We start from the raw sequence: 72,089 nt of genomic DNA, 5'->3' as shown, positions 1-72,089 counted from the left end.
AAAGAGGCGCGAGGCCATAGGCGATGGAAGTGAGCTTCCCCTTTTTTCGGAAAAAAGCGCTAATTGTTTTGTATAAATAGGGATATTTGTGCATCATTGTTTCATCATTCGAAACATGAAAAACATCACTACGAAAACATTTCTTCTTCTTCCACAAAATAATTCATGGATGCTTTCGAAAATAGGTTGCGACATTGCTGTCGGGATTTATCGCCTCCCGAGAAGTATCAACTCGTTGTAATGGGAGTTGGTCAATTGTTGGTGCTTCGTCAAGTCAAGGTGAAATCCTCGTTCCTTGAAGCATGCTCTCGGTTTTGGGATTCGAAACATCATGTTTTCGTTTTCCCAAAATGTGAAATTTGCCCTCTTGCCGAAGAAGTGGGTGCTATTGGTGCATGGCCAGGTTTTACTCTGGTGCTTCCTCCGACTCGGTTGTGTTACAAAGAGAAGTTCTGTTCAATGTTGGGCTTATCAACAAGCCAATTGAACTCTCTCCTTGCTCCCCATGGTGTGGATATGTTGGCTGTTATCAACATTTTCTCAAACCGGTTGGATGTTAATGTCTCGGAGGCGTCTAGGAGAAGGGCTCTTGCCTTTTTCGTAGCGCATGCGTACCTCCTTGTTGATGCCTTGAAGAAGGAGGGGTCAAAGTGTTATGGTAGTATGACCCTTGTGCATATAGTTGAGCAAATGGAGCACGGTTGGGATCCATCATGGTTGGTGCTTGGCGAGATCATCCATGCATTGGATAAGAAAGGCTCTTGTGGAGAAGCTCCTTCGTTTGGATCCCCAAGGATCCTCCAAGCGTGGCTCTTGGAGAGACTAAGATATGTAGAGCCTCCGGCCGATTCCATGGTGGCACTTGAGGTCCTTCACGGGGTTGCCCGCTTCGGCTGCCAGTTCTGGTTCTTTATTGGTGGTGGGCTTAAAGGTTGCTTCCTTCATTTACCCCGAAAGACTTATGAGGCAAATGGGGCATCAAGAAAAGGTGCCCGCTCAAGATTCTCTCTTCTAAGAGAGTGTTTTCCGGAACTCCGAGCTTGTGGAGGTCTTCGAAAGGTGGTGGGCCACTCGGCCGATTTGGGAGGCACCAAACCCCGTTGCCATGACATGGGTGTCTCCCGCTTATGTCAAGTGGTCAAGAGCTCAAACCTTGGAGGAAAGGTCTAAGTCTCGTAAGGACGAGGTTGTCGACTTGAAGTATAGAGAGGTTGGCAAGGCCAACCGTGCCTTCTTTGACGATTTTGCCGATGATGTTAGCCCGGATGTAATGAGGCTACCGAAGAGGAGAAGCCCGGTGATAAGGCTTTGATGAACCCAGTCCGAGTATTCAGATACTTTGATGAACCCAGCCTTGATCTGTTTGTCCACCTCTTCTTTGATTTTTAAGGCCCACGCAGGACGCATCCGGCGTAGCTTCTGTTTCACAGGTTTGGCCCCGGGTTTGATGGGTATCCAGTGTTGTGCAATTTCTCTGTCAATCCCAGGCATGTCTCTGTAAGACCAGGCGAACACGTCTTTGTATTCGTGGAGGAGGTTAATGAACTGTTGTCTTTCCGAGGGGTCCAGGGTTGTCCATATCCTAAGTTCTTTAGGTGTATTGTCGGTCCCTACGTTAATAGGCTCGTTTTCCTCAATGATGGGGGTTCTGGTTTCCCGTTTGTCAAGTTCTTTGGCTGAGTGAGGTGGGTAGTCACTCAAGTCAAATTCCTCATAATCATTCAGAATTGCATTGCAGTTAAAATAAGATGAGTCATAAGAAAACTTAGCGTTCATTAAGTTGACACGAGGGAAAAGCTCGGAAAGGACAGACATCTCGTGGTCAGTGAGAGGCGACACGACAGAGGAAGTGGCCCCTGGAACAGGCTCCAGGTTGTCACCTTTCATTGGAGTGGGGGTGACCTTAGTAGACTCACCTCTCCGAATCACCACGACTTTGTGATAAAACAAAGGGGAAGGGGACCTTGACCGGGACATCTAGAGTGTTAGGAGCTATAACAGACTCGACTCCGACTCGGACTCGACTCGGATCCTTCAAAGACTTTCCTCCTTGAACATAAGGCCTTCCCGATTGTGAACTTGAGAATGCGGCCTTGCGATCGGTCCACTTGATGGTTTTCCTCCGCTTGGGTGGCTTTCTCCGGTCGATATCGGAGATCAAGGCAGTTGGATCAAACTGATTGTCTTTCAGGGCGATGTTGATGATGTCCTCATAGTTGAGGCGTTTGATGTTATCTTCCCCAAAGAGTAGTGTGACAGCTTGTCCGTCAAGGCATGGTGACGGTTTGGACTCGATTGATGCAGCTTCGATGTTGTCGGGAATAAAGTAGCAGTCCTGGAAGACTTCCACTCCCGGGTATCTAGCCTTGGCCACAGAGTCATATATTGGTTCCGGAAAACCGTGGTAGAGTTCAGACTCTCCCTCGGGGACAAAGTATCCGTTGAGAGTCAGGTGGTGGGGACGGAGGATGACTCCGTGCTTCTTGCGTTTTCGGATTAGGAGGTTCATCTCCTGGATGTCTTTGTCAGTAGGTTCGTATCCCAGCCCAAAGGGAATGTTGGGGACCTTAGCTTGTTTCAAGGGAGGCAATGGGTCCTTTAGTGGATTGAGCGGCAAACCCGGGAAATAACCCTGGCACATCATGATATTGTTGATCGTGAGGCTGGCGAACGGGTCACAATCAGAGGTCGCTGATTCATCAGTTATGGCGTTTAAGGCTTGGAAACCCCACATTTCATTGTCGTCCTCCTCAATGGCTTGGGAGGCTACCCCTCTTCTCATGACTGCTTTGATTGGGGAAGCGGGGATCGTGATCGTTTTCCCGTTGAAGGGGACCCTGATCTTTTGGTGGAGCGTTGAGGTGACCGTCTTGACAGCATGAATCCAGTGACGTCCCAGGAGCATGTTGAAGGATGCGTCGATGTCGACCACTTGGAAACTAGTTTGTCTTTCTAGTGGCCCGGTTGCGACGGCTAGAGTGATAAGCCCAGCGACCTTGCGACGAGTGCCGTCGTAGGCGCGTACTCCTTGATTCGTTGGGATTAAATCAGATTCCTTAATACCCAGCCTGTGGGCAGTTTTGAGAGGAATGACATTCACGGCGGAACCGTCATCCACGAGGACCATTGGTATGTTCTTTTGGAGGCATTGCACAGTGATGTACAGGGCAAGGTTATGGTTGGCTCCGAACAGGGGGATATCCTCGTCAGAGAAGACGGCCGGGTTGCTCAGATCAGGAGCGTCTCTTGTCATGTGTGCCATTATTTCTTCTGGGGAAGAAGTGGAGGGCACGGTTAATTTTCCCAAGGCCTGTCGATGCTCAAAAGACGTTGCGATCAGTTCCCAAATTGAGATCTCGGCCTTTGCTTTCTGGAGCTGTTTCAGGATTGAGTTCTCGGGAGCCTTTGGTTGAGTGTCCACCTATGGGATGATTTGGTCATTCGTTGTTGGAACGACCGCTGGGTTGCTCGGATTCGGATAGGGACGTCCGGACCGGGTGAGATGTCCGATTTCCTTCGTCCGCTTCTCCTTTCCTGGGACGACATAGACATCCACAACATCATCCCGCCATATGCCGTTAATTTCAGGGTCTCGAGGATACCTCGGAGGGGTATTCCTCGGTGGGTAGTTCTTGTGGGGAATATTTTTGTGAGGGCGATTTTTGTGGGGGTAATTATTTTGAGGGTAGTTATTTTGAGGGAAATTCTCATGAAGGTGGTTATTTTGAAGGTGATTTTCGTGGGGTCTATGCCAGAATGGTCGCGGGAGCAATCCATCCTGGGGTGGGTAGTTTTGAATGCTTGGGGAATTCTCCCGCGGACGTGGTGCCGGGGGATTGAAGATGAGTCGACGGTAGGCGTCGTCGAGTCGGGTGATTCTCTCAGAAAGGCTGGCAATGGCTTCCGCAACTTGCTGAAACATAGTGAGCATGGTGGCAGCAGTGAACACAAACACTCCGTCTGAAGGGTCCTTTTCCAGAACATTCACCTCATCGTCAATTAGCAAGATGAGATGAGAGTAGTCTAGGGTCGGCTCATCGCCAGAGATGGCGTGTATTCCCAGAGGATTCGTCTTATTGTTTGGCTTAGTTGGTCGGACTATAGGCAAATCTCTCTTCTAAATCATGTCTTGAATGAGGTGCTTGAGTTTGAAGCAATTTTCGGTATCATGCCCTTTCCCTCGATGATACTGGCAGTAGGCGTTGGGGTTCCCAAATCAGGATTTCTTGGCGTCGGTCGGGTCCGGGGTGGGCCCGATCGGTTTTAGCTTCACTTGGTCCATGAGCCTTTTCAAGGCACTTGCATAAGTTGACCCTATGTTGGTGAACATTCTCTGGGGGCGTTCAATTTTCTTGGCAGATGGTTCGACGAGGTTGACCTCATCAATCTTGTTTGTCTGACCGTAAGGGCGAGATCCGGTTGAGGTGGATCCTTGATAACCCCTGCCTGTGGTCTTTGCTAAGACACCCTTTCGGAGGTCATCCTCGATACGTGTCCCCAGAATCTGCAGATCTTGAAAAGTTTTGATATTTTGATACCTCAGCAGGTTGGCATAAACCGGGCGGAGGTTGTTGACAAATTTTTCCACCAGAGTTGATTCACTCGGCTTACTAACCAACTAAGTACTCACCCTCCTCCAACGGGTTAGGAACTCAGTGAACCCCTCCTTGTCGTTTTGGGTTAACACCTCGACAGTACGGGTGTTGGCCTGGATCTCGACATTGTCGGCATACTGTTTGGCAAACTCAACTGCGATTTCATCCCAGGTGGTAAGGTTTTTCGGGTCCAAGGAGTAGTACCATTGGCGAGGAATTGGCTCCAAAGAGGATGGGAAGATCCTAGTAAAAAGTTCCTGTTTGACTCCCTTAATGGCCATGTAGTCTTTGAAAGCACGGATGTGGTTGAGTGGGTCCTCCACTCCCTTGAACTTAGGCACATCAGTCAGGGTGAAGTTGTCGGGTAACTGGTCCCCAACAGGTTCGAACCTTCGGTTATTTTCAAGGTGGATGTTGTTACCCCGGGCTAGGAGTTGTTCTTCCAAGAGTTTCAGCCTCATTTCAGTCTCAGTCAGAGGTGGGGTATTATGTTCCCCAATTTCCTTGTTCTCCAGGGCGTCGATACGGGTCTCGACGCGATCCAAGGTGACCTTAAGAGCGGTAAGCAGGCTGGCTAGCCGATCGCCAGACATCTCTGTTGTTATCATTGTTGTTGTTGGACGAAGCTGAAGACGAGGCCATGGCTCTGAGGCAGAAAAACGGCTCATATTACAACTCAATCCGAAACGGTTCCAAGACAGAACGCAGACAACGCAGAAGACGAGACCAAGATCGACTCAACAAGACGGGGTGACCGTGTGTGGACCCTCGGTACTGACTCGATTTATAACGTGACGGTGTTTGACCGAACCTTTGACACGAGTCCAACATGACGGCGTGACGCTATTGGATGGGTCTCATGGCGAGACGACTCATAAGTAAAGACCCATAAGTACGTTTGCTTTGACTCGATAGACACGAGGCGGAATTGGAATGGTGGACTGAAGTTTTCGAAAATAGAAATTTTCAAAAGATTCATTTGTCGCTTTAATGGGCGGCTTCCGAAGATAGAAATCTCCGCAAGTCGATCAGTTGAAAAGGGTTGTCGTAAGTTTATTTGCAAAAGACGGTTTGAGTTTGAGTCGGCTCGGAAAACAGTGCATTGTTTACCAAGACGGTTTTGAAATTCAAAATTGTATGTTTTGAAAATCGAGTTTGAAATGTTAGAAGAGGTCTCGGGGACGGTGCATGGTCCTCGGGATCCCGAAAGTGTCTCGAGAAAAAAGGGCGTGTGCTTTTCTCGGGTTTTGAAAGAGCCATTGTCGGCGCGAAATGGGTTAAAATCCGTGCCTAGAAAGCTGATTTTGAAATGGTTGTACAAAACCGGTTTTGAAAATCGTCATTACGACGGCCTAGAAAGGCGTGTTGAAATGGTTATATAAAACCGAGTTTGAAAATTGTCATTACGACGGCCTGGAAAGGCGTGTTGAAATGGTTATACAAAACCGAGTTTGAAAATAGTCATTACGACGACCTAGAAAGGCGTGCATCGGTCGGCAAAAGACCGAGGTTTTGAAATGGCCATTATGACGGCGCAAAAAAGGTGTTTTTGAAAGTTTGAAAATGACACGGAAGGACTTATGATCAAGTAGCACATAAGCACTCACAGTTTCATTATATTATGGATAATGATGACACGGGTTTTGGCTTAAAAGGGTGGGTTACACACCAAGCAATCAAACCCATATTTGCGAGAGGGATACCATTCCAAAAAAAATGTGTAAGGAGGGTGCCCTAGCCTCGTGCTCGAAAGTGATGAAAGCTCTTTGACGAAATAGAAATGTGTAACGTCAATGGTATGCTTGACTCAATCGGGATTCGAAATGCGGGGATGAGAAAACTCACGCCGACGAGACGAGCCAATTGGTCGATAAGGGTTAGGTTGTGGGCCCGAACAAGGAACCCGACCGTGACCGTAATATCAATTAATGCATTCCAACCAAGACCTCGTTCGAGTCTCACCATCTAGGGATCACAAAGACGTAAGTGTCCTAGTTTTCCCCAGCGGAGTCGCCAATCTGTGGACATGGGCCACGTCTCGGTCTGTGGATTTCGGCCACCTACCAATCCATAGTCACGGGCCACCTGCACGCCAAGCCGATCTGTTGGACATGCAGCGGTCTTTTGAAAGCCACGCTCGGCGGCGTAAAAATGCCTTCGACCGGACCGTTTTAGATCGGTTGGTTTCGTCTCGGTAAGGGTCTCGAAACGATTAGAGATGTTCGGAGTCGCCATGAAGCATTTGTGGGATGCCTGGAATCCATTCGAATTCCACTTTATACCTCGGTCAAATCGAAGCACAAAGCAGCGTTTTGACATAGGTACTAAAGATAAGGAAATCGTCCCTCTTTAGCATCCTATCTCTAGAATGACTCTCGTACGCCCTAGATAAGGTTTTCCACTATCCAAAGTTTCTGAGTAAGAGGTGAAGGTACGTATTGGGAAGCCCTTTAATCAGACACCCAATCCCGCCCGCGTTTAGCGGCCTCTACTGATCGATCTTGGTTGGTTGAATGCAAAAGTTGATAAAACGGTTTAAATGCATGAATGCGCATCCAATGTTTTAAACCTAACATGTGAGAGCTTTCTAAGTCGGTTGATTTAATCCAAGTATCAAGTATAAGATGTCGAGTTGGATTAATGGTTGATTTGCATGCAAGACGGAAATTAAACATCCATTTACCGTATTAGATTTAGGGTGCATAACATGATCCATTTGTCTTAGTAAGGCATTTTGCAAATGTGATTTTGATAGTCATCTGATCCGTCCTATATCCGGGTTAACCGGAGTCGGGATCGTCCTAGACTAATGCTAGAAGGGAACAGGCCCTGTACCAGACGGCTATAAGAGGCGCAAGCCAGCCGGCGGTGTAAGGGGCCTCCCTCTGGTTTTGAAAATGAGAAAGAAAAGGCATGCTTGAGGCGCGGGTTAGCCAACGGCTGTATGCCGTGTTCTGACTGTTTAGAAAACGTTATGAAACGTGTTAAAAGTGGGTATTTGAACCCGGTTTGATTTTGAAAGGGTCGTTTAGACCGCATTTGTTGATTTGAAGAACTAGACTCGAATAATCATCATTATTTGATAATATTCGGTGTCGGGCTCGGTTTTGACAAGCTTGACATGAATAGTTTTGAAAATGATTATGGACTAATTGTTTTAAGTCCATTTTGAATGTAATTAGTCGGTACTCATCATCGTACCCGGGTTAAAATCCGGCATGGTATGTATAACCAAGGATGACTTTGTGTTGGTGACTAATATGTTTGTTTGAAAAATGTAAAGAAATGAAATAAAAGGCTTTAAAATACCTTCTAAAAGTCGTTAACCAAATATTATCATCGAAACACGGATTTAACCGTCATGGTATGAAGAACAAAGGGTGAAGAATGCTTTATGGTTAAAACATGTGAAATGAAACAAAAAGGTTTCGAAAATATTTGAAATGGTAAAAACCGATTACAAATATGAAAAATGGATTAAGGGAAATGACGAGAACAAACACGGTTGATCTCTGGTCTGAGTACCCCATTTAGGCGCGAGCCAGTTGGCGACCTAAGAGGCTTCTGCCTCAGACCAAAAATCAGTTTTGGCTCGTTTATCCCATGTTTTGGTTCATGTTATGCATGTTTTAGCATGTTAAAGTCATGAAACAAATGAAAATATAATAAAAGAGGATTTTTACACCCTCATACTTACATGTTTGGTTATGGCGAGTGACCGACGTAAGTGTAACAACTTGTTTGATCGGAAAAAACTCGGTTTAAAACCGTTTTGGTAAGTAAAAGAGTGTTTTAAATGTTTAGTGATGGTGTAGTGGTCAAAGTGGTTGGACAAGTGGTTTAATGCACGATGACGGTACCAAACAATGTGTAAGGCTCGTGTTTACGATCGGTAGGTCGTAAACACACGTCGGATTGTGACTTTAGAAGTCGAGCCGAGAATTTTAAGGGAGAAAAGAGGGGGCGGACACTCGGGTAACTCTCAAATGGGTGGCATTTAAGGGGTATTTATAGGAGAATGAGTGGTTGTGTGAGTTTTGAGCGACGTGGCCACCTGGGCTGCACAAAGAGGCGCGAGCCACGTCGCGGCACTTCGAGTTGTGTTGTCACTATCACAACAAACGCAATCATGATTTATTCTATCCTAGGTTTTGTAGTCACATGTTTGGTACTTGACTAACATGAATCCGGGAAAACTTAGTATAGAAGGCTTGAGATATTTTTGGTTTTTGTGTTTGACACGGTTTGACTCGTTGTTGGAGTCGGGATTTGTATTTTTGAGTCGGTTTTTGGTCCGGTGTCGGTTTTGACTCTAGTTAGTGTCATCGCGACCCCGTCACCGTGCATTAAACACTCTAGGTATTTTTGAAATGTTTTGAAATGTTTTGTTTTCGAAATTGTTTTAAGTTTTCCGACGTAAAGTTGTACACAAACTGTCGATCAAACGCTGCGATCCCAAAACATGTTGTAGTCTGATAATCATCGGGTGTTTGTTGGAGTCTCAGCAGATACTGGGTATCTACAGGGCTCGCCAGCCGCGATGCGTAGTAAGGCTCGCCAGCCATGGGGGTCTGTTAATTGACCGTGAGAATAACCGCGTCGGATGGGCTTGTCTTGAAAGTAGCGGACTCATGATGCCGCCGTGAAAATAGTGAATTTTGAATTTTACTATCAATGTTGTTGAAATAAGCGGGTTCCGCGTGGAAGCCCCCTGTTGACATTTGAAGGAATAGTGAATTTGAACTTCCACTACTCGTTTGTTTGAATTTTTGAAGGAAATAGCAAATTTTAAATTTCGCTATTACGACTGAGGTGACGGTTTATGTGCCGCCGTTGACATGTGAAGGAAATAGTGAATTGGAAATCTTCACTACTATGTTTGAAGTAACGGTTTATGTGTCGCCGTTGACATGTGAAGGAAATAGTGAATTTGGAATCTTCACTATTATTTTTAAAGTGACGGTTTATGTGCCGCCGTTGACATGTGAAGGAAATAGTGAATTGAGAATCTTCACTATTACGTTTGAAGTGACGGTTTATGTGCCGCCGTTTGAATTATGACGAAATAGTGAATTTTTGAATTTTTCACTATTATTCTTGCAATTGAAAATAGAAGAAATAGTGAACTTTGAATTCACTGTTATTTTGAAGGGAAAATGGCGGTTTTGATCGCCGTTTGTTTGAAATTTGAAGAAATAGTGAACTTGGAATTCACTATTATTTTTGAAATGACGGTTTTAATTGCCGTCGTTTAATTTTGAAGAATTTGCGCAGGAAATTGGGCCAAAACCCAAATTTTGCTGAATAAAGCAAAGGGAAGCCTCATTGAGGCGCGAGCCCTTTGGCGATAGAAGGGGGCTCCCCTATTTTTCGGTAAAGACGCGAGGCTTGGCTGCTCGTCATTCATCATTCATTGCCTTCCACCTTTCGCAAAAATCCGCCATTGAAGGACCTTTGTTTGCTTCCATTCGTGCTATCAACAATAATGTCATCTCAAGGTATGTATTTCCTTTTGAATCCATTCGAATTTGTTGGTTTTTTAGCTGAATTGAATTAGGGCGAGATGTTTACCCTAGAAAATTGATTTGGCCGTTTTTTATTGAGCCCATTTCGAGTGAAATTGATGATTGCATTAGGTTAGAAACCCGATTAGGAGTATAGGGGTGCTTTTAGTTTTCATTTTGGTCCCCGTTCCCGCTCCTTATGCTCGAAAAACGTGAGTGAGGTGGAGAAACCGTCTCATTTCACAATGCCAATTTTATTTGCTTGGGTAATGGGTCCCATTAGGTTGCATTGTAGTCGAGAAAGATCGTATTTGCCATTGTGGACCTTTGTTGGGTATTGTGGGCAAAATTGGAATTTTTGCCTTTTGTGACGGTCTTATGTCTGACAAAATAAGCGGCTGTTTGAGCTTGAATTGAGTCAGTTTGCCTTAAAATGGACCTTATTGGTAGTTTAGGTCGCCTTGGGGTGTGATAAAATCACGTTTGCCTTTTTTGCGGTCGTATTTTGAATTTTCGACCGGTTTGTGCTCAAATTGGCGTATAAATTGCCTTTTTGAGCCGTAGAAAAATTCCTCAATGCATTGGGAATGTATTTTGGGTTGTTGGCGGACCTTGTGTGGGTCTTGGGGTGCCGTTTTTTGTATGTTGTTTTGACTCGTCTTTTGCTTGAAAAGAAGGGCGAGTCGTATTTTGTGCGTTTTTGTGAATTGTTGTTTTTTTTTTGTTTGGTTGGATTTGGGCGGGGTTGCCCTTGCTTTGCTTTGCAGGTTGTATGTTTGTTCTGGGTTTGTCCGATTTACGCCGTCATAATGCCGAAATTTCGGCGGACGTTTTTTGTTTGACCTTGATCGCAGGGTACCATTTGGGGCCTATGGGGTCCGTTGTTGAGGCATTGGAGGAGGAGGATGATCCTGGAGGAGGAGAGGCGACTGTTTTTTGTTACAGGCTTCGTTGTGTTTCTTCCTGGCGGCCTTTGCCCAGCGAATGATCGGGTATCGATCATTGGTCGTTGTCTGCAGAGGTTCGGATGCCCGATGAGTGGGGTTCTATACGGGCGTGTTATCCCATGTTGCCACTTTTGATCGTTGTCGAATTCTGGTGATTGGAGGCCAGCATCGGGGTAGCGTGCTGAGTTACGATCCTCGGTTGTCGTGTCGTCCGAAGTCTGCCAGGCATCATTTTTCTTTTTGTCGTGGAGCAGGAACGAGGTATTACCATCATGGTAACCACCTCTGCTTCCGTTGTTACTCCTCTGTTTCTTGTGTTGCTCCCTTTCTTTTCCGTTTGAGAGGATAGAGAGTGCTTAGTTCGGTAGGTGGCGGATAGCCCCCAGTTCGTTGTCTTAGGCCGATTCTCGTATGATAGATGGTTGTTTTAGGCCGATGTCTCGTATGATAGATGTTCATCGGACCCTGTTTGTATGGTCAGTTGTCCGTAACAAACGTGTGTCGACGTATTTTGCGTGAGGCGGTTTGTATATATGTGTTTTTGGATTGTAGCTCATTTTGTGATTTTTGGCTTTTTTGTGTTGTGTTTCGGAGGAGCGTTGTCGCCTGTCGATTCTCCTTTTGCTTTGCACCAGTTCCTGCATCGTTAGTGTACAAAACAGGCAACAGGTAGCGCATATGCATAAACGTAAACACGTAGAAGCATTTGATTGAAAACATAATTAACCAAGATGACTTGAAGTTAAAATTGAATTTTGAAAATTGAAATGAATTTTGAAAAATTCCGCGACAAGTCGTCACGTTTGGAATTCAAAAGGATTAATTTGAAAATAAAGCAATTAACTCGTGTCTAGAATTAAATTGCGTTGAAATTGTTGAAAATGATTTGTGACTCGAAAAATTTCAAACTCAATCCGTCAGGGAAGAATTTTACAAAAGATTTTTACGAGTGTATTTGATTTGATTTTTTGAGGTCAAGACTCGAATTTGTGAGTGCTTGAATTTTTTAGGAAAATTGATGTCGTGTTATCAATTTTCGATTTTATTGCGAAAAAGCGAAAAATTTTCGGAATTTTGATTGACATGGAAACGATCCGTCGCGGATCAGGGCGACTAGCCCTTCGCCCTTTAAAAAGAAAGAAAAATCCGTATGTTTAAAGTTGCGTCATGGAAACCGTGTCGGATTTCGTAAAACGCGAAAACAAGGAAATGTGAGTGTGAGGAAACACAAAATGTCCTGGATCATCCCAAAGAGGCGTGAGCGTTCTGGCGGGAGGTTTGAGGTGTCAGGAGAAAACACAAGTTGAAAGAGACAAGTCAAAGCGGGAATCCTGGGGGAGGGCCTAAAGAGGCGCTAGCAGCCTGGCGATAGGAGCCAACTCTCCCCTTTTTCTGAAAAACGCGCTGATCGTTTTGTATAAATAGTGATGTTTGTGCTTAATTGTTTCATCATCCGAAACAAAAAAACATCTCTATAAAACCACTTCTTCTTCCTACACAAAAATATTTCATGGATGCCTTTCAGAATGCCTTTGAGAATGCGTGCCGGGATTTGTCGCCTCCCGAAAAGTATCAACTCATTTGCATGGGAGTTGGTCAATTGTTGGTGCTCCGTCAAGTCAAGGTGCAATCCTCATTCCTCGAAGCATGTTCTCGGTTTTAGGATTCGAAACACCATGTTTTCGTTTTCCCAAAAGGTGAAATTTGTCCTCTTGCCGAAGAAGTTAAAGCTATTGGTGGGTGGCCGGTTTGTGTTCCGGTGCTTCCTCCGACTCGGTTGTGCTACAAGGAGAAATTCCGTTCCATGTTGGGTTTGTCGACAAGTCAAGTCAACATCCTTCTTGCTCCACATGGTGTGGATATGTTGGCTCTTATCAACATCTTTTCCAACCGATTAGATGCCAATGTTTCGAAGGTGTCTAGGAGAAGGGCTCTTGCCTTTTGCCTTATCCATGTGTACCTCTTTGTTGACGCTTTGAAGAAGGAGGGGCCTAAATGCTATGGTAGGATGACCCTTGTTCATGTGGTTGAGCAAATGGAGCATGGTAGAGATCCATCATGGTTGGTGCTTGGAGAGATCATCCAAGCTTTGGACAAAGAAGGCTCTTATGGAGAAGCTCCCTCATTCGGATCCCCAAGGATCCTCCAAGTGTGGCTATTGGAGAGGCTAAGGCATGTAGAGCCTCCGGTTGATTCTTCTTCGTATTCCTTCCGTCACCTTACCATGAGGAAGAACTTGTACTCGGATAGTTTTGCTTCTTCCGAGGCTTATTGGGCCGCGAGATTGGCGGAGGAGGGTGGTCCTTATATCCGTTGGGTGGTGCCATGGTGGAACTTGAGGTCCTTCACGGGGTTGCCCGCTTCGAGTGCTAGTCCTCGTTCTTTGATGGTGGTGGGTTTGAAGGTTGCTTCCTTCATTTATCCCGAAAGGCTTATGAGGCAAATGGGGCGTCAACAAAAGGTGCCCGCTCAAGATACCCTTGTCCAAGAAAATGTTTTCCGGAACTCCGAGCTTGTGGAGGTCTTCGAAAGATGGTGGGCCACTCGGCCGCTTTGGGAGGTACCACACCCTGTTGCCACGACATGGGTGACTCGCGCTTATGTCAAGTGGTTACGCGCTCCGTCCTTGGAAGAGAGGTCCAAATTCCGTAAGGACGAGGTTGTCGACTTGAAGTATCGAGAGGTTCGCAAGGCCAATCGTGCCTTCTTTGAGGAGTATGTTGATGGAGCTAGCCCGGATGTGATGAGACCACCAAAGAGGAGAAGCTCGGGTCCCAAGAATATGGTGGGCCGTGCATGGGCTCGTTTTGGGCCGAACATAGGGTCTTGCACGAGACCGGAGGCCGTTGTCGTCTTAGATCCGTTGAGGATCCGTTCCGAGGAGGAAATCCACGCTAGGCGGGCCAACAAGTAGAGCAAGGGGAAGATGTACACTGAGGGAAAAGGCAAGGGTAGAATGGAAGAGTGAAGACCTCCATTACCCACTTTATTATTATGTTGTATTAGTGTTGTGAGTTTTTATTATGTTGTACTAGCTAGTTATTGTGTGTTTTGTGCTTGTTTTATTATGTGAGGTGTTTTAGTCGACACCTTGGCTTTGACAAGTTGTAGACTCGTCAAGCTTTATTTGTTGTTGAAATTGTAATCCCTCCCACTATTAACTAAATAAGAGGATTACCCGTGCCAAAAATTGTGAACGCTTGTTTCTTCCATCAATTTTGTTTCCCTTTCTATTTTTGTTGGGGATGTTTTTTTTGTATGTGGGTGATGTTTTTTTTTTATTATGGGGATGGTTGTATCTTTCTTGTGTAAGAAAGGACTGCCTACGTATTCACCTGAAGAGGTGAAATCAAACCATAATCGTAGTTCGAAATGTTTTGTAAATTTTGATTGGGTTTTGTGGTTGTATCCCTCGCGCATAAGAGAGACTGCCTACGTATCCACCTAAAGAGGTGAAATCAAACCATGCTCGTAGTTCAGGGGTTTTTTTTTGTTTTAGTGCAAATGGACGTTGCCTTTGACATATCAAAGGACATTCGAAACGGGCAAGGTGCCGCAACTTAGACTCGATAAAACATGCAATTTCAAATCAGAACGTGATGAGGAACTTGACTTGAAAAGGGTTGATGTGGACGCTAGTTGTAAAACTAGGCTTGGATCGTTGGTTGCTACGGTTCAAGGGTAGTATTTCTTGAGTTGGTCTAGGTTGGTCGGGTTTATAAAATCCTCCCCATCTAGGCCACTCAGTCTCACTGCGCCCCCCGAAAGTATTTTCTTGACCAGGTATGGCCCGACCCAGTTGGGTTTGAATTTTCCCCTCGTATCGACGGGTAGCGGTGCTCGGACCGACTTGAGGACAAAGTCACCCTCCATAATGTTCCTGGGTTTAACCCTCTTGTTGAATGCCCGTTGTATACGTCGTTCGTATAGCTGGACGTTATGTAAGGCGTTGAGCCGTCGTTCGTCTAGAAGAGTGAGTTGTTCGTACCTTCGACGGATCCATTCCGCCTCGGGGACTTGACTCTCCAGTAGGATGCGTAGAGAAGGGACCTCTAACTCTACCGGTTGAACTGCCTCCATACTGTATGCTAGGTAGAAGGGTGTGGCACCTGTCGGTGTTCGAATGGAGGTTCGGTATCCCTAGAGTGCGAATGGGAGTTTGCTCGGCCAATCGCGGTAGTTGTCTTGCATTTTCTTGATAATGGTGACAAGAGTTTTGTTAGCTGCCTCCACCGCTCCGTTAGTTTGGGGACGGTAGGGGGATGATCGATGTCGTTTGATCTTGTATTTGTCCAGCAAGGTCTGTGTTTCCGCCCGGAAGTGATAGCCTTGATCGCTGATGATTTCATGGGGTACCCCATATCGGCAGATGATGTTGTTTTGGATGAACTTGGCCACTTGTTTGGCGGTCAATATTGCATATGACTGTGCTTCTACCCATTTGGTGAAGTAGTCGATGGCGACGAGGACGAAGCAATGTCCCTTGGTGCCCACCGGGTTAACTTTCCCGATGATGTCGACGCCCCAGGTTGAGAAAGGCCAGGGTGACGTCATGGTGTATAAGAGGGATGGTGGTATATGTTGTATGTTGGCGAAGATTTGGCAATTATGGCAATGTTTGACGTAGTTACGGCAATCGGCTTCCATGGTGGTCCAGTAGTAACCTAGCCGCATGATTTTTCTGGTAAGCATCATTGCGCTCATGTGAGGGCCACATTCTCCATCGTGGACCTCTCCCATGACTTTTTTGGCTTTGTGATGGTCAATGCAAAGGAGGAGAATCCCTTGGGGTGTTCTTTTGTATAATTGGTTTTGGTTTATCACGAATTGTGACGCAAGTAAACGGATGGCTCTTTGTCCTCTTTGGTCGGAGTTAGGAGGGAATTTGTTTTTGGTTTTGTAGTTGAGGATGGCTTAGTACCAAGGTTCATCATGGCTTTCCTCGTCGTTGTTGATGGCACAAATGTGAGCTGGCTCGCTCCTTCTCTCGACACATAGGGGCATCGACGTCATGTCGTCAGGTATGTTGACGAGCGCGGCAAGTTTTGCCAGGGCATCATCAAATTGATTTTCCTCTCGCGGCAGGTGGAAGTAGTCGACTTGGTCGAAGAACTCGGCCTCTTGATTGATTTTTGCTCGGTAGGGAGCTAAACTGTCACTTCGTATTTTCCATGATCCGGACACCTGATTGATGATGAGCGAGGAATCGCCGTGGACCCTCAGTCTTTTGATGCCATGTTTGATGGCTGCTTGCAGACCGATGAGACATGCTTCATATTCAGCGGCATTGTTGGTGACGGCGAAGTCTAGTTTGACCAAGATCGGAACGTGTTCTCCCTCCGGTGATATTAGGAGGATTCCTACCCCAAAGCCTCTCAGATTAGATGCACCATCGAAGTATAGGTCCCATGCGTCGGAATCGGCACAAAGGATGTCTTCGTCAGGAAGTGACCAGGTGTCGGTCGTTAGATCCTCGTTGACGGGATTTTCTGCCTGGAAATCGGCGACTGCTCTTCCCTTGATAACCTTGAGGGGTACAAACTTGAGATCAAACTCGGACAGCATGAGTGTCCACCTAGACAGCCTTCCGTTTAGTACGGGTTTTTCGAAGATGTATTTGAACGGGTCCATCTTGGAGTAGATGTGGACCGTGTAGCTGAGCATGTAATACCGTAGCTTATTTGTTGACCATACTAGGGCAAGGCATGTCTTTTCCAGTTGGGTATACCTTGTCTCGTACTCCATGAACTTTTTGCTGATGTAGTAGATGGCTCGTTCTTCGCCGTCGACTGTTTGTGCTAGCATTGCTCCCATGGCTGTGTCTGTAACACTCAGGTATAGGGATAAAGGAATCCCTGGTTGAGGTGGCATGATGACCGGAGGTTTGGATAGTATTTCCTCTATCCTGTCTAAGGCCTTTTGGCAGTCGTCGTCCCATCGGTGTGATCGGAGGCGCGAAGTTTCTTGAATATTGGTTCACAAATCATGGTGAGCTTGGAAATGAAGCGGTTGATGTATTGGACCTGACCGAGAAATCCCCGAATCTCCTTCTTGTTCTTAGGCCGAGGCATTTGCTGAAGGGCTTTGATTTTGGTAGGATCAATCTCAATGCCTCTTTTGCAGACGACATGTCCCAAGAGTTTTCCGGAGGTGACCCCGAATGCACACTTCTGAGGAGCGAAGAATTTTCGAAGGGCGTTGATGTGGCCGTCCCGTTCTCTTGACTTGACAATCATGTCGTCGACATACACCTGTACCTCCTTGTGCATCACATCATGTAGGAGAGTGGCAGCGGTTCTTTGGTAGGTAGCCCCGGCGTTGATGAGACCGAAAGGCATGACTGTGTTGCAATATGTACCCCACTGTGTAGTGAAAGCAGTCTTGTGCATGTCTTCCTCAGCGATTTTAATCTGGTTGTACCCGGCATACCCGTCCATGAATGATAGGAGAGCATGTTCAGCAGTGTTGTCTACCAGAATGTCAACATGTGGCAAAGGGAAGTCGTCCTTTGGACTCGCCTTGTTCAGATCCCTGAAGTCGACGCAAACCCGAATTCTCCCATCTTTCTTCAGTACAGGAACAATGTTGGCCACCCAGTTAGAGTATTCAGACACTTTGATGAAGCCATCCTTGAATTGTTTAACCACTTCTTCCTTGATTTTTAGGGCCCATTCAGGACGCATCCGGCGTAGCTTATGCTTCACAGGTTTAGCTCCGGGCTTAATGGGTATCCGATGCTCTGCAATTTCCCTGTCAATCCCAGGCATGTCTCTGTAGGACCAGGCGAATACATCCTTGTATTCGCGGAGGAGGTCAATCAACTGTTGTCTTTTCGAGGGGTCCAGGGTTGTCCCTATCCTAAGTTCTTGAGGTGTGTTGTCGGTCCGTATGTTAATAGGTTCGGTCTCCTCAATAATGGGGGTTCTAGTTTCCCGTTTGTCAAGTTCTTTGGCTAGGTGAGGTGGGTAGTCACTCAAGTCAAATTCCTCATAGTCATTCAGAATTGCATTGCAGTTAAATTGAGACGAGTCATAAGCAAACTTAGCGTTCATTAAGTTGACACGAGCGAAAAGCTCAGAGAGGACAGACATCTCATGGTCGGTCAGAGGCGAGGCAGCAGAGGAGGTGGCCCCTGGAACAGGCTCCAGGTTGTCACCTTTCATAGGAGTGGGGGTGACCCTAGTAGACTCAGCCTCTGAATCAGCCACGACCTTTTGATAAAATAGCGTTAAGGGGACCTTGACTGGGACATCAGGAGTGTTAGGAGCTATGACAGACTCTAACTCCGACTCAGACTCAGATTCAGAATCTTCTCCACTTCCTTCTTTGAACATAGGGACTTCTCCAGTTGTGATCTTGAGAATGCGGCCTTGGCGATCGGTCCACTTGACGGTTTTCCTCCAGCCTTGTGTAGCTTTCTCCAGGTCAGTGTCGGAGATCAAGGCAGTTGGGTCAAACTGATTGTCCTTCACGGCGATGTTGATGATGTCGTCATAGTCGAGGTGCTTAAAGTTATCCTCTCCAAAGAGGAGGGTGACAGCTTGTCCATCAAGGCATGACGACGGCTTAGACTCGGTTGATGCAGCTTCGGTGTTGTCGGGGATGAAGTAGCAATCCTGGAAGACTTCTACACCCGGGTACTTGGTCTTGGTCACAGAGTCATAGATCGGCTCTGGGAAGCCATGGTAGAGCTCTGATTCTCCCTCGGGGACAAAGTATCCATTGAGGGTCAGATGATATGGATGGAGGATAACTCCGTGCTTCTTGCGCTTTTGAACTAGGAGGTTCATCTCCCGGATACCTTCATTGGTAGGTTCATAGACCAGTCCGAAGGGGATGTTGGGGACCTTAGCCTGTTTCAAGGGATGTAAGGTGCTCTTCATTGGATTGAGGGGCAAGCCCGGGAAGTAACCCTGGCGCATCATGATGCGGTTGACCGTGAGGTTGGCAAACGGGTCACAATCAAAGGGTGTTGATTCATCAGTTATGGCATTCACAGCTTGGAATCCCCACATTTCATTATCATCTTCCTCAATGGTCTGGAAGGCTATTCCCTTCCTCATGACAGCTTTGATCGGGGAAGCAGGAATTGTAATTGTTTTCCCGTTGAAGGGGACCCTGATCTTCTGGTGGAGAGTTGAGGTAACTGCCTTGACGGCGTGAATCCAGGGATGTCCCATGAGCATATTGAAGGAGGCGTCGATGTCGACCACCTGAAAACTGGTTTCCCTTTCCAGTGGTCCGGTTGCGACAGTCAGAGGTATGAGCCCCGCGACCTTGCGACGAGTGCCGTCGTAGGCGCGTACTCCTTGATTTGTTGGGACCAAATCAGCTTCCTTAATACCCAGCTTTTGAGCAGTCTTGAGGGGAATGACATTTACCGCGAATCTATCATCTACAAGGACCATGGGTACGTTCTTCTTGGGACATTGTACGGTAATGTACAGGGCAAGGTTATGATTAGCTCCGAAGGGAGGGATGTCTTCGTCAGAGAAAACGACTGGGTTGTTCAAGTCAGGGGCGTCCCTCGTCATATGTGCCACTATTTCTTCAGGGGAAGAGGTTGAGGGCACAGTTAATTTTCCCAAGGCCTGTAGCAAAGGCTGTCGATGCTCAAAGGATGTCGCGTTCAGTTGCAAGATCGAGATCTCGGCTTTTGCCTTCTGAAGCTGCTTGAGGATCGAATTCTCAGGAGCTCTTGGTTGAGTGTCTACTTCCGGGACGACTTGGTCATTTGGAGCGACCGCTGAATTGTTCGGGTTCTGATAGGGGCGTTCGGACCGGGTAAGGCGACCGATCTCTTTCGCCCATTTCTCTTTCCTTGGGACAATATAGACATCTTCAACATCATCTCTTTAGATGCCATTGATTTCAGGATCTCGAAGACGCCTTGGAGTGTATTCTTTGGTAGGCAATTTTTGTGAGGGATATTTCTGTGAGGGTAATTTCTGTGAGGGTGATTATCGTGAGGATAATTATTGTGAGGATGATTATTATGAGGATGATTATTATGAGGGAGATTATTGTGAGGGTGATTATTGTGAGGTGCATGCCAGAATGGTCGCGGGAGGAATCCGTCCTGGTGAGGGTAGTTTTGGGCGCTCGGGGGACTCTCCCTCGGGCATGGTGGTGGAGGATTGAAGATAAGCCGGCGGTAGGCATCGTCAAGTCGGGTGATCCTTTCGGAGAGACTGGCTATGTCTTCCTCAACCTGTTGGAACATGGTGAGCATAGTTGCGGCACTAAACATAAATACCCCGTCCGAGGGATCTTTCTCCAAGGTGTTCACCTCCTCATCAAATGGCAGGATGAGGTGAGAGTAGTCCAGAGTTGGTTCATCATTGGAGATAGCGTGGATTCCGAGAGGATTTGTTTTGTTGTTTGGCTTAGTCGGTGGGGGTAGAGGCAATTTCCCTTTCTCAATCATGTCTTGGATGATGTGTTTGAGTTTGAAGCAGGTTTATGTATCATGCCCTTTCCCTTGATGGTACTGACAGTAGGCATTGCGGTTCCAGAAGCGGAATTTCTTAGCATCGGTCGGATCCGGGGTGGGTCCGATTGGTTATAACTTTCCCTGGTCCATGAGCCTCTTCAGGACACTTGCATAAGTTGACCCTATACTAGTGAACACTCTCTGGGGGCGCTCAGCTCTCTTAGCATATGGTTCAACGAGGTTGACCTCATCGATCTTGTTAGTTTGACCATAAGGGCGAGATCCGGTTGAGGTGGATCCCTGGTAGCCTCTGCCAGTGGTCTTGGCTAGGACACCCTTTCGGAGGTCATCTTCAATGCGTGTTCGCAGAATTTGAAAATCCTGGAAGGTCTTAATATTTTGATACCTCAGTAAGTTGGCATACACTGGGCGGAGATTGTTGACGAACTTTTCCACCAAAGTTGATTCACGTGGCTTGCAGACGAGCTGAGTTCTAACCCTCCTCCAACGGGTTAAGAACTCGGTGAATCCCTCCTTGTCGTTCTGGGTTAGGACCTCAAGGGTACGGGTATTGGCTTGGATTTCAACATTGTCAGCGTATTGCTTAGCAAATTCAACCGCGACCTCATCCCAGGTAGTAAGGTTCTTCGGGTCAAGGGAGTAGTACCATTGGTGAGGGATCGGTTCCAAGGATGACGGAAAGATCCGGGTGAAGAGCTTCTGTTTGACCCCTTTTATGGCCATGTAGTCTTTGAAGGCTCGAATATGATTGAGCGGGTCCTCCACCCCCTTGAATTTAGGTACATCAGTCAGGGTAAAGTTGTCAGGTAATTGATCCCCAACAGGTTCAAACCTTCGGTTGTTCTCAAGATGGATATTGTTATCCCGGGTTAGGAGCTGTTCTTCCAAGAGGTTAAGCCTTTTCTCAGTTTCAGTCAACGGTGGAGTGTTATGTTCTCCAGCTTCTTTGTTTTCCAGGGTGTCGATACGGGTCTCGACACGATCCAGGGTGACCTTAATAGCGGTGAGCAGGCTGGCTAGCTGAGCAGTCGTGACATCTCTGTTGTTATCATTGTTGTTGTTGTTGACAGACGAAGTTGAAGACGGGGCCATGGCTCTGAGGCAGAAAGACGGCTCACATTATAACTCAATCCGACACGGTTCAAAGACTGAACGCAGACAATACAAGGACGAGATAAAGATCAGAATCAACGAGACGAGGATGACCGTGTGTGGTACCTCGGTGCTGACTCGATTTATGACGTGACGGTGTTGACCGAACCTTTGACATGTGTCCAACGTAGCGGCGCGACGGCATTGGACGAGTCTCGTGGTGAGACGACTCATAAGTAAAGACCTATAAGTACATTTGTTTCGACTCGATAGACACGAGGCGGAATTGGAATGGTGGACTGAAGTTTTCGAAAATAGAAATTTTCAAAAAGATTCATTTGTCGCTTTATGGACGGCTTCCGAAGATAGAGATCTCCGCTAGTCGGTCAGTTGAAAGGGTTGTCTTAAGTTTATTTGCAAAAGACGGTTTGAGTTTGAATCGGCTTGGAAAATAAGGTATTGCCTCCCAAGATGATTTTTGAAATTCAAAATTGTAGGTTTTGAAAATCGAGCTTGAAATGTTTGAAGAGGTCTCGGGGACGGTGCATGGTCCTCGGGATCTCGAAAGTGTCTCGAGAAAAGGGTGTGTGCTTTTCTCGGGTTTTGAAAGAACCATTGTCGGCGCGAAACGGGTTAAAGTCCGTGTCTAGACGCGACGATTATAACGGCGTAAAAAGGTGATTTGAAATGGTTGTAGAAAACCGAGTTTGAAAATCGTCATTACGACGGCCTAAAAAGGCGTGTTGAAATGGTTATAAAAACCGAGTTTGAAAATCGTCATTATGACGGCCTAGAAAGGCGTGTTGAAATGGTTATAAAAACCGGGTTTGAAAATCGTCATTACGACGGCCTAGAATGGTGTGTTTAAATGGTTATAAAAACCGGGTTTGAAAATCGTCATTACGACGGCCTAGAAAGGCGTGTTGAAATGGTTATAAAAACCGGGTTTGAAAATCGTCATTACGACGGCCTAGAAAGGCGTGTTACGGTCGGCAAAAGACCGAGTTTTGAAATGGCCATTATAACGGCGCGAAAAGGTGATTTTGAAAGTTTGAAAATGACACGGAAGGACTTATGATGAAGTAGCACATAAGCACTCACAGTTCATTATATTATGCATTATGCTGACACGGGTTATGGTTTAGAAGGGTGGGTTACACACCAAGTAATCAAACCCCTATTTGCGAGAGGGATACCAATCCAAACAAAATATGTAAGGAGGGTGCCCTAGCCTCGTGCTCGAAAGTGATGAAAGCTCTTTGACGAAACAGAAATGTGTGACGTCAATGGTATGCTTGACTCAATCGGGATTCGAAATGCGGGGATGAGAAAACGCACGCCGACGCGACGAGCCAATTGGTCGGTGAAGGTTAGGTTGTGGGCCCGGACAAGGAACCCGACCGTGACCGTAATATCAATTAATGCATTCCAACCAAGACCTTGTTCCAGTCTCACCATCTAGGGATCACAAAGACGTAAGTGTCCTAGTTTTCCCTAGTGGAGTCGACAATCTGTGGACATGGCCCATCTATGGGTCCAGTTCGATCTGCGGACGCGCAGCGGTCTTTTGAAAGTAACGCTCGGCGGCGTAAAAATGCTTTCGACCGGATCGTTTTAGATCGGTCGGTTTCGTCTTGGTTAGGGTCTCAAAACGATTAGAGATGTTCGGAGTCGCCACCAAGCATTTGTGGGATGCTTGGAACCCGTTCGAAATCCACTTTATACCTCGGTCAAACCGAAGCACAAAGCAGCGTTTGACATAGGTACTAAAGATAAGGAAACCGTCCCTCTTTAGCATCTTATCTCTAGAATGACTCTTGTACGCCCTGGATAAGGTCGTCTAGTATCCAAAGTTTCTGAGTAAGAGGTGAAGGTACGTATTGGGAAGCCCTTTAATCAGACACCCAATCCCGCCCGCGGTAGCGGCCTCTACTGATCGATCTTGGTTGGTTGAATGCAAAAGTTGATAAAACGGTTTGAATGCATGAATGCGCATCCAATAATTTAAACCTAACATGTGAGAGCTTTCTAAGTCGGTTGATTTAATGCAAGTATCAAGTATAAGATGTCGAGTTGGATTAATGGTTGATTTGCATGCAAGATGGAAATTAAACATCCATTTACCGTATTAGGTTTATGGTGCATAACGTGATCCATTTGTCTTAGTGAAGCATTTTGCAAATATGATTTTGAATGAGCAAATAGTCATCTGATCCATCCTATATCTGGGCCAACCGGAGTCGGGATCGTCCTAGACTAATGCTGGAAAGGGAACAGACCCTGCACCAGGCGGCCACATGAGGCGCGAGCCTGTTGGCAGTGTAAGGGGGTCTCCCCTGGTTTTGGAAATAAGAAAGAGGGAGCCTGTTTAGGCGCGGGTTAACCAACGGTTGTATGCCGTGTTCAGACCTTTTGAAAAACGTTTATAAAACGTATTGAAAAATGGGTATTTGACCCGATTTGGTTTGAAAGAGTCGTTTAGACCGCATTTGTTGATTTGAGGAACGAGACTCGAATAATCATCATTATTTTGATGATATTCGGTGTCGGGTTCGATTTGACAAGCTTGACATGAATAGTTTTGAAAATAATTATGAACTAATTGTTTTAAGTTCATTTGAATGTAATTAGTCCATACTCATCATCGTACCCGGGTTAAAATCCGGCATGGTATGTAGAACCAAGGATGACTTTGTGTTGGTGACTAATATGCTTGTTTTGAAAATGTAAAGAACTGATGAAAGGCTTTAAAATGCCTCCCAAAAATGAAATAAAAGGCTTTAAAATACCTTTTAAATGTTATTAACCAAATATTATCACCGAAACACGGATTTAACCGTCATGGTATGTGGAACCAAGGGTGAAAAATGTTTTATGGTTCAAACAAATAAAATAAAAAGATTCGAAAATATTTGGAATGGTAAAAACCGATTACAAATGTGAAAATGAATTAAAGGGGAAAGACGAGAACAAACACGGTTGAGTTCTGACTTGGACACCCCATTGAGGCGCGAGCATGCCTGCATACCAAGGGGCTTCTGCCTCAGGCCAAAACTCAGTTTTGGCTCGTTTATCCCATGTTTTGGATCGTGTTATGCATGTTTTAGCATGTTATAATCATAAAACAAATAAAGACATGATAAAAGAAGGATTTTGACACCCTCATACTTACATGTTTGGTTATGGCGAGAAACCGACGTAAGTGTAACAAATCGTTTGGTCGGAAAAGACTCGGTTTAAAACCGTTTTGGTAAGTAAAAAGAGTGTTTTATTAAGATTATTGATGGTGTAATGGTCAAAGTGGTCGGTCAAGTGATTTAATGCACGATGACGGTACCAAACAATGTGTAAGGCTTGTATTTACAATCGGTAGGTCGTAAATACGCGTCGGATTGTGACTTAAGAAGTCGAGTCGAGACGTTTAAGGGAGAAAAGAGGGGGCGGACACTCGCGTAAGTTCTCAAATGGGGGCATTTGAGGGGTATTTATAGGAAAATGAGTGGTTGTGTGAGTTTTGAGCGACGTGGCCACCTGGGCTGCTCAAAGAGGCGCGAGCCACGTCGCGGGTCTTCGAGTTGTCCTGTCACTTTCACACAAGTGCAATCATGATTTGTTCTATCCTAGAATTTGTAGTCACATGTTTTGTACTTGACCATTCATGAATCCGGAAAATCTTAGTATAGAGAGCTTTGAATGTTTTGTTTCTTGTGGTTGACTCGGTTTGACTCGTTGTTGGAGTCGGGATTTGAATTTTTGAGTCGGTTTTTGGTCCGGTGTCGGTTTTGACTCTAGTTAGTGTCATTGCGACCCCGTCGTCGTGCATTAAACACTCCAGGTACTTTTGAAAAGTTATGAAATGTTTTATTTTCGAAATCGTTTTAAATTTTTCGACGTAAAGTTGTACACAAACTGTCGATCAAACGCCGCGATTCCAAAGCATGTTATAGTCTGATAATCATCGGGTGTTTGTTGGAGTCTCCGCAGATACTGGGCATCTACAGTCACCACAAACAATGTTGCACTTGGATGAAACCAAAGTGCAAAGATATTTGATTCTCAATATTCGAAGTCCATCTATCTACAAATGTTAGAATATCTTGAGGATAGGTAACTTATAAACAAGAATGTGCTTTTAATAATTTAAGAAAGATCATTTAATTAAACCAAAAGTACATTTACAATTATGGGATATAAATTGTTTAAAAACTCACGTTGTTTTTTGTCAACCCACAAGTCCAATACTGACCCCCCTTGTATGTTTCCATGTGTTTCATTGTGTAAATACCACAGTCAACAACATTTTGATGGTGTTGGAATATGTGTCCTCCGACAATAATGCGATCACAACTGTTAATCATGATGATCACATGTTTAAGTCTCATTATAAAGAATACAATTGGGAAGTATTTTTACTGTCAACTGGTCCACACATATCGGTAATGATTGGCTGACTAGAGTTTGACATTACTGTCGTGCGACGGTGGTGATCAGTTGATCCCCTAGGTCATACCTAAAGGGCAACACTCTTAATTGATCATTTAATTGATCGTATAACGTTACGAGTCAATTAAATTATTTAAAATTGACGGACGATTTTGGAAGTAATATTTACCTGTCTCATTGAAATTTGATTAAAATGAGATACGGTCTGAGTAACCGAATTATTTCATTACTCAGATGAAATTATTGTTTAAGGAAACAATTGAAATTGAATGAATTATTATAAATACAAGTTATTATGATTTATAAATTGGTAAAATATTTTGGTACTAGTAATTATGAATTACTAAGTCGATTTTGTGTATGACGTATTTTTATTAATACGTTGATTTTTAATATGTTAAAAATACATACCAAATTTATGTTACATATGACATGTGATATAAGACAAATTGACATTTTGACAAAGATAATATGGAGTCCATATTATCTATATGTGCCGAAATTAGGAGGTGGATTAGGCAAAAATTAAGTTGATTTTGTTAGTGGTAAGCACAATGATTACCTACTAAACTAGCCATGCAACCCTAATGCTCATTGTGAAGAACAACTCTAGCATGTATTGGCTCCCTTTGCCCCCCTCTTCCACCCGGTTTTTTGAGATGAAAAACCACTTTGGTTTTTCATCTTATTTTACCTAATATACAATAAAATGTAGTTAGTGTATCATTCATTATTCATTCATCTAAAATTTGAGTTTTAGAAAGATAAAAACTCTCCTTTCTCTTCCTTCTCTCTAAACCGAAAATATAGAGAGTTCCAAAATATTTTTGGGTCAATTTTTCCCTACAAAATTAATATTGTCTAGTATACATAATATTAGTTTTATTAAGAGTGTGTCTTGGGTATAAAGCTTTGGGAGAGATCCTATACTTGGATCTTAGTTCTTCCATCAAGGAAAGCACAAGAACAAGAGAGAAAGGAGATCTCTCTTGTGCCCATATAAACCAATATTCCAATGTAAGATAAAGATTTCTTCTTTATATTGTTTATAAGTTTGCAAGCATAAGATCACCATTAATTTTATGACAAATTAAAATAATACATATATGAATATGTTAAGTATATAGATCTACTTTTCCTTCAATCGGTATCAAGAGCCATGGTTGTTTGCATGCAAATCGGTTAAAAGTTTTTCCGAGTTATACGATTAACATATAAAACTTGTTAAATTTGTGTTATTATGATATATCACGAAAATCATTATGCATGTTAAAATTTCTGGTCCTAAAATGGTTTTAGGATATTTTGGTTATTTTATGGATTTTTATTGTTCATATTATATAATAATGACATTAAAAAATATGATTTTATGAATAAAATGTCATTTTCTGACTAAAATTAGCTAAACTTCGAATTTTTCAGTGATTTTTGGATATGTTGTCAAATATATTATTTTGAGATGACCTGTAAATTTTCATAATTTTTGGACTTCTTATGCTCGAAAAATGGATTTTTCATTATTAAAATTGATTTTAGGTGAAAAATAGGTTAGTATGAGATAAATTTCGAATCTGGTCATAGAAATTTAGTATGTTGTCACATGCAATTTTACAAGATGTGTGTAAAATAATAGGCTATATTGAAGTCTTTTTGCATGACTTATGGATTTTTGAAGAAAAATAGCATAAATAGTGACTTAATTAGTGAAATATTAATAAAACACACTCTATGACTAAGGAAAAACATCATATGTTGCATTTTATTATATTTTTCAGATCTAAAATTTAAAAGTTGATGAATATAATTTTTCTCATGTTTTTATGATTATTTTGTTAAATATCGATAAACCGCAACATTGTTTTTCCGAATAAATTTCGAAATTTTTTAACCTAAGTTTTTGAACATTATGAGTGTCATGGTATTTTTACAGAATGTTCATGAGTTTAAATTTCAAAATTTGAAATTATTTGAAATTTTGTGATTTATTAGAAGTTTATAGCTTATTTTTATGATTTTAAGTCCATTAATGAACAATTTTTAGAAATATGAGTTAATTATGGTCAAATAATTAGTGAAGACTAAATTTTGAGTCCTAAGAGGTTAGGGTAATTAACTAATGCATAAATATGAATTTATGTAATTTTTGTGATTATAAAATGTTGAAATCACGCAAATCCGTAAAAACCGAGTAATATGAGATATTGGCTACTTAAAGGCGATTTAGCATAAAATTGGGCATGTTCATACATATTATAATGCTGCATTTTCTTTATGATTGTCATAATTTTATTTTATGTAATTTTTGAATTATGTAATTTTTACTTAGTATGGCCTTAGTTTTTAATTGGTATTACCCGAAATGTATGGGAATATCGATTCGGTTGTAATTTATTGTGATCTCGTATCACCGTTTTGTAATTTAATAGATTTATTTTATTTTAGTTACAAATGTATAATAGGAAATTATGTAATTTATTATGTAATTTTATTTATTCTGGAGTTCCCAAAGACGGATTTCTTCAAGATGGCGATACATAAAGACGGTGTTACCTCGAGATGCGTGCCACAACCGAAGTTCAAGGGACCAATGGAGTTGGTTTCCGAATATGTAATAGTTAATTAGATTTTTTTTAGGAAGGCCATACTAGGATTTATTTTTATGCTTTGCATTTTATTTATATGTCACATGCATCGCTAAATCGCCATAACTAAAACATGCATTGTCATTTTATCGAGTTTATCGACCATGTCAATTAAAATTATCGTAGTTCACCGCTTTAGTTCACTTAAAACGTGATATATAATAAATTGACATGACCTCTCGCTAAAACAATTAATTGAGACATAGCCTTACCAAAGAGTAGAAACCATGAAAACCTATTTCGCGAGGGAGTGCACTCGGCCACCCCGGGGTACAAACCTTGTTACGTAGGGGAAGTGGGTGATGAATGTCTATCCACCGAATTCATGTTGATAAGGGTTTCATCGGCTACCTCGTGCCCAAGTTAATATGGGTTTGGATAATGGACACATTTATTCGAAATTTGGATTGAACTCAACAAACGTTTTTGATAAGGGTTTCATCGGCTACCCCGTGTCCTTGTCGAATGTGTTTTGGGCTATAGATAAATATTAGAGTAAATTTATCGACCAAGAGTTCTAAAAGTAGAATCGATTAAAAGGTTAATCCACCAACTTATATTGATAAGGGTTTCATCGGCTACCCCGTGCCTAAGTTGATATGAATTTGGGTCTTGGAATCATTTATCTAGTTGGGTAGAGGTCACTAGAAAAATGCAATAAAACTTGTTTAAATCAAAAATTTTACGAGTATTATTATTAAAACGACATTTGTTTTACTCCTTCTATTTTGTTTTGTAGACCACTTCTTTTCTCATAACAAATGGCAACACCAACCCCTAACACCACACCTCTCCCTAATTCATCATGGCTCCGATCCTTCATGGATCGATGTAAACTTGAAAAGAATGGGTCAAATTTCTCCAATTGGGATGCCCAACTCAAACTAGCCGCCCAAGGTGACGACAAGCTTCGTTACCTTACCGAGGCCTCTCCACCCGAACCTAATACTAGGTCGACCGCCGCCACTAGGGAAGCATATGAGGCTTACCATAAGGAGTCCGCCGCAATGAAAAATGTCTTGATATTTGCGATGGAGGCGGACCTCCAAAGGAGAGCCTTTAAAATGGGCACCGCTAATGAGATTTACTCCAAGCTTGTGACAATGTTTTCACAAACTCCGCGGATCGTTTAATATGAGGCGGCCGCGGCATTCTTTGATCTCGACTTCAAAGAGGGCCAAAAGGTTAGCCCTCATGTGCTCAAACTTATGGAGCTTGTCGAGACCTTGAAAATTCAAAAGGTTGGAATCCCCAAAGAACTCATTGTAGATAAGATTCTACACTCCTTATCCAAGGTCAAAGCGTATGTTCAATTCCGGGTGAATTTTAACATGCAAGACAAGGATGTGTCTCTTGAAGAATTGCACAAGTTACTTGTGAAAGCCGAAAGGGATATGGGGTTAAATGTGAACCCACCAAAGGATGTGCTTAACATAAGCACTAAAAGTAAGGGAAAGTTCAAGAAGAATGGGAGGAAGGGTAAGAAACAAGCTCCCACCTTCACCAAAGCTAAGGCTAATGATGCTAGCACTTCAAAAATCAAGAAGGGTCCTCTTGATAAATGTCATTATTGTAATGGTATGGGACATTGGAAAAGAAATTGTTCCAAATACCTTGGTGATATTAAGGCTGGAAAAATTACTCCAGTAGGTAAATGACTATCCCTTCTTTTATGTTTCTAATTCAACTATGGTATTGTGATACAAAGTTGTGATAATGTATCTCCCTTTTATTATAAATAGGGCCTCCACTAAGCAAAGACAAGGGAAAGGAAAAGCAAGCATAAGAAACCATCAAGAAGCTAGGAATAGCTTTCATGGAGCTTTGCTTTTCTTTATTGTCTTATTTTATTCATGTTTTGAATTTTAGAACCTTTAAGTTTCCGTGTTCGACATGGAAAGGTATTTTGGATAATTGGTTGTATTTTGGATAATGGTGGCTTGGGTTGCAACCCAAGTCACCCGTTTTATCATTTTATCCTTTGTTCTAAAATTCGTATTTAAATGCTTGCTCTTAGAAACATATGATTATTCACTTGAAGTGATCTAATAGACAACTATAATGATGGGATTCATTATATGTCCACATGCTTAAGGCTTGTGTATGATCATTTATAAAGTGATTTTGAGTCTATGAACTCTCTTAAAGGAATGTCAATCACCAAGTACACTTACGAAATCTAAAACTATTAGTCAATCTATGAGATAGTTCTCCTTATACTTCAAATTCATTATTTGTGTCTCATATGCTATCTTTGAATCTATAGTGTATTTATTCTAAAGATAGAGTGGGAGAAAAATGAGAACACAACACACGAGGCAAGATAAAAATTGTGTACTTGTGTAAATGAGATCTACGCAAGAGAGAATGATTTGAATAAAGGTATATCTATTTATATAGTATACCCAATAGATGAGATCTATGGTCTCAAGTAAGTTCTATATGACTAAAGAGACCAAGTGAAGTAATCATAAGAGTATGTACTCAAGATAACTACACGAGGAGACCAAAAGAAAGTTTTGGAAGAAAAATGACTAATATAAAGTCTTAACAAGAGTTTTGACTAGTTTATGAAAAATTTTGACCAATAGTTTCAACCTTGAGATTTACTTAAGAGCCTAAATGAATCAAAGTAACATACTAGTTATAAACGAGTTGCAAGGATTGATATACCGATATCTTCTATAGCTAAGTTTTAACCACGCAGATGTCATTACTTAACCTCATTATGAAAGGGTTAAATCTCCTTCCGAAAGGGTATTTCGAAGGACGTGTTCTAGATATTATTTATATTTGAATAATGACATTGCTACACATGTGTGAGTTAGAGATTAAAATCTGTATTAATAAGGTTAAGATGAGACCACTTCAAAATAAGTATTTTGAATGGATATGATGGGAACATATATGGTTTTATCTTAATAACTTGGCATTGCAATTTATATTTCAATTCTTGAAATGTTTCAATTAAGAAGTAAATTTCGAAACATGTGGAATTAAGTGGGAGTTTAGAAATTGTCATGTGAAGACATGGAATTTAGTGGGAGCTGTCATCCTTTGAATGTTTACAACTCATCACTCATTAAAGAATGACGAGCTAATACCTTCTTTCACAAGGAAGTATTTGAGTTTTCAATTCTGGATGAATATGGACTATGATGAATCCAATTACATCAATAGATATTGGATTAGTATTAAGAAATACACATCGTATCAACATACACATAGGTTATTCATGTAAATGAAAATGGAATTGCCATTAGCAGTCATGGTCGTTCATTGAACCTAAGAACGGTTGATCACATGATTATTAGTAACTAATGTTTCCGCCATTAGAATAATCATGCACATGTCCAATAGCGAATCATATGCGTTTCATTGGCAAGCCATTTAAGAAACATCATGAATTCTCGAGGAGAATCCGATGAGCGATTTCAGTGTTTGACAGAATACTCTGTTATGTGTCAAGAGGTTGCACATATTCACTACTACAAATACAGGCAACCACAACGGCCCTTTAACAACGCTTATTCACGAAAATCATCAAAACACGTTGTAGAATTGAGTCCGCGAATTTTACCAAACTTAATTACAACGGTTATGTGTTGTTAACTGTTGTTATTGGTTTTAACAACGGGTCATACTAAAACAACCGTTGTTAATGAAAAAACTAATAACAACGGTTAAATTTTAACCGTTGTTAATGGTTTGGCGCCAAATTAGTGAAAAGTAATCACAACGGTTATATTAGAACCCGTTTTTAATACCTTTCAACAACTGTTGTAGACTCAATAACCGTTGTTATTAATATTATGAAAATCTTAAGAACAACATATTGCTTTATTCTGCTATACGCTACAAACACAAACACAAGCTAATACTGCTACTATATCATCCTCCATTCCTCCCTGATCGTCTCTCTGTCTTCATCTTCGTCACTGTTGTCACGTACGTCTTCTCTCCCTCATCGTGTTTATCAATCAGGTATATATATGTTTCTTAGCAACGCTGATAGATATAGGATTTTTTGGGTTATTATCTAATTTGTTGATAATTTAGCTTAATTGCTTTCCTGAATTTCGTTTATTTGTTTGCCTATTATTGTATTTTCTGAATTAGTTGCCTATTATTACGAATGTAGAATAATGACTCGAACTTGGATGATTGATGAAAATATGAGTGACCGCACCTACAAGGATGGTTTAGCTGAATTTTATGAATTCGTTTCGAACAATTTGAAAGGTTCTTCTAGTATTGCATGTCCTTGTGAAAGATGTGGTAATATTAGCTATATGGCTTTTCCGGACGTTAAAATACACCTAGAAAAGTGGAGATTTAGTCGATCCTATACACTTTGGATTTTTCATGGGGAATCATTAGAGGAAGAGAATAACTCTGAAGAAGATGATATTGAGGTACACGAAAGGCTAACTGATGATCCTGAGTTTGCCGAGTTTTTTGAGTTGGAAGTAGAGAAGTTGAATGTTGGGTCTATAGATAATGAAGAGAATGATGATGAGTCCATTGCTTTTGAAGATGTAGGTGATGACACTAGTAATTGGGATGACCTTAACAACATGTATGAGAAGTTGTGTGAGTCTGAAGCACCTCTGTATCCTGGTTGTAAGTTCACAAAAATGTCGGTTGTGGTGAAGTTGTATAATATCAAGGGTGCAAATGGGGTGAGTGACACGTGTTTCACTAGTTTTTTAGCCTTGATAAAGGAGTTGCATCCTGATGGTAATGTTCTACCTGTTAAGACATATGAGGCGAAAAAACTAATAAGAGGAGTGGGTATGAAATATGAGAAAATACATGCATGTCCAAATGATTGCATATTGTATCGGAAATTATATCAAAACTTAACCAATTGCCCTAAATGTTTGGAGTGGCGTTATAAGGATAAGGAAGGGATCCCGGCTAAGGTGTTGTGGTATTTTCCATTGATACCAAGAGTCATAAGGATTTATGCGAATCCCGATGATGTAAAAATGTTAACTTGGCATGAAACAGGAAGAATAAATGATGGAAAGCTAAGACACCCGGCAGATGGTAAGCAATGGAAATCGTTTGACGCTAAGTATCCCGAGTTCGGCAATGAACCTAGAAACTTACGTCTAGCGCTGTCCACTGATGGAATGAACCCACACGGAAACATGAGTAGCCAACATAGTACTTGGCCAGTAGTGTTGGCTATTTTAAACTTACCTCCATATGTGTGCATGAAAAGAAAGTATTTGATGTTGTCGTTGTTAATTTCCGGCCCTAAACAACCTGGAAATGATATAGATGTATATTTGGAACCTCTTCTAGATGATTTGCGAATGTTGTGGCATAGTGGGATAGAAGTATTTGATGCATATAAGAACGAAACTTTCAATTTGAGAGCAATGTTATTGTGTACAATAACTGACTATCCGGCTTATGGCGACCTTTCTGGGCACACAGTTCATGGGAAAGAGGCTTGTCCATTGTGTGGGGAGGATATCGAGTCTGAATACTTGAAGTCTTCTCGTAAGTATGTGTATATGGGAATTAGGAGGTTCTTGTATCATGAGCATTGTTATCGCAAGATGCAGAAAGCATTCAATGGAAGACAAGAACTTCGTCAACCTCCTAGAATTTTGAGTGGGCATGAAGTTTATCAGAAAGTAAAGCATATTAAGATAGATTATGGGAAGAAGAGCAGCTCTAAATTGTCTACTCGTGGGTATAAGAAAAGATCCATATTTTTTGATAAACTTCCATATTGGCCGACTGGAGGTCGGCATTGCCTCGATTTCATGCACATTGAGAAAAATGTCTGTGATAATATTATCAATACCCTTCTGAATGTTCCTGGTAAAACAAAGGATAACGCCGCGGCTAGGGAAGATATGAAAATGATGGGTATTAGGCTAGAGTTGGCACCACGAAGAGAGGTAATCGTACATTTTTACCGCCAGCGCTTTTTACCCTTTCACGGAATGAGAGAAAAGAGTTCTCTGCATGCTTGAATGGAATTAAAGTGCCACATGGTTATTCGTCGAACATCAAAAGCCTAGTGTCGATGCAAGACCTAAAACTCACCGGGTTAAAGTCACATGATTGTCACACTTTGATGCAACAATTACTACCTGTGGCTATTCGTTCCATTTTACCTGAAAAGGTAAGATATGCTATAACTAGATTCTGTCTCTTCTTCTAGTCCATATGCGAGAAAGTCATCGATCCCGATGACGCGGATTCATTGCAGGACCTCGTTGTAACCTCTCTTTGTCAGTTGGAAATGTATTTTCCACCCTCTTTCTTCACTATCATGATTCATCTGACCATTCACTTGGTTAGGGAGATTTTGTACCTTGGGCTCGTGTACTTGAGATACCAGTATCCTTTTGAAAGATTGATGAAAGTCTACAAGGACTATACATCTAATCGGTATCGTCCGGAAGGTTGTATTGCTGAACGCGCTATTTTAGACGAAGCTCTTTCATATTGTTACGCTCATCTCTCCCCTGAGGAGTTGATTGGCGTTCCTAAGAATCGTCATAGTGACTGGATGACCGGAAAAGGTATTAGGGGCCGGGTTGAAAAAATTGTGACACGTGAAATGTTGCATTTAGCACACATGTATGTGCTAAACAACGAAGATGAGGTGCAACCTTATATTCAACAACACAAAGATGAGCTCAAATACGATCACCAAAGCAAGACCGAGAAGTAGATTGCGAACGAGCATACGAAGACGTTTCCAGAGTGGTTTAGGAATATTGTCTTACAGTGTACTGATCAAACTGGTGATGACATCTCTCCTAGGTTACTACGTCTTGGTTTAGGTCCAAATGCCAGGGTCACCTTTTACAACAGTTTTGCCATTAATGGATATACTTTTTACACCCGCGAGCAAGATGAGTTGAGCACAATGCAAAATAGTGGTGTGAGTTCTGAATTTGAGGCAATGCACTTTGCTACTTCAAAAGATAAAAAGCCTATTTGGGGAAAATGCCTTTATTATGGTGTTATTCAAGAAATATTGGTACTAGATTACATTGATTTCACAATGCCTTTGTTTCGATGTAACTGGGTTGATAACAACATCCATTGTATCCGAAAGGATAAGATGGGATTTACGTTGGTCAATCTGGGTAAGGTTGGCAATAATAAGGATGATCCTTTCATAATGGCATCCCAAGCTAAACAAGTGTTGTCACCGATCCTATGGATAAGAAGTGGTCTGTTGTACTGTCTATAAGGAGTAGAAGGAGTAGTCCATCCGATAATGGTGATGATGATCAGGATGTCGTTTTTGAGGGAATGGATCAGTCTACCACTGTATCTTATTTCGACGATGTTGACACTGATCATGAGGACACTGAAAGCATCTATATGCGTGATGACCATGGTGAAGGTATTTGGGTTAACGAAGAAACTATGACATCCAAGAAACGTCCCCGATCCCGAGATAGTTCATCGTGACACAAAGTGATATGGACGACCAACATTTTGAGTCATTTTCGGACCAATAATTTGATGGTTTAATTTATTGGTAAATCAATAATGGTCATTATATTGTTAAATAAAAATTCCCAAATTTGCATGGCATGGTAAATCCTGTAGCTTAGATATGCAAAGATGCATGCATGCTGGTGTTGTCTTATTTTCTTGATCTTATTATTAGATGTGGATGTTTGGTGTTGAAATTGTTTGAATAATGTTGCAAAGATATGGTGCTTCATTGCATAAAGATGTATTGTTACAGGTTTGGACTGTAATGGAATTACAGTAATTTAAAAAAAAAAAAAAGGTTCAACAATAACAACGGTTATATTTAAATTACCCGTTGTTAATACTTTCAACAACGGGTGTAGTACCTCTACCCGTTGTCAATGATTTTTTTGACATATTTCATTTTGGCGCAAATTTGGTGAAAATATACTACAACGGGTATATTTTAACCGTTGTAATAAACTTTTGACAACGGTTGTCTTTTATTGACTCGTTGTTATTAACATATAACAACGGTTCTTCTCTGAGCACCCGTTGTCAATAGTTTGTCTTAATAAAAAACTAATTTAGAAACCCATACAGCATGCCATACACAAACACACACAACATTAGTTCAACCGTTGGTATCCTGAGTTAATTTTTCTCTCTTCCTCGCTTTCTACATTCTCGTTGCCGGCCGTCGCCCAATTTCCGACGCCCAGATTTCGTTGCCTTCCCTTATAATCCTGCTCGTTCTCTTTATCATCATCATCATCAGGTATGACGATCATCTTGTTTCTTTTTCATGCATCTGTTTGTTTTTCGTCTTCTTTGTTATCTTTATCATCCCGCATCATCTACTTCACTCCTCTTATTAGGGTTTAGGATTTTAGAAGCTCAATATGTTGTTTTAAATTTTCATTCCTATTAGGGTTTAGTGTTTTAGATAATACTCTGCATGTACGTTGTTAAGTTGTTCATTTTCTATATCATTCATATTTGGGTTTTAGGATTATCATGGGTGAAAAACGTAAAAGAAGTCCAAAGAATAATAAGCCTGGTGATAATAAGCCTGGTGAGAGGGGTGCTACGAAGTGCCAGAGAGTCCTTGCAGCTATAGCCGCTAAACAGCCGTTCAAAATAACATGGAGTGAGATGGGTTTCCCTACTGGTCCAAATGCGGGTCTTTTCTCCAGTTGGATTGGTACTTGCACAAGACAGTTTGTGCCTATCCATTTAGATGATTTTAGAAATTTGAATCCAAAATTGACGGAGTTATACTTGGCTCGTGTAAAGGAAGGCTTTATTATACCCGATGAAAGCCATGATCCGTATTTAATGCATAAGGCAGCGGATGTCCACAGGCAGTGGAGGTGTGACGTTGCTAGGGATTGGTTGTATGTGGACAAGGCAACGGGGGAGATGCGTTAGAGCCCACCGGAAAACAAGTGTCCCACCATCAACCAGGAACAATGGGATCTTTTCAAAAAGATGAGAACTACTGAGAAGTTTCAGGTTAAATATCCTCGTCTTTTAACGATTTACCTATCATTTTTTTTATTAATGAGTCCTTTATATAATCTTTTTATTATCTCATCTACTTGTGCTTTTATATAATTATTTGAAGGCCGTTAGCAGAAGAAATCGTGCTAACATTTCATGCAAGAAGGGGAAATGGTATGGTTCTCGAGGCGGTTACAGAAAGATAGAAGAGAACCTCGTAAGTAGCATGCATTATTCCCATGTGAGACTTTATTTTTTTAATCACACTTGGACTTGCATAAATGTTACCATGTTAATGTTACCATGTTAATGTGTAGGTGACAAAGGGAGTGAAAGAGGTGGATCGGCATGTAACTTATAAAGAAGGGCACATGCCTAAAGGATCCCGGTCGCGTGATAAATATGATGAGGAAGTATTGGCCAATATAGTAAGCATTATTTTATTAAGACGAGTTCATTACTAACTTTATTATTTTAGTCACAAATATAATTTGAAGTTTATTTAATATATTATAGGACAACGTATTGAAAGAGGTAGAAGAAGGGAAATTCACTCCCAGTGGTCGTAATGACGTTCTTGCTAGAGCGATCGGCCGACCCGAACATCCAGGTCGTTTGAGGGGCGTCCCGTTACAGGTTGGAGTAACGAAATATTATGGGAAAACTGCCCAGATAAAGAAGAAAAGGAAGACTAAGTCTGAGAAGGCTGACATGGTAACATTTATTCTATTATTTTCATTTAAGTTCAATTCACATGTTATTGTTGGGATAAAAATTGCTAACACATTACATTCTTGGCAAGCAGCTTCAGTTAATGGCATCCGTACTACTAAAGCTGAATGCTGGAGGTGAGCTTTCCGAAGATGAAGTGAAGATGATGGAGGATGTCATTTCTAAAGGGGGTAATAATAAGGTACAACAGATTGGTCAAGAGGGCGCTACTACCTTGGCAATACATGAGAAGGAAGTATCGGTCAACGAGATTCGAGAAAGATCGGTACCTAATAATGCTTCTGAAGTTGTAACAACTAAAGCCGATAAAGTACCTAATACTTCCTTATTTTTCTTTTCTTTTTTTTTTTGGGTAAGATCGGGGGTGTGTTCCCCGCCACTCTAATTCTATAACTTCCGACATCGTGCCATTGGTTAATTTTATTAGGTAAATAATGGGTCCGAAAAGGAGATGCAACTTGAGAAGACGGTGATAGAAAACAAAGATACATCCCCTTCAAGTCGGTTCCTGTTTTCGTAAGGTATGCATGAAGTGTTTAATTAGTTAAATTTATATGAATGCTGAAGTTTGTGCAAAAATCGGCCGAGACGAAAGCGTTTTTGCAAAATATTTTGAATGTCTTTGAAGCGTTTTTGCAAAGATATAATAATGTATGTGTATATTCTTCAGTCCGTAAACAAGAGGCCAGTTATTCTTGCTGACCCTAATAGAACCAAAAAGCCACATGTGCGTGTTGGCCGGGTCTCGTAGAAATGCACACCAAATCTGCAGCAATGAAAATCGTAGTTCATGGCGAAAAACTTTTGCCGAATCATACCAAAGTAGAGATAACTACAGTCTTACCAGGCCATGAAAACTTGCAACTGCCTGTCCCAGTTCGTGACGACATTACCATTCTGGGAGATGCGCTTGGAAGTTTCATCCAATGGCCTGAAACTCACATCTACTTGGCTCGGACGTCTCCGCCTCGAAGCGGAAAGCGCTTGGGGTTAGAAGAAATACCTTTATATATATGTTAAATTTTTAATTGTTGAATGTTTTTATATGTTAAATTTATATGTTATTTTTTTTGTAGGGAACAAAAAAGCCGGCTTTGGCGGATAAGCCTAAGTCCACAAACATGCCAACGACCTCGTCGAGACAACAACTTGATGAGGTATTTAATTAACTTCTCCATTTTTTTAAAAACCTCGCTCCCTTTATTTATATTTTTTCTGTATTTATAAAAAGCATGGTAATTTTGTGTAGGGGACAAAAAAGACTGATAAGCCTAAGTCCCCAGTCTTACCTGCTGCTACTACCTCATCATTAAAAGTTAGGAGTTTAAACGACACACAATATAAAGGGAAGGATTACATGGGATATGTAAGAACGGTGACGATGAGGAAACTGTATGAGGAGGCTGCCCATCGCATAGCCACCGAGCAATTGATAGTTATTCCGCTCGAGGAGGATATTCTAGGGGTTTAGCGCCAAGCACTTCTATCATGGGATATGCTAGCCGTATGGGCTGGCCTAGACCAGATTGATATCCAACACGTATTTGTTTGGATGAAGTAAGTTTCTTAATAAATAATTTCATATTCTAATATTCTGACTACTAGACAGTGTTTTAAATACCGGAAATAATACCGTAATAATGTAGGATATTGAAATTGAGAGTGATCCCCGAGAAGAATATTCCATCTGATCAATACGGATTCCTGTGCCCCTTTATTTTATCTTTATTTATTGCGGATTTCTCGTTCCAAGACCGGGTAGATTATATTGCTCAGCAATTGGCGACAACCAAGAAGCTGATTTTTGGCGCTTATAATGAAAAAGGGTAATAAACAAATTAATATTACGTTTCCCCCTACAATTGGATTTTCATAACTAATATATGTACTTGTTAATATTGATGATGTCTCTTGATGTAGGACTCATTGGGTGCTAGCAGCCATCATGGCGACAAGGAATAAAGTTTTCTGGTTAGACTCTTTACATCATCAACCAAGCGAGACTTTTAAGCGCTTGATTAATATGTAAGTTTATAATACTGATTTATTTATAATAACATTTTCAATTTTTATTTATAGAAAAAAGCTCTTTCATATTTTTGCCCCTAAAAAAATTAGTTTCTGCCTCCTTTTTTATTTTTTAAAAAAAGGGCCTTTGAGAAGAAAAGAGCAAACGAGCAGGATCAACCCACGAAAGATTCTCGATGTTGGCCCCGATTTTATTACGATAACAGGGGTACGTGCTCAAATACAATAACATTAAGTGCAAAATCTGTGTTTAATACTAATACAATACCTAAAGTTCAAGATTCTGATGTGAGCCTTCTCTCGTCTGTTTTTTTTTATGTAATAATAGGCCCCTCGCCAGCCAGATAGCATACAATGTGGATACTACGCTTGTCGGTTCATGTTGGAGATTATTAGGCGAAGATATCTCATTATTCCAGAAAAGGTTAGTAATAATTTAAACACGTGTTTATCACTTTTTTTTAAATTAGAGCTAATGTTGTCTTGCTTGCTGCTATATATATCATAATGTCTTCTCTTTGTTTTTTCCGCAGTATGCAATCAACCCGTCACAACAGATTGAGCAGTACACAAGTATAGATATAGACGAGGTAAGAGACATGTGGGGCAACTACGTCTTAGAATATAGAAATGCATGATACTCATAGTTTAGATCAACTTATTAGTAAATTTTTTGTTGAAGTTAGGGAATGATTAGTTCATGTAAATTCAACTCCTTGTAATTATATATATATATATATATATATATATGATGCTGCTGTTGTGGTTGAATTGAATCAATTGAGTTCTGATGAACCCAGCTGTGATTTATGCTGTTGCTGGTATATGGTGCTGCTGATATATGCAGGTTTTTGAATGGCATGAAACAAATTTAATTTTTCAAAACATTAGGAGTTCGTAATAAAAACGGTTACTAAAAAAAAACCGTTGTGAATCCTTTCACAACGGTTAATAAAAATAACACCGTTGTGAATGACTTTCACAAATACCCGCGCATAATATTCAACAACAGGTTTTAATCGAAGAACCGTTGTTAAAAGTCTTCACAATTTTGGAGGTAAAATTACAACAACGGGTATTAAACTAAGAACCGTTGTTACTAAAAATTTCAACAACGGGTATGTAGCATAAACCCGTTGTCAAAAGACTTCACAATTTTGGAGGGAAAGTTACAACAACGGTTATACATACGACAACCGTTGTTATATTATTCCCTCCAAATTTTTGAAACACTTTCCACAACGGTGAACACCCAACAACAACGGCTTTTAACCGTGGTGAATACTTTAGACACCGGTTTCTTTAAATAACCAAACCGTTGTAAATACCTTCTACAACAGCTGCTTTAACAACGTCCGCTTTTTGTTTTTACAACGGTTTTTACCCGTTGTTATAGGCTGTATCTGTAGTAGTGATTATAGAAAATCCAAACACACATAAGGATTTATGAGAATCCTAAGCCATTCAAGCTAAAAGGAGAAATAAGAAGTTTGGAAAGATACTTAGTTGAATAAGAAATTACTCAAAACTAACCTTTCCTAATATGCTAGGACTTGTGAGAAGTGCTAGACTAATCATCTTGACAATTAATTGCAAGACTCTACAAAACATATACCTAGGGCATTGTGTGTGGATGGAGTACTTGATCAGTACAAGTTATATCATTCATCACAAATTTGTTCGTTATGTGATAATCGATAAGAAAGTTCTTTCAAGATAAAGAACCGAAACCAAGGTCGGGAACCTTGATGTGTACTTGGTAAGGTTCATGCTATGAGTGATAACATGAATGTAAAGGATAATAGGATTAAGAAGTTTGAACACATGGACACGTAACATGTTTAACTTCTGTTGAAATCAACAAGTATTTACACACTTACGATATGCATCACAAGGTTGTAATCTTGTATTGACTACCCGAGTGTGATGTCGACATTTGTCGTTTGAGTTATTATTAACTCACCATATACTTTGTTACATCCAAACGGGTTGTGGAGACAATTGAACCCCGTTAAAGTGAACGTGGATTAACATTGTATTTGCCCATAGTTACTTACATGAGGTGACGTCTCGAAGTGACTAGAGTGTGATGCGATTGATTGAAAGTTCAAGTGCCATAGAGTCATGTGAGATGACTAGTCGATCACATAGGCAGACTGGTCGTGGCGAGAGCTGCTATAGTATTCAAATGAGTCGATTCTTTTGACTAAAGACTATTCGCCTAAGATGGCACAGTTTCAGATTAACTTTGATTTGTGTTACTACGACCTTCGTAAATGGGGTCAAATGGGCATATTTTGGGTTATGATGGGTGTGGCTAGTCGAAGGGAATGAGTGCGATAGGAATTGTCCACCCCTAGTCAGGGTTATAACAATATCTTAGGGCCACTCGAGGAGTAATGAACTAGAAATGCGTGGCCACGCTCGGAATGTATCCATGGTGGATAAATCCGGTCAATCAGTTATTCTCCAGATCGAGGAAACCACTCTCGATATGATCACTTGCAAGTACGACCTGAAAGACACCTTGCATTGAGTGGGAGATAGTAATAGGACAAGAGAATTGGTGACGCACACTTGTCGAGGACAAGTGGGAGATTGTTGGAATATGTGTCCTCCGACAATAATGCGATCACAACTGTTAATCATGATGATCACATGTTTAAGTCTCATTATAAAGAATACAATTGGGAAGTATTTTTTACTGTCAACTGGTCAACACATATCGGTAATGATTGGCTGACTAGAGTTTGACATTACTGTCGTGCGACGGTGGTGATCAGTTGATCCCCTATGTCATACCTAAAGGGCAACACTCTTAATTGATCATTTAATTGATCGTATAACGTTACGAGTCAATTAAATTATTTAAAATTGACGGACGATTTTGGAAGTAATATTTACGTGTCTCATTGAAATTTGATTAAAATGAGATACGGTTTGAGTAACCGAATTATTTCATTACTCAGATGAAATTATTGTTTAAGGAAACAATTAAAATTGAATGAATTATTATAAATACAAGTTATTGTGATTTATAAATTGGTAAAATATTTTGGTACAAGTAATTATGAATTACTAAGTCGATTTTGTGTATGACGTATTTTTATTAATACGTTGATTTTTAATATGTTAAAAATACATAACAAATTTATGTTACATATGACATGTGACATAAGACAAATTGACATTTTGACAAAGATAATATGGAGTCCATATTATCTATATGTGCCGAAATTAGGAGGTGGATTAGGCAAAAATTAAGTTGATTTTTTTAGTGGTAAGCACAATGATTACCTACTAAACTAGCCATGCAACCCTAATGCTCATTGTGAAGAACAACTCTAGCATGCATTGGCTCCCTTTGCCCCTCTCTTCCACCCGGTTTTTTGAGATGAAAAACCACTTTGGTTTTTCATCTTATTTTACCTAATATACACTAAAATGTAGTTAGTGTATCATTCATTCATCTAAAATTTGAGTTTTAGAAAGATAAAAACTCTCCTTTCTCTTCCTTCTCTCTAAACCGAAAATATAGAGAGTTCCAAAATATTTTGGGGTCAATTTTTCCCTACAAAATTAATATTGTCTAGTATAAATAATATTAATTTTATTAAGAGTGTGTCTTGGGTATAAAGCTTTGGGAGAGATCCTATACTTGGATCTTAGTTCTTCCATCAAGGAAAGCACAAGAACAAGAGAGAAAGGAGATCTCTCTTGTGCCCATATAAACCAATATTCCAATGTAAGATAAATATTTCTTCTTTATATTGTTTATAAGTTTGCATGCATAAGATCACCATTAATTTTATGACAAACTAAAATAATACATATATGAATATGTTAAGTATATAGATCTACTTTTCCTTCAGATGGTTTCTCCAAGGCATTTTTAATACAGCAGGCTCCATTGCTCTTACTCTTTCCTTCAAATCACCAAAGTCATTCAAATATTTTGCCAAAGCATTACGCTACATGGAAAAATTCAGATCAAACTGTCTAGAGAGACCGTGAAAAAAATATGACATTGTAAAAGAAAGAATAACCAATGAAAGGCAACTGAACAATTACCATATCCCAAGGTTTGTTTCCATAATGAGTTTTTGGGTTTTCATCATGTTGTTGATTATCAAGAATGACAAACTTGTTCATCTCCATATTGAATACGAACAGGTAAAAATGCTTGTCGTATATTATTGGGAAAAAAAATTGTTTTATATAAGAAAAGATTAGAAGATACAACAGACATAAAATTTGTTACGAGAGTAAATTAGCAACAGATAACACTATGTATTGACTATATATATTGTTTGAGCTAACCATATCAACTTTTGTCACATCAATAATCTCAGCATGATTTAACTCATTTCTAAGATGCTTCTTGAATACTTTCAATTATCTTTCAAATTTGAATTCTTTCCTTTGCCCTTGAAATGCTAGCTGCACACACAGAACATAATATTCTTCTCTTAATATACACTTGTATAACATAAAATTATTGTAATATAGAATGAAATAAAATTTTACTCACAAATACGAGGGTTGAAGCAAAGAATCGACGTGGTGCTGAAGATTTTCTTTCAAGTTCCTTGAAATTCAAGTAAGCTGACCAACAATCAACCACAGCATCTGATATATACCGATGTGGTTTTAGAGATGCAAAAAGAATCAGGTACCCACGACATTCTTAAACTCAAAGAGCTTTTCACTGGTTCAGACGTTACACAAAACAAGTCAGTTAAATACACGTATGTACATTATCTTTATTAATAATGCACATAATACCCAAACGAAATGCACAGAATGATTAAATAAAAGAAACATAATGAGTAGAATAAAATATACCGAGCAACAACAGTGCCTTTTCCCGTAGTGTAGTAGACGTAGTCAGCAATACAGTGCTGAAACTCAGATAGCTTTGTACATGGGTCAGTGTCTCCTCTTAGTAAATCAAGTTCAGTACTAATATCTAAGCTCGGGTTGGGGTTGGTTGCCTTGGGTTCTTCACTATAATCTTTAGATAACATGCTACATACAAGGGTATTTATAAGATTATCCGTATTGCTTTCTTGCTCATTCTCCTCGTCACTATCAACATAAAGATGGTTCGAATCATTTCGTACATCCTTGTCATCATCAGACATTTTGTTTTTGTCAGACTCCCCTTCTGACACCTCTTCTTTGTTGTCTTCATTCCCATTTTCAACTGTTTCAACTTTGTTTTCCTCAAACTTCCCTTCTGACAGGTCTTCCTTGTTATCTTCATTCCCATTTTCAACTGATTCAACTTTGTTTTCCTCAGGCTCCCCTTCTGACATCTCTTCCTTCTTGTGTTCATTCCCATTTTCAACTGTTTCAACTTTGTTTTCCTGTGACTCTCCTTTTGACACCTCTTCCTTGTTATCTTCATTCCCATTGTCAACTAATTCAACTTCTTTTGTCAATGCAAAAGGCTTCTAGAATAGTTGAAATGTATCAAATTAAAGAACAATACACATAAGCACAAAGTTAACATAATATAACAAACAATATGATCAACATATTTACCTTTTTATATGTATAAAAAATCGGCTTCTTCAATGACATGCTTTCAACCTGAATACTTTTTTTTGAAGTTATGTTTACATTATTCAAAGTTTCAAGAACATAGGATGATTACTAACATAATTCTCAGCAGCAGGAACAACATCTGGAATATCAGCAACATTAGTACCAAAAGAACTTTCACTATCAGCGGAGTTGTCCTCATTTGACAAATTGAGTAAACTAAATGCATGATCACAGAGCTTCTTAGCAGTCTTGTTCTCCTTAATTATTGACGATCCTTTTTCTAACTTAGCCTTAATAGATGATATGTTCTGAGCTAAAATATTTATACATTTAGCAAGATCAAGAATATACTCCTCGGTGTAGTCCTTTGTTCCATAGACAGATTCGACAACTATATTGTCAACCACCTCCTCAATTGGTTCTTCCAACTCACCATTTCAAACATACCGCTTTTCATCTCATCCTTCTCTCTGGATGATAACAAACTACTTGTCCAACCTACCAACGTATAATAATCTCTTTCAACTTTTCGTTCCACATGAACAACGCGATCAACAAAGATGAGCTGTAAAAAAAAAAAAAAGATAATTAATTTATGAAAACGTACCTTGCAATGTTAAATTAATTTATGAACTTCAAATATATTTTTCGAGACTTCTTACCTCCAAAAACAACAGTGGCCCGCCGAAGTAAGTCTCCTTTTCCACCCACTCAATCTTGCTTTCTTGGAGACTTTTTAACAAAAAGGAACACCAATTGTAATCTTTGATTTCATCAACATTCATCAACGATTTCAAGACATGATGATTAACCAAAGGCTTTTGGGTGTTTCTCATTAGCAAAGAAACATCAAACACAACAAAGTTAACCTTGAATACATCACCACCATGATCATGATTTATCAACCAATTCTCAAGCGTTTTGAGTGGAACTTGTCCATCTTTTATACCAAATTGTTGTTTCCATTTGGCATAAAACTCTTGAAACTGTTCTGATTCAGTATGAATTTTAGATAATTCAACTGTTTTAGGGCCTATTGGAAATCCAAATATTAATCTTATATCAGAAACCTTCAAGAACAATTTCTCACCACCAAGAATATCAATACAGTTTTGGTATGGGTTATACTGGTTAATTAACTAGTACCCAAGCTTTAATGGAATGGAACGAACTCTTAACCAAAGCAGCCCACTAAATCCAATCTCTTCTAGCACGCACAACTGTTCGTATGACAGATGTTCAACTACCTCAACTATTCCTGTAGGAGACATTCTCGTATATACACTTTTAAACGAAGAGAAATCAAACTTCCGCTTACACTTGGAATCCAATACCATCATATTACTTACTTTACCCTTTCGAGGACTTTGTTTCTTCGCAGTAACAATTTGTTTATTAACAGAAACAATTTGTTTCTTAAATGGAAGATCCTCGTCACTTTCTTCATTTATCTTCTTTGCGAAAGATTGTATACACTTAGATTTACTGTCAATAGTAGCTGATTTACGCTTTCTTGTAAATGGAGTACACTCATTTTTACCATCAGTGCAACTTTCAGCTGGTGGAAAAATAAAAGTAATTTTTCTTCACTTTTGAGATTTTTTATCTTCCTGCTCCATAGTCTGTAATTATAAAATGAAATTACAAAACAAGTAGAGATAATCAGAAGTTACCTAATTTTAGGAAATGTACATTAGTCACAAAGTTAATGTACTTTCAGATGATTCAGAACAATTTCTATATTAAAAACAACAGGCACATTTATTTAAGCTAAATGTACATTATATTATTCCGTTCAATTTAAAATACAAAATTAACAAGTAGAGATAATCAGCGGTTACATAATTTTAGGGATTGTACATTAGTCACAAAGATAATGTACTTTTAGATGATTCAGAACAATTTCTATATTAAAAACAATAGGCACATTAATTTAAGCTGAATGAATATTATATTATTACGTTCAATTTAAAATACAAAATTAACAGCAACTAGAAAGTAAATGTAGAAAGAATACTTCAAAGATCTAAAATTGGGGAAGAACAATGCGAATGTATTTCTAAATGTAGAAACAATAATTCAGGCACATTAATCCGAATGTATTTTTAACAGTGAAGCAGTATAAATATCTAAAATCAAAACATCAAAATTATACTGCTGTTGAATAATTAAGTTATCTAAATTAAACATTATATTAGAATTATGATAGAGAAGAAACGAAATTGAAAAGAAAATACCTTAGTATAACGGACGAAATTGGGCGTAACTTCAAGAAGATTTAACAATTCACAAATTCTCCTATGACACCGTATTACAATACTGGTATTGTGAAACGACTGAGCTAAAAAGTGGTTACTACTTTTATTTCTTTATTTCTTTTTTCTTGTAGGTAGTTAGTACTTACTAGTGTATTGTAAGTGTTAAAAATAATAGAGCGGTAAGTGAACCCTTTATTATGTTATAATCTTAGTTTTTATTTAGTTGTTACTTGCTTTTTTATGTTTGTTTTCCTTTTCTTTTGTAAGCCTTAAATGGCTTTGTAAATATTTGTAATATTGATAAAATGAAGTATGTTGCTTATTTCCGGTTATTTTTTAATTTATTTTTAACTATGAAGCATTGCAGACTTTATACAACTAGAATTGAAACTGACATAAATACATCTTATAAACGTTTTTAGAAAGAAATTACTTTGCAAATGAACATTGTCAATAATATAAATGTTCGTTTCTGTTATTCTCATTCGAACAGGCACAAGATGAAAAGACACCCTACCGTGGATCCGCCTAATCCAACCCTAAACCTTTTTCCTTATGTGTGGTTTGTACGGCCGCAAGACCAAAAGACACCCTAGGGGGCCGAGTGAACCCTTTTTGGGGACGGGATTAAAACTAAGGGGTCGGGTATCCTAAAACGGGACGAAAAAGGGTTTAGAGTTGGATTAGGCGGACCGCTATCGCGGATCCACCTAATCCAAACCTAAACCCTGTCCCTTGCTTCTCATTCGAAGGCGGCAAGATAAAAAGACACCCTAGAGGGGCCGAGTGAACCCTTTTTGGGGGGCCGGGTATCCTAAAACTAGGGGGCTGGGTATCCTAAAACGGGGCGGGAAAGGGTTTAGGGTTGGATTAGGTGGACCTCTACCGTGGATCTGCTACCGCGGATCCGCCTAATCCAACACTAAACCCTTTCCATTGCTTCTCATTCGAAGGCGGCAAGACAAAAAGACACCCTAGAGGGGCCGAGTGAATCCTTTTTGGGGACCGGGTATCCTAAAACAGGACGGGAAAGGGTTTAGGGTTTGATTAGGCAGACCGCTACCGCGGATCTGCCTAATCCAACCCTAAACCCTTTCCCTTGCATCTCATTCGAAGGCGGCAAGACAAAAAGACACCCTAGAGGGGCCGAGTGAACCCTTTTTGGGAACGGGATTAAAACTAGGGGGCCTGGTACCCTAAAACGGGACGGGAAAGGGTTTAGGGTTGGATTAGGCAGACCGCTACCGCAGTATGCCTAATCCAACCCTAAACCTATTCCTATATTTTAAGAGGATAATCTTAGGAAGAAATGCGGGTTTAAAGCTTAGGTACATCGTTACATAATAATATGGTCATTTGTAAAATGTTGAAGGTACATTATACTCGATCACTCTTGTAACTGGCTTCAAATTAGAAAGGGTCATTTCTAAAACGTTAAAGCTTAGGTACATGATAATAAGTTAGATTCAAATAAACATGTATAATAAACTGCAAATATGTTCTGACAATAGTAAATGAAAACGCATATGTTTCTAAATTTAATTGCAGAAATATATTTATACATAAATTAACACCAAAGTTCTTAACCCTTTCTAGGTTTACTGCAAACAGAGCCATGAGCACTGCTCTCACCCTCTAGCAAGTCCTCCCTTAGACGTTTCTTGTAACCGTCCATTAATTCCATAGCCTTCACGACTGCTGGCCAATGTATAGTATTTTCACGATCAACAAGAGCATATGAGTATCGTACAGATGTGACAGCAGTGAGATACTGACGGTCTATGTCAGCCTCTGTGTACTGTTTTTGTCTATTAGCTTCAACTTGTCGGGCTATGCTGTCTCTTTCAACCATGATAAACTTCATCTGCGCTTCAACAATGTCCAGCCTCTATTATAGTGACTTTGCATTCGCTTCAGCTATGTCCAATTTCTCGTACAGCTCTTCCTGATGTTCTTCTAATAATTCATTTTTACCAAGCACCTCAATAAGATGTTGATCGAGTGAATCTCTTTCGCGTTTGATTTCAGCGAGATCATACTCAACGGCAGCGAGTTTTTGCTCGATATCCGACATTATTTGCACATCGGTAACGGAACTCATATTCTAGTTCAGGCAAAAAAAAAAAACTTATTTTAAAAAGAGTGACAATAAACTTAAGGCATTATGGGAAGTATCAACTTCAACCATATTTAAGGTCATACTATAGGGTAAAACAAATTAACGTGGGCTTTGAAATAGTATAATCATGCAAAGGGCAAACAATGTTATTGTGAAAACAGATTACAGCAAAAGGTAAAATAATCTTCTCCTGCAAATATTAAGCACGTTGATAGATTGAAATATCTACTATACTTAATTTTGGCAAAATGTTCCAGCCACAAATGCAGTTTGATTTTCAGACCCGAATCAACTTTTAATTCGTTTGAGGACTAAAGTATATATTTCTTTTCGCAAGATAAAAAAAACATAATGATTAATCAAATAATACTTATAAATGAAATAATGAGAATGTTATATAGGCTACTATTTACATAAAGATATGCATTTCTTTTGCAGGAAAAAAATAATAAGAACAAAAAAATCAGAAACCAGAGTACCTTTTCAAGGGAGTGAAGACGTTTTCTATGATTATTCCTTAGATTTTGTAATTAGCACACTATTTTAGACAAGTATTTATAGTGAGTTTTATATTTAAACTGCTTTAGATAAGAATAGGAGAAGTTACAATTTATGAGTGTAGTATTATTTGTCTTTTCACATGCAGTAATTTACAACTGCCATTTGACACATGTCTCATATAATTAAATTAAGTTTAATTGTCTGTCAAATTATCATGAATTGGTGTCTTTTCACCTGAATTAATTTACAACTTGCATGTGAGAGTGTGATTATTAGATGCATTAATTTATATTTTTTTAATTTAAAAGGTACATTGTTAATGTACGTAATGGACATTGTAAATACAGTGATGGGAAAATTATTTTCATGATGTATCGAAGATCCAAAAATTACAAAAGGTACTACATCAATATAATGAAATATCATTAACAAATAAGAGAATGTACTTATATTCTTATATTCTGAATGGACATTGAAAATCAACAGCAGGCACAAGGGGTATGAGATAAATATAAAACTTATATTAAAATGTACCTCAGCTGTTTATATGTATTACTCGGTTTGATTTAATAGAATAAAAGCAAGTTCTACCACTGGTCGGGAAATTGATGTCGGGATAGAGTCAAAATCTTCTTCTTCACCGTCTACAACAACAAGGTTTCCTCCTTGTTAAGAGATTGTTTGTCAAGTAACAAAGACACCTTCTGAAAACCACCACATTATCCCTGGTAGTCGTTCTAACCCCAAATGAAATGCTTGTCTGTAATCTCCTTTCATATTCCTCTCTTAAACGAACTTCCTCATTGTGTAAGATAAACATCTTAGCCCAACACTTGCATACTGATTCCATGTTATGTTTGTCAGCTTGATTAACTTTTTGAAAGATTTGTAGCATGTAAGTTTAATCTTGTAGTACTATGTTTTTTGCATGGTTGTCCTCCACCCTTGCAATTATGGCGTCCTTCCCGTTAAATAGCCATCCTAGCATTGTCTTCTTTGCGTCAAGATGATGTTCAATGAATTATTTTCTGTCTTCCTCTTCAGAATTTGTTACCAATCCCAAGCAACATAATGCTGACATATTTTCCTCTGTAGACAGATTAAGAATGGTTATCCCAAAATGTTCATTGAATGATAGCATTTAGAACATCATATTGTAAACTTTAAAAACACTATTAACTGAATCATGAACACTGTGAGCAGTTAAAGTGGAAGCATGTAATGGAAGGTACAATAGCATTTTAAACATCATACACCATAATCAGTTCTTTAAATTTCATACCAGATATTCCAAACAGCAATATTCGAAATTGAGTAAATATGTACAATTAGAATTTTAATTTACCTATTACTTCTATTTCATATGTTGTACATAATTTTCCTACTTGCCCCAATTACCCCAACACACGTAAATCTCACACAATTGTAATCAATAATTAACAAATCTAAACGAAATGTATATTATTTTTATCCCTTGAGGACAGTTAGAGATTATTTGCAAATGTTTAGCAAACTTGACATGAACATCCCATTAAATTGAAAATGATGAAAATGTAACCAACAAAAGGGGCAGCATTTTCAGCTGATTTTGTCATTGATTTAAATCAACCAAATATAAGAACCTAAGAAATACACCAAAACAATGGACGAAATTCAGGACAAGTTACTAAATGAACGTGATTACCTGGCAATGAAGAAGTATTGAAAACGAATGTGGAGTATAATCAAAATTTATGGAGAAGTTACCTAATACTCTGTAGTTGAAAGAAGTATTTTCTTTGTAAGGTTGGTTTGAAAGAAGTATACCTTTTATCTATTTTAGATTTACACCTAATTGTGTGTTATAATTGAACATAAATTGGCTATACTTCCACCTTAAGTATTATTAGGTCGACCCTAGATTTACGTGTGTTGGGGTAATTGGGGCAAGTAGGAAAATTATGTGCAACATATGAAATAGAAGTAATAGTTAAATTAAAATACTAATTGTACATATTTACTCAATTTCGAATATTGCTATTTCCCTTCTCTTTTCTGCCCTCTTCTCATATGATTTGTTTAAATATTAGTGTATATGAAGTATATTTTTTTGTTATCCACTTTGCAATCTGACCACCCATGATATAAATTAATTGAATCAATTGTGAGATCCTAAAGCGGAAAACTTACACAGGATGTAAATTTGTTTTCCTTAAAATGAACATTCTCATATCAAAGCAAATTATTGGATATGTTACTGTGCTGCTTTCCAAACTGAGATGGGCCTTGGCATTAATTATACTATCCCTTGTCCATGAGTTTGCAGACGACTACACTGCTTCAGCAAAGAGAGTCATGGAAGATATGGTTGTGGTAGATGAGAAATACACGGTTGGGTTGCAATGTTTCCCAGGTGGAGTGTGTCAAACAGTCCCATTCAGCAACTGAATTTTTATATTTGACATATGGTAGTGGTACCGATGATGTGTCGTGTGCACCACTGTGGGAATCCAGCACACTGGTGGAGGATGAACAGTTTATTGTTGTAGCAAATGCAGCCGAGAAAGCGTACAAATTGAAACTTACTCGTGCTAAACACAGAGAGCGATGTGCTAAGCGGAGAAATTCATCCGTACCTGTCACTGGTGATTTTTCGTTCGATTTAGGGTTGGAGAAAGACTTTATTGAGAGTGAGCCAAGGTTAGCCGCAGCTAAAGGGGTTAAACTGGATCGCCCTATCACTGGTGAATCTTCTCCACGTGTCAAAAGGATTCATTTCATGGCAAGTCCTACCTATATACCTCTATCCAGCAACAAGCAACTGTCATCTCGTTTTGATCCGCTGTTTTCTGCTATCCAAAATGACACCAATGTGTTAACACCTCTTATCATGTGCACCTTCAAGTGGTCAATATGTTTTCAAAGGATCGGGACACTAACAATCGTCGGTCCAGGTAATCTAAAATGTGAACTTTTTAAATTAACATTTTGTGAATGTCATTTTCACTGTTTTACACCTAACAAGTAATTTGATATATTTTTCCTTGTTTCCTTTTTTTTGCTTTAATGAGTACTTATATTCGTACAAGACTTATTTTGCAACGCGAATGCATTTGTGGTCATTAAAGTCGTCTCAACATGTTTCGAGTGTTGTAATTGATTGCTGGTCATCATATTTGAATTCTAAAGAGGAAGAAAATAATCTTGGTACTCCGAAGCGGTTCTTTTTTACCACGCTTGTGCATGTAAGTACATTTACATACACTTTTTTGCACATATGATCTTAAACGCTGTGTGTAGTATGTATTTTGAAATATTGTACTTCCCACTTTTGTTACTTTCCCATGCAGACTGTATTAGCGAAACCCAGCCCAGGTTTAAGCAATGAAAATATTTATGAATTGTTCGAGGCTCGTGTAAAAATGAAGTTGCAGCTTTTCCCGGGAATAGACATAACTTCAATCGCACTCGTAAGTTGCTATTGTTCGCTTGAAATACTTTAAAATTTTATTTGCCATTGTTCTATTGTATTTTAAAAAGAAAAATTGAGTCATACTATTATCCCCTAAGTCCATTCTTTTTTTGTTTTATTTCCAACTACTAAACCCGGTTGAACCTCAACTTGTATATACCCATATTATATTAAAAAAGTTCAGATTAGGTCAAATTAGGATAAATGGCCATTTACACAATGTTAATGTTATAATTTCTCAATGTACTTTCTAAACGTTGTAAATGTACTTTTCAACATTCATAATGTACAAATTAGGTCAAGTTACAGCAGTTCTAATTGGTCATTGTTGTAATTTCTCAATGTTAATATTGTAATTTCTCAATGTACTTTATAAACGTTCTAAATGTACTTTTTAAACATTCACAATGTTAATGTTTTAATTTCTCAACGTGGGGAATATCCAATATGCATAAGAGCAGTTGCAACTATATGCACACGTTGGGAACATAGAACATGAGTCATGCTATCATTCCATGTCTGCATTCTGCTTTTGTTTTATTGCAACTGCATGACTCAAAGACAATTTTCTTTGCGTTTGTATTAAATGAGGTCACTTTATATTGCAATGTACCGTTCCCATTTTATACATGTGCCTCACGATTAGCCAAAATGTACCCTTCCAAGAGTTTGACTGTACTTATGGTTGTACGTCCTTTGTTTCGTAATGTCAGTTTTTTTCCCAATTGTACACGAGAAACGCTTCTTCTTATACGTGGTTGACCTGGAGAGGAAGCGTTTCGTCATTCTTGACAACTCACCCTCAGATGAAGACGCCATCAATAAATATGGTGTATCTCCATTGTTAACAGTATGTTTGAATTTGACACATTCTTGTTGTTCTATTGAATTGGGACTATTAGCCGCGCTTAACACTGCTTTAAAATGTTTTGTCATAGATTGATGCGCTTGGAAGTTTGTTGGGTGAGAACCCAAGAACTTCTAACTCTAGCAACGTTGTGTTGGCTATGTATCCCATTGTTGCAAAGCTTAGTTGGAGAAATAACTACAATGTTGATGACTGTGGTATATACACAATGAGACACATAGAAACATTTATGGGATTAATCTCTTGGAAATGTGGCCTGATGAAAAATGATGTGAGTGTTGGTTCTTATTTTTAAGAAATTCATGTTCATTGTGTCTTGCCTATCTCGTTAATTGTTGGCTTCTGTTTTGCAGCGGAGCGTGCTGAAAGTGTTACGATAAAAATATCTATGCACATTACTAATGTTCGACCACAACGATTGCCGTGAAACTGTCGCTGATCATGCGAAGAAAGGTCATTTCTCTAAAGCTAGTGATTACATTTAATGTTCAAATATTATCTACGCAGTACGTTAGAATTTGTGTCTGATGACACCCCTGTTCATATAGCATGATGTTTTAAATTCTAGTTTACGTTAGTATGTTTAATGATGTCTAATTTCATAAGCAAAATGTTCAATTCGTGAACCAATGTTTAGTTGCACCTAATTAAAGTACTTCTTTGTCTATTTTTAGCGTGCTATTTACTTGAACGTTATTATTTCCTTGAATACCGACCTATGATGTACTGAATTTGCAAAATAATATAATGTACATTTCAGGTCTGCTTTTAAATCTCTTTTATAAAACAGTACATGCACATTATGAACATACGCAATGAACATTTGAACGAAATTGAAATCACATTTATTTCTATTATACATTGAAAACTGAAAAATAGGTTTAAAATAACGTCAAAGATCTATCTATAGCGACATCATAATCTAAGTATATGAATGAACTTTTGAAGTTTTCAATCTTATTAAACGATCAGATGAATTACAATTTATTTAATGTTTCATGTTCTTTTTAAAATAATTTAATGTACCTTTAAATACAATATAATGTACATTTTCCAAACAGTGCTTAATAATATTTTAGTTGCACCTAATTATCAGAACATGCACATTATGAATATAGATAATGAACATTTTAATTAAACTGTTTACATACATTACATAATATATACAGTGTAAACAGGAAAACCAGTTTAATAAACTGTCAAAGATCCATTTTTAATCCCGTCCCCAAAAAAGGGTTCACTCGCCCTCTCTAGGCTGTCTTTTGGTCTTGCGGCCGTACAAAACACACATAAGGGAAATGATTTAGGGTTGGATTAGCCGGATCCGCGGTAGCGGTGTGCCTAATCCAACCCTCAACACTTTCCCGTCCCGTTTTAGGATACCCGGCCCCCTAGTTTTAATCCCGTCCCCATAATGGGTTCACTTGCCCCCTATAGGGTGTCTTTTAGTCTTGCGGCCATTCGAACCACACATAAGGGAAAGGGTTTAGGGCTGGATTAGGCGGATCCGCGATAGCGGTCTGCCTAATCCAACCCTAAACCCTTTCCCGTCCCGTTTTAGGATACCCGGCCCCCTAGTTTTAATCCCGTCCCCAAAAAGGGTTCACTCGCCCCCTCAGAGGTGTCTTTTGGTCTTGCGGCCGTTCGTAATCCAACTCTAAACCGTTTTCCGTCGCGTTTTAGGATACCCGGCCCCCTAGTTTTAATCTCGTCCCCAAAAAGGGTTCACTTTTTCCGTCTAGGGTGTCTTTTGGTCTTGCGGCCATTCGAACCACACATAAGGGAAAGGGTTTAGGGTCGGATTAGGCGGATCCGCGGTAGCGGTCTGCCTAATCCAACCCTAAACCCTTTCACGTCCCGTTTTAGGATACCTGACCCCCTAGTTTTAATCCCAATTAGAACTGCTGTAACTTGACCTAATTTGCACATTATGAATGTTGAAAAAGTACATTTAGAACTTTTAGAAAATACATTGAGAAATTATAACATTAACATTGTGTTAAATGGCCATTTATCCTAATATGACCTAATCTGAACTTTTTAAATATAAAATTGGTTTATAAAAGTAGAGGTTCAAACGGGTCAATCAGTTGGAATAAACCCAAATAAAAAAGAATGGACTTATGGCATGATAGTATGACCCAATTTTTTTAAAAAAATACCGCCACTTTAAACTTATTCTCTTTAACATCTTACCACTTTTCGTTTTCCCTGTCAATTAAATTGTAGCTACACGTTTTCTCATTCTCAGATCGTTCACTTACTCTTTATCGCTCTCTATCGGAATGAAGGTTATACTCTTTGCCTTTATTTATTTGCTAAAAACAACTGTTTTACTTTTCATCTGCTTCGAATTTTACATAGTTTTCTTAACTATTAATGTTCTAAGATGTTCATTATAAATCAATCCTAATATTATTTGTCAGGTGCATCAATATGTCGGAATTTATACGCATTGTTTCTTAATGATTTTGATGTACTTTGCTATGGCTTAATATCTGTTAATGTTTAGGATGTATTTTCTTCATGTACTTTTTTAATGTTTAGCATGTACTTTCTGGATACCTGACCTTCATATCAATATGTCGGAATTTATACGCATTGTTTCCTAATGATTTGATGTAGTTTATTAATGTTTAGGGATATACATAAATTTGTACGCATTGTTTCCCCATAATTTTGATGTTCTTTGCTATGGCTTAATATTTAGGATGTATTTTCTTCATGTACTTTCTTAATGTTTAGCATGTACTTTCTGGATATCTGACCTTCATATCTGTATTTGTAATGGCTTTATATTTATGTCTTATATGGTTTTTTTTGTGTTTTTTAGCGCTTAAAATTGAAGAACACAGATGTCAATACGGTTGTGCAAATCAGTCCTGATTCACCTATTGTTTGTCAACCTCCATCGAGATTCACCAATGACTCTTCTTCTGCTGTGATTATTGAAGTTTTTGACAGCCCTACAATAGGAGTAGTACATCATCCTAGCATTCGTCATACTTTACATACAGTCGACAAAAACTCTTCTTCTGTTGCGATAATTGATGTTCCTGACAGTCCTACAGTAGAGGAGATTGTTAATCGTCCTAGAGTTCGCCGCACTTCGTGTAGCCTCCTGAAAAACTCCTCTTATCCTTTGTTGATTGATGTTTCTAACAGCCCTATTGAAGATGGGATTGTTGATCCACCTTGTAACTGGCCACGCATTAAACAGATTGTGAGGGACAAACATGACATTCTTAGGGCCACCTTAGGAACAAGCTGTGCAGAAGTGCCACCGATATAAATTCTTGCTTATTTAACTGAAACACCTATTCAAACATCATATCAAACATACCAGGTTTTCAACAAACCACCCACTTCTGCTAGCAAACATATAGCGACTCTTCGTAAAGTGAGAAAATTGATTGCTGAGAGGAATAAGGATGCACCTACAAACGCTGCTGTGTCATTCAGTTTAGGTGTCTTCCCGGAAGATGAGAACTCTTCTGTTTATGCAGCACCGGAATGGGTAAAAAAAGAAAGAAATTGTCTGCTGATCGTCCACCTTTATATCCGAAAATAGGGAATCAATATCATTTTAGTAGGAGTCCTTCCTGTGAACCTCTCCTTGACGCTATTGACGACACCAATCCCTTGATACCTTTGACATCAATGCAATATCAGATTTCAAATTATGTGTTCACTGGCCTGGGCTCTGTGGATAACGCTTGGTAATTACATACATAAGTTTTAATATTTTACATTCATGTACATAGTTCATCTTTACATATCTGCTGGTAATCATAATTCTATTATTGTTTGTGTGCAGCAATACGTTATTTGAGTTCAAAAATAATGTCCTTGGTTGGGATCAACTGTTGTCGTTAAAGCCGTATCACTATATCTCAAGCTTTGTCATAGATTCTTGGCCGGCATACCTAAACTACAAAGAAAAGGATGGGAATCCAACCAATCCCACACGATTCTTTTTTAGTACACTTACATATGTAAGTTTGGTCATTGTTTTCATGTATTTCAGTTTAATATTTCCAACATTTTCACATTACTAAAATTTTATCTTCATTGTGCAGTTGTTATTAATGAAGAACACAAGTGCTTCTATTGATGATCATCGTTACAAACCTTTAAAGCTTCGCATCGAAGTAGAATTAAATGAGTTTGAGTGGATTGATCTACCATCCATTGAACTAGTCAGTCCCTCACTTCATTTAGTAATTGAAATTAAATTCAGCATTACTGTAGTAGTCTATTTGAATAGAAGTCACTGAATGTACTGTCAAAGTTTTCAAAATGTGCTATTACTTAACATGAAATTAACCTTTACCTGTCAGTGACCTTACAATTGTTTCTTTCCCTGATGCTAGTTCTTCTTCCCTATTGCACTTGAGAATCATTTTGTGTTGTACGTTTTCGACCTGCCAAGGAAATGTCTCATGATTCTTGACAATCACATTAGAAGGGGAAGTATCTTAGAAGAGTGGTGATAGTGTACTTGAAATGGTAAATTTACATTCTCCTCAAATATGACTTGTTTTCTTTCACTTGCATTGGTAAATTCATGTACATTATGGTTTATCTCATCTAATTTTTATTATTGTGTTACACGGTGATGCTTTTGCACGGTTTTTGGGTGAAAATCTTACAACTATGGAGAAAAGTAATATAGTAATGGGCATGGATCCTACAATAGTAATGCTTCCATGGAGAAATAACAAAAATATTTTTGACTGTGGTATTTACACCATGAGGCACATGGAAACATTTAAGGGAATAGGCAGTTGGGACTGTGGACTGTCCAATATTGATGTGAGTTTTACATTTCAATTGTAACTTATTTAGATCAATCAAATCAATATTATCTTGCTGGTTATTAAATTCTAGTTTCATTTTTTTTTTTTGCAGATGAGATCGTTGATGTAATATCCCAAATATAATAAGGAATTTTATATTTTTCCATCCTTTTTAGATTTTCAGATTTTATAAAAGTGTGTTAAATTTCTTAAAGGCTTGTTTTACTATCTTACCTTTTATTAATAAAAGAAAGGTGTTTACATTAGGATTGTTAAAATAAAAAGTTATATGTATATTCCTTAGTTCACTAGGTTTCTCAACCCGTCCTAGAATTGATAAATTCCTAATTTCATTGCTCTTTCCTAATCATTAGCAGTCCCCTTTATATAAACATAACCATTCTTTCTTTTCAATGTCTTCTTAAAATCACCACCAAGGATTATTTGTATGTTAATCATCCATCTGTCGTTACATTCAATCTTTTGTGCAATCTTTGATCTTCTTTCATTCACAATTGATTATTCTCGTTGAGCCCTACTCCTTTCTCGAGTACGACCGTCTGCCTAATCAATTTTCTTTGGGTTTCATTGTGTTTGATAGATTTCGCTTTCGAATTGGTTGTAAGGTAACACGATTCTACCGATCCTAATATTATTATTATTGTTCGGGGTTATATGTATATGTGCAATTATTTGTCATTGTGTGGTAAAAATAATTATTGATGTTGAATTATAATAATTGTTACTCTAGATTATACATAGTATTATTTGTATATCTCGTTTTCTAAAGTAGGTTATATGGTGAGATGGATGGCTTTAGAATAGCATTCGATTTTTGTATATGGATTTGTGACTCTAATCTAAGGATTCAGTAGAAGCATGAGGTGAGGGCATAATAATATTGCAAGACCGAACAATGAGTTTTGGTAAAAGTTTATGGGGAATAATGGTAATGGTGTACACATAAACATAATTATGGTGCACATGGTAAGTTGAATTAATGGATTGCTTTGATGGTGGTGGTGCACGCATTTGACGAGATAGTGATTTTGTTTGTGAATTGTTATACGGCTAGTGAAATCATTGTTGTTTCGTATTGTGTTTAAATTGTTGTTTCCTTTGACTAGGGTTAGAGGGTGAGTAGCTTAGAATTTTAATTCTAAATGTTGAGCACGGTTCTTTGAACCTTTAACAATATTGATATTGAAATTGAGATGGAAATTGGTTACCGCTATTTAGTTATGGGCCCTATGTGCCGAGTTATGTTTACGGTCCGAAAAGACCATGGTTATTGAGTTATATTATTATGAGATTGAAATTGATATTGAGATGGATATATTGTTTAGCGGTTTTATCAGCCAGTTCACTCACCCCTTATCCTTGTCTTAGGTTCGATGATGAGAATATGATACGAGTATTATTTTATGAGACGGAGTAATGATTGAGACGGAGTAATGAGAGACTTGGTTAATTATGGAGGCGAGATATGAGTATTTTATTAAAGGAATAGTATGGGGTAGGTTTGAGTATGGGATGAGTTACCGGGGAGTGTTTTTATTATTCTCTGTGTTTATTTTTATTTTTACATGTCTGTGTTTTCACGCCATGGCCAAAAACTATTCTGCTTATATTGAGGTATTATCTGTTACTCAGCTTTCCGACTGACGTGTTTTCTCCCTTCGGGGCTACTCGTAATGGGGGTAGTTCCTTTCTGTCTTCTGATTTTATTTTCAGGTGACTTCGCTCCGGTTCAAAAGGATTTTCGAGTCAAGATTTTATTTTAATACTTTGTAAAGTTTTTAGTTCCATTTGTACTACTTTATTTTTAAAGAATTTGCAATAAGAGACTTTTTGTATTAATTATAATATCCCGTATTTTGGCCAGTTTTGTATGTAAATGTAAGTTTTAAATTAGCGAAAAATATGGGGTGTTATAGTTGACAATGCTGAGATTCAAGTACCTATGCACGCTAATAACATCTGAGCACAACAAACATCGTAACAACGTTATTAGACTTGCATTAGCGTGTCATTGACACTCACAAATAGTTCCTGAATATGATTTATTAGTTTCTTTTGTGCTGTCGACATATCTGGCATTAGTTGATGTCTATTGGGTTTGCTGTATTGATAATGTACATATGATCTTTGGCGTATGTACACCAAAGTTGTACTGGACGTGCATTCATCCCAACCTACTTGGTATAATGTCCATTTTATAATGATCAATTGTCCATTTTAAGGAAAACAAATGTACACCAAAATCGTTGATGTTCTTGCAGGTACATCTTTAGTGCAATGAAGGTACATTTGGAATAATAATCCAAAAGGTGCGTATGTAAACAAGCACATCTAACAAAGAAAATATTTCAAAGTGAATCTTGAAAAGGAATAGTGAATATTTCGAGAATCAATGGATATACCTCCGGATACGAGTACGAAATTGGAGATTTTGTATCAGTACTAACATCCCTCGACACTCTCCGTACTTTTTCAACCACTTTTCTACGTGGATGAGAAAATCTAATTCTTTCCATCAGTTGACCTTTTACACGACCAAGACCAAACTGACCAGCTTCCATCTCCTGCTTTTCCCTTGAGAAAAGTGCAGCAAATGTCCAATTCAAAAGAGTATAGTAATCTCTTTCTACGAATCGCTTTTCATGGACAACACGGTCAACATAACCAAGCTGCAAGTAAAAACAGGATTATGACTGGCAAATGGCAGGTTTTAAAACCATAATAACTAACAATAGATGTAAGACAGAAGATTTGTACCATTAGAAACTGGAGAGGTCCACCAAAGTGATTCTTCTTCCCCTTTTTCACCCAATCCTTTGTGTTAAACCGTAAACTCTCCATGACAATTTGACACCAATCGAGGTGACCAATGGCAGACACATTCCTCAGCGATTTTAGTACACGGTGATTGACGAACGGCTTCTGATTGTTTCACATTAACAAAGATACAGCAAGCACCACAAAATTAATCTTAAATTGATCACTGTAATCATCATGACAAATAAAACGCGAATAAAACGCGTTACATTCTGCATCTTCATCACTACAGCATGAAAGTAAAACAGGTTTTCCTCCTATTGGGAGGCCAACAACATCATGGATATAAGAAGCAAACACACGAAAGCGTTGTTTATCAGGCAGGATGATGAAATCAGAATACGGGTTGTAGTTCTCAATTAACCAATAACCAAGGCGTAAAGGAAGCCTTGGAACCCTTAGCCAGAACAATGAAGAAAACCCAATCTCTTCCAGAGCACACCATTGATTGTAATCAAGGTGTCGAAGGACATCAACAAAACTTTTAGGTGACATCCAGGTGGTAATACGGGAGAACGTTGGAGTAGGATCATCAACAGTAGGACTGAGGTTGTTCAACATCGGAGAAATATGGCGTGTAACAGTTCTAGGATCGCCTTTGCGCTTCAAGTACATATTAAAGATAATACAGTCAGGGGAAAATATGTCTAGTTTCGAACCTCTTCAAACTAAATGAACTAAACATATATTCTGACTCATGAAAATGTGATAATAATGATAAAGGAAAAGTGTGCAATTTTCAATAACTGAAAGTAGTTTTGCATGTAATATTAATGAGTTGTGTTGTGTTGTACACGTTTCATTAAGAAATGTCCTATCAGTTTTATTCAAATGTGCATTATCTACAATAATAATGTGCACGCAATTATGACCTTTTGCATGTGGTCTTAAATTGATGCAACTTAGGTTAAAAGTACTTAAAATTCAACAAAAAAAAAAGCACAAATTAGGTCAAACTAAAGAACAACAAACAAATCGAAATGTATAAGCAAGTTACGAAATCAACAAACAATGCGACAGACACAAATTCCGATAGCATGGAAATGAAAACACAAATTTCGATTTTAATAACAATACTGAACTCAAAATTCATCAATAAATGAATAATCCGGCAAAATGAACACAAGAAACATTAATTTAGGTTACATTAGAGTTACATAAAACGAACTAAATAAATTAAGGACGAAATCGAAAAAAGCTTGAAGCTAAACAATATATACCTTCATGATGAAATAGGTAAGGGAAAATCCAACAGAAATATGAAAATGCAACTCTAAAGAGAATAAGGAGAGAGAAATAGTTGAAAGCTTAACGAAGAAGGTCGGAATCCATGGTTGAAAGCTTAACGAAGAAGCGCGAGGTAAATTTCAGGAAAATAGAAAGACAAAGCTTAACGAAGAAGAGCCTTATAGGCCCATAAATTAGCCGCGTTAGACAAGATCCAACGGCTGACGCGCGTTCTCACCGTTCTCACGCTTGTGCCATTATCATATGATCCAAAATCTATTATTATTATTATTATTATTGTTTGTTGTTGTTGTTGTTGTTGTTGTTGTTGTTGTTGTTGTTGTTGTTGTTGTTGTTGTTGTTGTTGTTGTTGTTGTTGTTGTTGTTGTTAGTGTTGTTATTATTATTATTATTATTTGATGTGACTCATATTTGAGAACTTTCAGTCCCCTAATTGAACCTATTTTGCATACTATTATAACATTCCATAGCCATTTTATCCGTCAAATGCATTCTATTTTGCTTTCCTAGTGCATTTCGTATGTTTTATAGGAAAGAAGATAATTAGGCGGAAATTCCCGTCTCCCGTGCATATTTAGAAGCTTTTTGACGATATTGGATGGACTAGTATGAAGAGGAGGCAAGAATGATGACCAAGGATGAAGAATAAAAGAGTATATAGAAGGATCATTGGCTCAAAAGCAAGAAAAAAAGGGAACAGCAGCCCAACCCGCGCGGGTCAAGCTCAAGTAGAGCGGGACACAGCTCAACTCGCTCGGGACAAATTCAACTCGCTCGGGTTGAGGCTCAGGATGCTCATATTTTGCTCGGGACGAGCGGATTGTTGGACAGGAAGCTTTTCCTTTCTACGTGATCCGCGCATCTCCTTCGAGATGAGCATTTCCCTACTCAAACACTTAGCAATATAATTTACTAATCTACCCTTGCTTAACCTAATGATGTACCACTATAAATACTCCATTTGTAATAATCAAAGGACCAAGTTTCCTTAGATTAGATTAAATCCTTCCTTAGATTATATTAAGCTTTCATTAGGAGTAGATTAGAATAGATTAATCTCAATTATTCCACAAAATTACACATTAATCTTTCCTTAATTATTGTTCAACTTTATTATTGAATAATTCAAGTTTATTATTGGGTAATTGAAGATTATTAGGTTATTATTGGAGAATTAACAACTCTTCCATCAATCAATCAAGTTCTCTTCTTTTATTCTTTGCTTTATTATTTGGAATCATCTTCATAGGTATAACTCTCTTTATCCTTATTTAATTATTGTTAATTACTTTCATTTATTCATCATGTTTTGCTTTGTTAATATGATTGACAACCTTATTAGCATGTTGAACTTGATAATGAGTGAGTAGTCTTCTAGCTAGGATTAATGGGTAATTAAGGGAAACCAACATGGGGAATGATTCATGCTTAATCTAATATGTTCACATAATTATTTGCTTGCTTGTTGTGATTTCAACTTATGCATATGTTATGTTTGATGAAATGCGAGCCTATGAATCCTTGCATTTTTTACCCATCACTTATCTTTTCAATGAAGCTTGTAAGACATAAACCAACTCGAGCGTCGACTTGTAGGTGTTGTACAATCTAATCGATTCGGCTGCGGGACACAAACCTTCTTAAGGATTGTAAGATATACACTAACTCGATCCCATCACAACAATAAATGCTTGCTATATAATTGAGAACATGTTTGTATGATCAATTCCCATGATTCTACTATGAACCCATCATATCCTAGAACTTTTAGTCATTTGTTTACATCTTCCCTTTTGTTGCTTGTTTACTTTCCATTGCTTTTGTTAGATTAGAATCATCAACCCATTACAATTGTGACAACCCCAAGCACAACCATAATTAGATTGAACAATTTGATTACCCCGTCCCATGGATCGACCTCGACTTAACCACTAACTAGTTGTTTGTTGAGAAATATAAATGTGTTTGATTGAGAGCCCCAACGACACTCTCATCAAAATGGCGTCGTTGCCAGGGACGGTGTTGTGTATTTGAATTGTTCTTTTGTCTAGTTTTAGTTGTGCTTCTTCTTCTTGAGTTTTATTGTACTTGTTCTATTTCATATGATCAACATGTCTACATTTACTTTTTGGCAATATGAAAATGAGTCATTTGATAAGTATGTTGCAAGATTTGAAGATTGTATGACTCATGCTTTGCATCATGTATTTACTTTTTAAAATTATGAAGTATGTTGTGTTGTTTATAATGGTATGAACCTTGAAACCCACAACTTGGCATTTCACTTGAGTGGTGGTAGGATATGTGAGATGAGTTGTGAGGAATTTTGGGATTTTGTTGAATTCATGACCATCCATTATCTTAAGCAAATTGTACATGACATCTTTGAGAGTGCCAGGAAGTTATGGAAGCAATAAAAGCCACATTTCAAAAATTCATTGAGGAAAGCTATGAAAATGAGATTTGTGAGAATGAGAAACCTTCCTATAACCTTGAGCCTACCCACTATGTCCACAAATTCGCCCCTCCTTGGGAAGATGGATTGCTAGATGAAGAGAGTGATGATGAGGAGGAGTACATTCTTGATTTTGAAACCAATGCTTTAATGCCGTCATCCTACTCTTGTTGTGTACCAATGAAACCAACTTCCATGGAACTTGATGATTATGGGCAAGGTGAGAGTGATATGGATGTGAACTTGAGTGAAAACTCACCCTTTGAGGATGACATATTAGAAGGAGACAATTGTGTTGAACTTGGTGAGCCTTGTTACGATAACCCCTTTGATAATGGACCTTGTTGGGATGAGGAATACGATGAGGACATTTGGGAACCCCAAATAGACACCCTTGAAATCACCTTGATTGATAATGAGAGTACTTACATTAAAAGTGGTGATTTTGACTAATTTGGAGGAAGAGTTGAGTGAATTGCCAACCAACTACCCATTTCATGTTCCTACCATCCATCACATCTCTTATGATTTTTGTCATAACATTCTTCACATGCTTGTTCGGTCTATTACTTGGGCATTTTTCAATTGCATAATCTTGTGTTGTTATGCATGCCTATTTATATCTCACTCCCAAGAATTTGACCGACTTCTACGTGCTTTGAGTGCTAGTGATAATTTTCTATGAAATTGTTTATTTACAATCCTTGGTTTGATGGAGTTCCTCAATAACCATTAATTTGTATATGTCTGCATTTAGTATAATTTTGCATTCATTCATTTAATAAATTGCATGAGAGATGAAAGGGAGGGATCTCATATTTTAATTGAGCTTTTTGAAGGAAATTAATGAAAATGAGAAGATGGAAAATGTAAAGAAATGAAGAAAATGGAGATTTTGGGCTTGTGAACATCTTTTCTATCATTAAAAAGGTGTTGGGACGAAATTTTTTCGAAATCTGCGCATCCCGAGTCCAATCCGCGCGGATTGAAAGACAAGAAAAAAGGAAAAGCTCCCTGCCTGAGAATCCGAGCGGATTCTGAAGAAAACACGCGTCCTAGCTCCCAACCCGAGCGGGTTCATATCAACCCGAGCGTGTCAAGCAGCAACCCGAGCGGGTTGACCCTGAAATTCATATTTTTCTCTCATTTGGCTCGTGTCATGGCTATATATGCTTCTTATTTACCATCTTCATCTCCTACAATGATTGTAAGAACCCTTTTCTTTTCCTATCTCTTATGTATAGTTGCATTGCATTTTAAATTACCTTGCATTTAGTTTACACCTCACTTGCATTAGTATTATATTTCATATTGCATTAGTTAGTTCATATAATATAGTTTGCATTGTATTATATCTCACATGATTCATGTAGTTAGTTGCATATAGACTAAAATTCATGCATAATCACTAACGACCAAACCTATTCATTTCTACACTAGAAATAGTGTTTAAATCGGTTTGGGGAGGTTTGATCATAGGTGACCATAGTTTACTAGAAATCATGCATCATATAATATAGTTTAGATTGCATTCATTTGTTATATATGTCATATAGAATTGCATTTAACTAAAGCATGCATTCATCCATATCATTGCATTTGTACTCCAATTTCCATTAAACTTTAAAAATCCAAAAACATGTATTTCTTTTTCATTCCTACTCCTACATGTACATTGAGAGCAATGTCCAAAATAAAGTGGGGGATGGGAATTTATATTCCAAAAATACAAAAAAAAATTTAAAAATTTTAAAAAATACAAAAACATGTCTTTTTGTTTCATAAACATAAAACCATAAAAATTTGAAAATTGAAAAAGCCAAAAACATGTTCATTTCCTTTATAGTGTAGTATTGTATGTATTGTGCTTGTATATATTGTGTTTGTTCATACTTTTTCACATTGATCGACTACGCCACATCCGAGACATGAGGATATTGAAGACCGCATGGTATGATCTTTCCAATCTCCTTTTTCCTCTTTATGTTAATAACTATGTGGCTTTATTTTGATTGATGCGGTATAAACAATGTGAATTTAAGATTGCATTTAGATTATTTGACATACTAGTTGGTAGAATCACATGGATTAGGTTGTATAAATGATAGTTGCATCATGGCATATAGTTGCATTTAGGAAAATTTTTGTGAAAACATCTATTTGGGAAACTAGACAAGTGTATATAGGCCCTTATAGATACTTTTTCTTCTTGAGACTTTACTCATTAGAATACTTGTAAAACACCCTAGGATGTGTCATGCTAATATCCTTTGACCCATGGATTAAGACCTAGTCAAGAGTACCTTGTGGTGTGATAACTCCTTGGCTACCGTTTATTCCAAGGTGACCCTTGAAACCATGCAACCATCATCCATGTTCTACCACATTTTGTCATCAAAAAGGGAATGGGCACAAAAATCGTTCAAATTTGAGTTCAAGAAATAAAAAGAACAGAAAAAGTTTGCAATTGCATAAAAAAAAAGAGGAGTAACAAAAATGAAAAATCCTATGCTTCAAATATAAGCACCATCACTACAAATGGGGTAGCTTTGAAAATGTTCAAAAGAAAATGCAAGAAAAAGTTGAAAGTTGTCAAGTATTGAAATGCCAAACATCAAAAGAAATGGCAAAAAGAAAGTGTTCTCAAATGTCAAATGCCACAAGAAACTGGGGGGGGGGGGGAAAACAACAACAACAAAAGCAAACTCCCATATGAAACTCAAATACAATTGATCCCTTTTTCCATCGAATCCACTTTTGTGCATGGTAAAGAGGGGACGACCCTTCTTCTTGTCTAGGCAAGAAGGGGAATTCTGCGATCCTCCAGTGTTTCTAACACCATAGGGAGTCTACTCTTAACGAAAGCATTTAACAATTGAGGACAAAGGTACTCTAGCTTGACACAACTTGGAGGTCATTTATTAGTATCCTTCTAGGCTTAGTAGTTTGAAGAGATAATATCTATGATGGAGTGTGTACCCTTGAATTGCTTCCCCCTTAGATGATTTCCGCCACTTAGATGAGGAAAGTGGCTATTCTTTTGTAGATGCATCCATTACTTGTTTTGTGTGCTTAATGCTTGGATGTAACGCCATTTTGGCAAAACCCACCTTGCCTTGCAAGAAGGCACCCTACCTCATGGATGTCTTGTTGTGAGTTTAAGGGGCGGGGTGAGACCCGCTAATTGCCTTATATCGGCTATATTATTAGGATAGTTTAAATAAAGGTCTAGTTTAAGTCACCTCTTTACTCGGGATGAGTAAAGGTTCGGTTTGGGGATATTTGATGTGACTCATATTTGAGCACATTTAGTCCCCTAATTGAACCTATTTTGCATACTATTATAACATTCCATAGCCATTTTATCCGTCAAATGCTTTCTATTTTGCTTTCCTAGTGTATTTCGTATGTTTTATAGGAAAGAAGATAATTAGGCGGAAATTTTTGTCTCCCGTGCATATTTAGAAGCTTTTTGAAGATATTGGATGGACTAGTATGAAGAGGAGGCAAGAATGATGACCAAGGATGAAGAATAAAAGAGTATGTAGAAGGATCATTGGCTCAAAAGCAAGAAAAAAAGGGAACAGCAGCCCAACCCGTGCGGGTCAAGCTCAAGTAGAGCGGGACACAGATCAACCCGCTCGGAACAAATTCAACCCGCTCGGGTTGAGGCTCAGGATGCTCATATTTCGCTCGGGACGAGCGGATTGTTGGACAAGAAGCTTTTCCTTGCTATGTGATCCGCGCATCTCCTTCGAGAGGAGCATTTCCCTACTCAAACACTTAGCAATGTTATTTACTAATCTACCCTTGCTTAACCTATTGATGTACCGCTATAAATACTCCATTTGTAATAATCAAAGGACCAAGTTTCCTTAGATTAATTAAATCCTTCCTTAGATTAGATTAAGCTTTCATTAGGGGTAGATTAGAATAGATTAATCTCAATTATTCCACAAAATTACACATTAATTTTTTCTTAATTATTGTTCAACATTATTATTGAGTAATTCAAGTTTATTATTGGGTAATTGAAGATTATTGGGTTATTATTGGAGAATTGACAACTCTTCCATCAAGCAATCAAGTTCTCTTCTTTTATTCTTTGCTTTATTAATTGGAATCATCTTCATAGGTATAACTCTCTTTATCCTTGTTTAATTATTGTTAATTACTTTCATTTATTCATCATGTTTTGCTTTGTTAATATGATTGACAACCTTATTAGCATGTTGAGCTTGATAATGACTGAGTAGTCTTCTAGCTAGGATTAATGGGTAATTAAGGGAAACCAACATGGGGAATGATTCATGCTTAATCTAATATGTTCACATAATTTATTTTCTTGCTTGTTGTGATTTCAACTTATGCACATGTTATGTTTGATGAAATGTGAGCCTATGAATCCTTGCACTTTTTACCCATCACTTATCTTTTCAATGAAGCTTGTAAGACATAAACCAACTCGAGCCTCATTAGACCATGCATATAGTTGAATAGGAAGGATTCAGTCGACTTGTAGGTGTTGTACAATCTAATCGATTCGGCTCCGGGATCCAAACCTTCTTAGGGATTGTAAGATATACACTAACTCGATCCCATCACAACAATAAATGCTTGCTATATAATTAAGAACATGTTTGTATGATCAATTCCCATGATTCCCCTATGAACCCATGATATCCTAGCACTTTTAGTCATTTGTTTACATCTTCCCTTTTGTTGATTGTTTACTTTCCATTGCTTTTGTTAGATTAGAATCATCAACTCATTACAATTGTGACAACCCCAAACACAACCATAATTAGATTGAACAATTTGAGTACCCCCGTCCCCTAGATCGACCTCGACTTAACCACTAACTAGTTGTTTGTTAAGAAATATAAATGTGATTGATTGAGAGCTCCAACGACACTCTCATTATTATTATTATTATTATTATTATTATTATTATTATTATTATTTTTATTATTATTATTATTATTATTATTATTATTATTATTATTATTATTATTATTATTATTATTATTATTATTATTATTATTATTATTATTATTATTATTATTATTATTATTATTATTATTATTATTATTATTATTATTATTATTGTTATTATTATTATTGTTATTATTATTATTGTTATTATTATTTTTATTGTTATTATTTTTTTTTTTTATTATTATAAAGGGATGCGCGCAGCTTTCATTAAAATAAGAATAAAAGTTTACATGAAATTGGTGGGGAGCCGAGAGACAATCTGGGCTCCCACACCCTTAGCAATAGCAAAGCTAAGTCTAGTAAAAATGTAAGCGGCCACCCGAGCCCCAAAGATCCCGAGATACCGAGAATTTCGGATCCGCTGAGCAAGGCAACAACATCCGAACCCAGCTCCCCAAGCGAAGAGAAGGAGAAAGGAAGGAAACCATAACCCGCTATCGCGCACAAATCCCCATACTTAGCACACTTTCGCTGAGCAAAGATCGGGCCGATAACCCGCCCAAGACAAAATCACAACCCAGGTCTCGAGTCAAAGGTGAAGAACCTGTCAGGTTGACGCACACATCACGCCCCCTGTCCCAATAAAGTAGTAAATCCGCA

This window comes from Silene latifolia, chromosome 9, assembly GCF_048544455.1.
Source record: "Silene latifolia isolate original U9 population chromosome 9, ASM4854445v1, whole genome shotgun sequence".
In the NCBI taxonomy this organism is placed as follows: domain Eukaryota; kingdom Viridiplantae; phylum Streptophyta; class Magnoliopsida; order Caryophyllales; family Caryophyllaceae; genus Silene; species Silene latifolia.
The sequence above is the reverse complement of the archived record's forward strand: the minus strand, read 5'-3'. Positions refer to the sequence as shown.